The 72,089-nt window shown below is 38.0% G+C and overlaps 3 protein-coding genes and 1 long non-coding RNA gene across 4 annotated transcripts; 3 read left to right on the top strand and 1 right to left on the bottom strand.

Moving 5' to 3' along the window:
- The first annotated feature begins 12,929 nt into the window (after positions 1 to 12,929).
- Positions 12,930 to 16,095, top strand: LOC309496221 (piggyBac transposable element-derived protein 2-like). Its single transcript, XM_082166177.1, has 3 exons — positions 12,930 to 13,163; positions 13,388 to 15,269; positions 15,384 to 16,095. Exons 1-2 carry the CDS (start codon positions 13,138 to 13,140, stop codon positions 14,820 to 14,822), a joined length of 1,461 nt encoding a protein of 486 aa, XP_082022303.1. The 5' UTR covers positions 12,930 to 13,137; the 3' UTR covers positions 14,823 to 15,269; positions 15,384 to 16,095.
- Positions 16,096 to 20,802: 4,707 nt separating this feature from the next.
- LOC309497267 (uncharacterized protein) lies at positions 20,803 to 22,140 on the top strand (the record flags this gene model as incomplete). Its single annotated transcript, XM_082167495.1, has 5 exons — positions 20,803 to 21,171; positions 21,344 to 21,394; positions 21,490 to 21,621; positions 21,810 to 21,997; positions 22,129 to 22,140. Exons 1-5 carry the CDS (start codon positions 20,820 to 20,822, stop codon positions 22,138 to 22,140), a joined length of 735 nt encoding a protein of 244 aa, XP_082023621.1. The 5' UTR covers positions 20,803 to 20,819.
- Positions 22,141 to 42,786: 20,646 nt separating this feature from the next.
- Positions 42,787 to 52,040, bottom strand: LOC309496062 (uncharacterized protein). The gene is made up of 2 exons (XM_082166014.1): positions 51,938 to 52,040; positions 42,787 to 44,516 (listed from the first exon to the last, which is right to left on the bottom strand). Exon 2 carries the CDS (start codon positions 44,512 to 44,514, stop codon positions 42,949 to 42,951), a length of 1,566 nt encoding a protein of 521 aa, XP_082022140.1. The 5' UTR covers positions 44,515 to 44,516; positions 51,938 to 52,040; the 3' UTR covers positions 42,787 to 42,948.
- A 15,117-nt stretch (positions 52,041 to 67,157) lies between these two features.
- LOC309496169 lies at positions 67,158 to 68,717 on the top strand. The gene is made up of 3 exons (XR_014205027.1): positions 67,158 to 67,549; positions 68,043 to 68,117; positions 68,365 to 68,717. It is a non-coding gene; the product is annotated as an uncharacterized lncRNA (long non-coding RNA).
- The last annotated feature ends 3,372 nt before the right edge of the window (positions 68,718 to 72,089 follow it).

Here is a 72,089-nt window from a genome sequence, read left to right as displayed (position 1 = left end):
AACTACTGAAAACACACTGACTCACGACCGCTCTTACTGAATACCAACCTACTCTGCACTGAGCTGCGGCAGAGCACAGCACACGTCTCCCTCGTGTGACGTAAAATGACGCGATGTTGAAAAAAAGTTTGTACGAGCAGGCAAAGAAACGCTCACTTTATCTACTAAATTGGTGTCCTTATGTCGTTTTAAAACATTTCATACACGGTTATATATTCATTTAGATATTTTTTTTACATGCAAGATGCATCTTTAAATTAGTGGCGCTGGGCGTGGATAGAAGGAATAGGCAGAGACGGGCAGCATTTTAATGATGTTTTATAAACAAAGTTCGGGAGGAGCACGTTCAAATAAGCAATCCAATCTACTCGTCATCAAACAATTATGTCTACCCTAATCAGCATGACAAGAAGTATATATATATCCACACTGTCAACTCACCTAATATTCCTTGACAGTTTTTCAGCATCCCTCCACCACCCCGACTCCTCACTCTTGGCTTAATCTTTACAGCCAGGAATACGGGGGGAGTACTCTGGGTTCGGGCCGAATACCGAGCCCGGAGCCCTCTCCTCGGACAGCACGCCAAATACGCATTTATTCTATCTAACTTATTTGTAAGTGTGAACTAGTGAAGTAGCTGGTGTAAGAAATTAAGAGAACCAGGTGCTGGCTGCTTTGACAAAACTGTCAGTAGGCTATGCCAGTTATTTAAATATCAGGAATGTATTAAAGCGTCACAGGATTTCTCATCAAGGGGAAATGCTGTCTAGCAATATCAGTATAAAGTTGCGTTTGTGTCAAAACATTTTACTTGCATTATATTTTGTAATCACATACGTTAACGCACGCATCCATGCGAACCAGATCCGACATCATCCTGACGAACACACGCATACATTTGCTCCTCTTGATGGTTCGTGAATCTGGTTTGCGGGTGTGCGTTAACGCTTGCGATTACAGAAAAAATATAATGACAAACACACATTCGTGGATCTGGTTTGCTTGCGTGTGTGTGAGTGTGTGTGTGTGTGTGTGTGTGTGTGTGTGTGTGTGTGTGTGTGTGTGTGTGTGTGAGAAACACGGAGCTCTTGACTGTTAAATGCTTTGCCAAAAGAACTATGCAAAAGACAAATGCACTTGACTGCCAAATTTATCTTTTACTTTACAGATAACTAAACTGTCATTGTCTGGTGGCAAGAACTTAAAGGAAACAGTTTGGAGAGTCTGCACAAAAATATTTGATCAGAATCTTTCAACCCAGTTGAACTGGTGCGGTACGGGTCAGAAGACAGGCCTTAAATCACGGCCTGTTCATCAGGTACTCCTGATAAGAGAGCTAAATGTTATTTATGAGAACTATATGTAAGTGTTATTTATGTCAATGAGATGTTGGAAAGGCTGCCAATTAATTTACACGTTGTGCACCTAAAGAATGGGAACCTTAAAAGTTGAACACTTGCAAGATTTGGAAGAGTAGTGTCACTCTCTTGAGTTCACCAGAGAAAAACATGTCGAGTTTAATTTGTATGATGTAAAAATGATATTTATAAGAGAGCTTAATGTAATTTACATGTTATTTATGAGAACTTAATGCTATTTACATGTTATTTATGTTTAAAGAGAATGAAATGTTATTTGAGACGTTGAAAGTATACTTAACAAAAGAACTTGAAATGTTATATGTTTACATATAACACAAAAATATACATATTTATAAGAGAACAACTTATTTGAATATAATTCATTAAAACAAACTTGAAATGTTATCCTATGACTACTGTGTTTCTGACTTCAATTACTGATAGTAGTTTAGAAGTTTATTTGATTATGCAACATGTTAGGGTGTTTTAGGTGTTTGGGTTGTTAGGGTATACTGGGCAGTTGCTAAAAGTTTTCCAGGGTACTCAGGGGCCAGTTGAATAAACAGCCGATCAAGAATGACCCACTGACTGTTAGTCAACCAGTCTTACTTTTCGGTGTCTTATTAGGCCAATCCAATAGTTTTGTGTAACTATTTTAAAAGTTATGAATGGTCTTAAAGGGAAAAAAAATGTATATCTAACTTTGTAAGACTAGTCTTAGCGGTTTATACAACTGTCCCACAGTTTTGATGCTAGGGAATGGCTTGGCTGCTGATAATAATCCAATGATAGATATAATATTTACAATTACCTTTAAGGGGTATGCGTTTGTATTATATTACCTTGCCATTAATAATGCCATTAATAATAACGAAACACATTTTATGCATGGTGAATCACAGATTCATAGTCGGCAATCACAGATGAATACATTTTAATCTGTACAGACTTTGCAATGTATGCAATATTTCACTGATAGTCCACAATGTTTCTTCTTTTTCTCCCTCTTGCTTAAACATCACCTTTGAAAGCGCTCCGCGGACGGCGCCGTCTTTTAGAACAACTATTCGCTGTATCGCTGCCATAGTTTGAGCAAACTCCCCACCACAATCATTCCCTTTAAATAGACTATTAAACCTATTAAACTATTAAATGGTTTGCCAGCTGATGTACCTTTGATTGTTGTTAGATTTTTTATTATATTATCCAGTGTAATGACAATTTTATTCTTAGCTTTAGTCCTAACTGCTTTTTCTCAATGTTTTTCACTCTGTTACAGGTTGCCAGGAAGAATCCTTCTCTACATTGTTGCCGTTCCTTTTTGATCCCTTTTCTCCTGGAGTTCTTTCTGGTGTCATTAAAATGTCTTAACTTGAATTGTGTCTGTTCATTATACTAGAGACAGTTACACACAAAATTAAGAAGATATTTTTCAATGTCAGTATAGCCTACTTTTTTCATATTGGATAGTCAAGTAGCTCCAGGGCTGTATATATGTACATAGACATTGAGGGGGACAAGTCCTATAATTATACGTCAATAATAACAATAGTATGTCAATAGTTAGAAATGGCCAAACTGGAAATTCAATATTTGAAATTCTTGCTCCGCTCTGTTTTTAGGATGGCAAAAAGGTTTAAAAGTTACATTTTAGGCTGGTCTACCTTACAGCGACCATCCAAATAGATAGCCAATCAAATCATAGAGGGCGGGGTTTACTGTTCACAGAAGCAGAGCATGTATTCCATCAGTTTAACGTTGAAAGAGTGCGAGGTAAGATGGAAGTGTAAAACTACTCCACTTTTTTTCTTGAATATGGCCATTTTGAGGGATGAAAGTTGCATGTGTTCAGTATCAAAGCTATTTTATCAATTTCAGTCTCAGGGCAATGTTGACTACAGTTTATGTGCTGCTGAGTGAGTGTTGCAGCGCGATCTCCGCTGTGTGTGTGTGTGTGTGTGTGTGTGTGTGTGTGCGTGCGTGCGTGCGTGTGTTCGTGCGTGCGTCAATGAAAGCAGCGCATGGTGTCTAATGTAAGGAGTAGCCCGAAAGGTCCGACCTATATAAATAAAGGTCCTATAAAACCCATGCAGAGCTGCCAAAAGATTTACAGCTTTGCATCGTTCAAACATCGACCGGAGATCATTTGTGATCAAAGGCCGACGTCGAGGCGACATATTGCCGATGGAACTTTGTACATCGGGCCAACGTCGGCCCGACGTACGTGTGCTATCTGGGTTGTAAATGCAAAAAAAGGTTTAATAACATGTGTCAGTGTGGACTGACGCAACAGGTAGCACGCAACACGCAGCATGTCAGCCAGACGCTGCTCAAACCTTTTTAATATTAACCCGAAAGATTCTTAAATAAATGAATCAAAGCTATACAAACTAAACGAAAAGAAAATGCCGCCAAAAATGAAAGTCGAAGAAATGGAGGAGATTAAGAAATCATTGAGCTTTATGTCGGAGGAATTGAGCAAAGTCTCAAAACAACAAACAAAACTCATGGAGCTAATGGACGAAGTGAAACTCCTCAAAACAATAATCAAAGAAAAGGATGAACGGATCATGAACCTGGAAAGGAAAGTTGATGACCTGGAACAATACACCCGCATGGATGATATAATAATAACTGGATTGGAGACGCGCCATCAAACGTATGCCAGAGCGGCGTCGAGCATTGACAAAGGTGAGGATGCACCGGCTCACGAACTACAAACACTTGAACAACAAGTTATACAGTTTTTCAACAATCACAACATGCCGATTAAAAGCAATGACATCGCTGCTTGTCATACTTTTCCTAAAAGGGAAAATGGGAAGGCGAATATCATAGTTCGCTTCATTAATCGTAAAAGCAAAGTGGGATTGCTCAAGGAAGCTAAAAAATTGTCTGGAACCGGAGTGTACATAAATGAACATTTGACTAAAAAGAATGCTGATATAGCACGACAAGCGCGTATTCTCCGACGACAAAACAAAATATATGCAACCTGGACTAGAAATTGTAAAGTTATGATTCGCCAAATTGGCCCTTCAGAATCCGCAAAAGTCATATGGATAAAAGAACTGCAGGACTTGGATCCATACAGGAATTAAAAATCCAAAACGGTGCATCACACGAAACTGATCGGTGATCAGTTGATGAACGTGACAACAAAGACTACTAAACATGACCGAACTGTTAATAAACTCCACTCGTACTACAGAGGAAAGAGACGACGCTGAACACGATCAATTCGAATCATCCGACAGCGCTGCGATGAATGATATATGCAGCATGAACATGAAATGCTTTGAGTTTACTGATCACAAAAATTATGATATGGAGAATGAAATAGATCCAGAGAACCACTTCTATACAAACAATTGCCACTGTGAGTATTATACGAACGAACAATTCAAATCCAGTGTAAGAATGAATAATGCTTTATCAATAATTCACTTCAACAGTCGAAGCCTGTATACTAATTTTGAAGAAATTAAAGACTACTTAAGACAATTTCCTAATTTTCACATCATTGCCTTATCAGAGACTTGGCTAAATGTGAACAGAGAATGTGATACCAAACTCGAAGGGTATGAATTATTTAATGTGAATAGAACTAATAAAAAAGGAGGTGGTGTAGCTTTATATGTATGTAGTGGGTTTAACTGTAAATTAGTAAAGAATATGACAATCGAAATAGATAATATGATGGAATGTGTTACAGTTGAAATAATGGTTAAAAAATCGCATACAATCCTGGTAAGCTGTATATATATATAGGGCTCCAGGGTCATGTATTGATGCATTTAACAGCAGAATTGTGGAAATGTTTGACATGTCAAAGGTAACCTTTGTTTGTGGAGACTTTAACATTGACCTATTGAATGTATACAAATTACAAAAGCACAGAGATTTTATGGATACTATGTTTAGTTTAGGTCTTTTTCCCACTATCACAAAACCATCAAGAATCACAGCAAATAGTTCTACTTTAATCGACAATATCTTTACAAATGCAGTTGACAGCAGAATAGAAAGTGGCCTCCTTATAAACGATATAAGTGATCATCTTCCTGTCTTTAGTACACTGCAACTTTTTTTTCAGAATCAAAACACAAAGAAACAAGGAGTATATAGTTTAAAACGACTCAAAACTGCAGTATCTGTTAGAGCCTTTAAACAAGAATTAAGTATACAGACTTGGAATGAAGTCTACTCAATTAATGATCCAAATGAATCTTATAATAAATTCTTGTCTATTTTTACTCACTTATTCAACAAACATTGTCCTATGAGCATGCAAAAACAGTCAAAGTATGAAGCCAAACCCTGGATCACCAAAGGACTTCAAAATGCATGTAACAAGAAAAATCTCCTATATAAACTCTTTTTAGAAAAGAGAACAAAGGAAGCCGAACTTAAATATAAACTATATAAAAACAAGCTAGTAAATATATTAAGAAAAACTAAAAAGGCTTATTATAATAATCTACTAGAGCAACACAGAAGTAACATTAAAGAGACTTGGAAGGTATTAAATAGTGCAATCAAAGGAAACACTAAGAAAAGCGAATATCCAAAGTACTTCACAAACCAATTGAAAACTATAACTAATCCAATCAATATTGCTAATGAATTCAATAATTATTTTGTAAATGTAGGTGCCAATTTAGCAAATAATATTGTGCAACCAGAATCAAAAGTAGGTGTGGATGTTGACATAATTAAATCAAATACAAACTCAATATTTCTAAAGTCAGTAGATGAAAATGAAATAATAAATATAATAAATACATTTAAAAATAAAAAATCAACAGATTTTAATGATATAGATATGGCACTAGTTAAGGATGTTATGACATTTGTTGTTAAACCATTAACTTATGTTTTCAACTTATCTTTCCAAAGTGGTGTTTTTCCGGACAACATGAAAATAGCTAAAGTCATCCCCATCTACAAAAATGGTGACAGTCATTTATTCTCAAATTATAGACCAATTTCCCTCCTTCCACAATTTTCAAAAATACTAGAAAAACTATTTGAAACAAGATTAGACAGTTTCATTGAAAAATATAAACTATTAAACGATCATCAATATGGCTTCCAAGCAAATCGATCCACGGAAATGGCTGTAATAGAGCTGGTTGAAAAACTTACCTCAGCAATAGAGAATAAAAATTACTCAGTTGGAATTTTTATAGACTTAAAAAAAGCATTTGATACCATTGATCATAAAATATTATTAAAAAAACTTGAAATATATGGTATCAGAGGCGTTGCACAAAGATGGATTAGTGACTATCTCAGTAATAGATTTCAGTTTGTGCAGTTCAACAATGACAGGTCACAGCTTCAGAGGGTTACTTGTGGGGTTCCACAAGGATCAGTCCTTGGACCAAAGTTATTTTTATTATATATCAATGACATTTGTAATGTGTCTACTCAATTAAATTGTGTTTTATTTGCTGATGATACAACTTTATTTTGTTCCAATCAGAATTTGGGACAGCTTCTGGACACAGTGGAAGCAGAAATGAAAACATTAAAAAAATGGTTTGATGTTAATAAACTGTCACTAAATATAGATAAAACTAAATTTATTTTATTTGGTAATAAACAAATAAATAAAAAAGTCCAGATAAGAATCGATAAATTGGAACTAGAATTGGTAAATTAAATAAAATTTTTAGGTATCATCATTGACCGCAAGATCAGCTGGAAATCTCACATATCCTATATAAAGTCAAAAATTTCTAAAACACTGGCTATCCTGTCTAAAACAAAACACATTCTTGATACAAAGGCCCTAAACATATTGTACCAGTCTCTAATAGTGCCATACATGACTTACTGTGTAGAGATCTGGGGAAATACATACAAAACAATAATAAAACCAATAGTTATTCTGCAAAAACGTGCAATACGAATTATAAATAAAACAGATTATTATCACCCAACAAACAAGTTATTTATGAATTCCAACCTATTAAAATGTAATGACTTGGTGGAATTTAAAATAGCCAAAATAATGTATAAAATAATAAATAATACATTTCCAGACTGTGTCCAGAACTTGTTTCAGAGGAAATCTACTCCTTATGAGCTCAGAGGAACACTTATGTTCAGCAAACCTCAAATCAGAACCAATGTCAAACAGAGATGTCTGTCTGTTCAGGGGGTTAAACTATGGAATAGTCTTGATGATGAATTGAAAATATGTAAATCCATTAGTAGTTTCAAGAAATTATTTAAAGAAAAAAAGATCACATTATACAAAACTGAATGAATTTAGCTTCTTTTTCTTTTAGTCATTGTATGCATGATGACTTTGGGATTTGGTGTTGTGTGTAAAATAAATGTTATGCAAAAAGGATCGGCGCAATAAGCATAAGCTTCAGCCGACACCTTTTCGGTCGATCAACTCTCTTTTAAATATTGTTTACATTGTAACCTAATGTTTGTTTTCTATGTTTGCTTGTAAATGGTTTTTCTTTATTTTTTTTCTTTTGAAGTTGACCGAAATAAACTTTAACTAACTAACTAACTAACTAACTAAACATTTCAATTTACTTTAAATAACAACCTGTTAATTTACATTTACATTTATGCATTTGGCAGACGCTTTTATCCAAAGCGACTTACATTGCATTTTCAAGGTACACATTTACATTCTTATCAGTTCTTGCTTTCCCTGGGAATCAAAGCCATGATCTTGACATTGCAAGCCCCAACGCTCTACTGTTTGAGTTACAGGAAAGTGCTGTAGTTAATCATTATGTTATGTTCAATAGCAAACTTTAACACAAACATTATCTCATATTTCTAGCTATGTGAATATATATTAACTATTGATCCATTAATCACTATAACATTTTTGTAAATGATTTATAAAGTGCTACCAAATGTAGGATTTAACCTGAATGCTTAGATAACAAAGGTTACCATCACTTTAGCTTTCAACATGATCAGTGATAAAAGGAAAGAATCTCAAAGCAGGGAAAGTTATTTATTAAGCATACAGACAGTAGAATAAAAAAAAATAATACTGTATAGAGAAACTTAGCTGTAACGCCAGAATGAACTTGCAAAGATGGAGTTGCCTCACTTTTTAGAATCAGCCTTTGTGTACAGCCAGTCTTGTATATTCTCCCAGATTCTGGAAACTGTCCTCCAAAAAATGCGCAGCACACAGTCGAATATTTAGGTTTAGGGTTGCTGAACATTTTATAGTCAAATTTAAGTCTTTTTAAGACCTTTGTAAGACTTAAAAAAAATTATATTAAAACTGTACATTAGGGTTGTGCAATATTGACAAAAAAAATTATATCGCAATGTTTCCAAAGTTTTGTTGATTATAATGTGTTTTTGTGCTGCTAACATGGCTGGTTTAGGCCAGTTGTTGACAGCTGACTCACAAAGATATTCATATTATTCATATTCTATGTGGTGGCAGTTCACATCAGTGACAGAAATTAACATTTTTATTATGGGGCAATATTTGCCACCTTAAATTGATTTCCAGGGGAATTTTTACCTATATAAGGCAATTTTTTTAAAACATATTCTATGTATGCATAATCTTTTATGTCAAATTTTATCATTCAAATTAAATTCTATTAGAATAATAACCATATAGGGCTGTTACCCATCCAAAGTTTTAGTAAAGGGTATTTTAAATATGAAACTAACACCGCCAGTAGGTGGCAGCAAGTCACCATCTTAATAAAGTGAGTTGAGGGAGTCATTCATTCAACCAATTTGTTCAAATGGCTAATTCATTCAGGAAAGAAGCAAGTGATGGGCCATTGCATCATTAGTTAAATTGATTAGTGCAAACGCAGATTCAGTCAGTAAAAAAAAAAAATCATTGCTTTCTGTTGCACAAGTTTGCTACGGTTTCATTTAAAAAAATTCGTCGGCAAAATAAAGGAAAAACAAAGAATATTGTGTCTAAAATGTAACTGAACTGGGAAAATGGCACTCTTGCTCGTATTTCTTTGCTTTGAACCATCATTTACTACAATTTGTAGTTGTTTATACTAAATTCAGCTAACATCTCAGATTGACATCGCTAGCTTCCATTACTACTAGCACAACACGCTAATTCGCTACTGCTAGCCTGTTAACGCGCCACCCGTGCGCTCAGCTGTTTTATTTATTTATTTTTCTCTCGCGCCTTTGAGTTAAAAGCTCAGGTAAGTAATAATCAGTCAACAAACACGGTGAGTAATGTCTTGTCCTGTTATTGTCACCTGCACTTCATGTCACATGTTTAGCATAGACTTCTCTGTTGGCAATGTAGGATTTATATGTGATAAATGTAAGGAGACAGTTAGGCTGACAGAGAAGATTTCAGAATTAGAGACACGCATCCAAACTTTAATTGAGGATAGTAAGAGTGCTAGAGCTTTAGATACTATTTTGGATGCGCATAGCATAGTGAACTCTTTACATGATTCGGTTCCAGCTGAAGTAGAGCCTGTGCAGCCGGGCAAATGGGTGACAGTGAGGGATCGCTCTAGTCGCGGATCAAAAAACCACTCTTCCGTTCCGATTACCACAACAAATCGATTTGCCCCGCTCAGTGAAACACCCACTGAGAATTCTGTTGATTGTGCCCTAGTAATTGGTGATTCAATCACACGGAATGTGAAAATAGAGACACCAGCCACCATAGTCACATTTTTGCCGGGAGCCAGAGCGCCTGACATCAAAGCAAATTTAAAAGTGCTGGCTAATGCTAATCGTAAATTCTCTAAGATCATTATTCATGTCGGCACTAATGATGTTCGACTCCGCCAGTCGGAGATCACCAAAATTAATATTAAAGAGGTGTGTGAACTTGCAAGTACGATGTCAGGCACTGTAATCTGCTCTGGCCCCCTTCCTGTTCGCAGGAGTGATGAGATAGTTAGTAGATTGTGTTCACTGAATCGCTGGCTGTCTGAGTGGTGTCCGTGTAATAATATAGAATTCATAGACAATTGGAAAAGTTTTTGGGGCAAACCTGACCTGTTGAAAAGAGATGGTATTCATCCCTCCTGGGATGGTGCTGCTCTTCTATCTAGTAATATGGCTCATAGTCTTAGAGCTCAAACATGACAAATTGGGCACCAGGTCAGGAAGCAGACAGACTGGCTAAACCAACCGTCTGCTAGCGGCCTCGCGTCACCCAGGTCAGATAAATCCCATCACATAGAGCCTCTTTCACCTAGCTATCATCATATAGAGACTGTGTCTGTTCCCCGATTTTGGAAATCCCAAAAATGTTTAAACCTATCTAAGGTTAAAAATGTAATTGATGTTCAACAAATAAAAAACAGCTATAATACAGATGAGCAAATGCTAAAGCTTGGGTTGCTGAATATTCGATCGCTTACTTCAAAAGCACTCATTGTTAATGATATGATTTCAGATAATAACCTAGATGTGCTGTGTTTGACAGAAACCTGGCTGAAACCAAGCGATTACATTACTTTAAATGAGTCCACCCCGCAAGATTACTGTTATAAACATGAACCTCGTCTTAAACGCAAAGGGGGAGGTGTTGCTGTAATTTATAGTAATATTTTCAAAACCACTAAGAAATCAAGTTTCGAATATAATTCTTTTGAAGTGTTAGTGCTTAATGTAAAAATATATAGTATAAATGATAAATCACGTTTGAGATTTGTGCTGGCTACTGTATACAGGCCACCAGGGCACCATAAAGATTTTATCAAAGAATTTGTGGACTTTCTATCAGAGTTAGTATTGACTGCAGATAAAGTACTAATTGTTGGTGATTTTAATATACACATCGATAATGAAAAAGATGCATTGGGATTGGCATTTAAAGACATTGTAAACTATTGGAGTTAGACAACACGTGTCAGGACCTACTCATTGTCGTAATCACACTCTAGATCTAATATTATCACATGGAATAGATGTTGATGCCGTTGAAATTCTGCAGCAGAGCGATGACATCTCAGATCATTATCTAGTCTCGTGTAAACTTCATTTAGCCAAGGCTGCAAAGCCGACTCCGTGTCTCAAATATGTTAGACCTATCACTTCTGCCACTAAAGATTGCTTTATCAATAATCTTCCTGATCAGTTTCATCATCTCAGCATCCCAGATAGCTTAGAAGAACTCGATATTGCAACAGAAACTTTTAACTCTCTCTTTTCCAGCACTTTAGACACAGTTGCTCCGTTGCGCTTAAAGAAGATTGAAGAAACTTGTCCAATACCGTGGTACAACGAGCACACTCGGGCCCTTAAGAGAGCAGCCAGAAAAATGGAGCGCAACTGGAAGAAAACAAAATTAGAGGTATTTCGCATTTCATGGAAAGAGAGCTCGATTGCTTACAGAGAGGCTTTAAAAGCTGCTAGATCTGCTTATTTTTCAAACCTATTAGAAGAAAATAAACATAATCCTAGGTATTTATTTGAAACAGTGGCTAAACTAACGAAAAAGAAAGCTTCAAACACAGAAGGTTCCAAGCAGCACAGCAGTAATGACTTTATGAACTTCTTCACTTATAAGATTGATAATATCAGGGATAAAATTATAACAATGCAACCGTCTACTACAGTATCGCATCAGGCAGTGCATTGTAGTCTCCCTGAGGAAAAATTTGATTCATTCATTGCTATAGGAGAGGAAGAATTTACTAAACTCGTTAAATCATCTAAATCTACAACATGTATGTTAGACCCTATACCGACTAAGCTAATGAAAGAGATGCTTCCAGAGGTCATAGATCCTCTTCTTAATATCATTAATTCATCTTTGTCTCTAGGATACGTACCAAAAAACTTTAAGCTGGCTATGATTAAACCGCTTGTTAAAAAAATGCAACTTGATCCTTCAGAATTAGTCAATTACAGGCCGATCTCGAATCTACCTTTTCTGTCAAAGATACTAGAAAAGGCAGTATCTTCACAACTATGTTCCTTTCTAGAAAAAAATGATATCTGCGAGGATTTTCAGTCCGGATTTAGACCATACCATAGTACTGAGACTGCTCTCGTTAGAGTAACAAATGATTTGCTCTTATCATCCGATCGTGGTTGTGTCTCTCTATTAGTGTTACTCGATCTTAGTGCTGCGTTTGACACCATTGACCACAACATTCTTTTAAATAGACTAGAAAACTATGTTGGCATTAGTGGAATTGCACTAGCATGGTTTAAATCATACTTATCTGACCGTTATCAGTTTGTAGCAGTAAATGAAGAGATGTCTTATCAATCACAAGTTCAGTATGGCGTACCACAAGGCTCAGTACTAGGACCGCTGCTGTTCACTCTGTACATGCTACCATTAGGAGATATCATTAGGAAACATGGAATTAGCTTCCACTGTTATGCCGACGATACTCAGCTCTATATTTCTTCAAAACCTAACGAAACTTACCAATTCACTAAATTAACAGAATGCATAGCTGATATAAAAAATTGGATGACTCGTAATTTCCTACTTCTAAATTCTGAAAAAACAGAGATTCTAATTATTGGACAAAAAACTTCCTCACTTAATAACCTAGAATACTGTCTAACACTTGATGGCTGCTCTGTTAACCCATTTAATCCCACTGGTCACAATTGTGACCAAAATTTTTCCTTGCATTTTTTAGTGTGAAATTGAAAAGTAACTCATATTATGAAGCATATGTTCATATATAATGAAAATGTAAGATGTCTATATGAGTTTATGGCAGGTCTAACATGATTGGTTAGTTTGGTCATGTGACCACACACATTTATTTCCTGGTACTGCCGTCTTAACGGAAGGATGATGTCAAAGCTCAGAAAGGACAGGTAAGAATACTAAGTTCCTTTTTGAGGAGCTCATAATTTTTTTGCACATATCATCATGAAAGGGTTATCTATACATACACATTGAAATTAAATGAAAACATGCTTTATTCTGTTGTCAAACTGCAAATAAATGAAGACGGTCACAATAGTGACCGGTGGTATAACACAGGGAGTCTATGTTACCCATATGTAATTCTGTGTTATTTTTATGAACTCTCTTTCAGAATGACTTTAAGTCAAGTTTTGGATTTACTTGACACTGATGATCCAGAGCCTGCAATTTGTAATATAGCAGTGGTCCCTAAGATAGAGAAGGATGCAATAGAAAGCGACTGTGATAGCGATGCATCTGACATGGATTTTACTGGTGACTCAGCTCACATACCGTCAAGAATTTTGAATTCTACTGCAGAACTGTTTGGATATGATCATTTTGAGGAAATTGAACCTGAATGCGAGGACCAACCAAAACTCACAATTCAAACAAGAAGTCTCTCAAAAAAACTTGAAGCTGCTTCATCATCTTTGTTGCCATCTTCAGATGCTACTACTGCCACCATGCCGCCCTTGGCAGAAAACATCCCTGAAACTGCTTGCGGTCACCAAACGAAAGTCAAAATCCAAACAAGAAATCGTACAAAACAACTTGAAGCTGCTTCATCATCTGTATTGCCTTCTTCAGATGCTACTACTACCACCATTCCAGTGCCCTTGGCAGAAAGCACCCCTGCTCAGCTGATTAAAAGGAAAAACAAGAGTAGGTGTTTCAGAAAGTCTAAAAAAACAGCAAAAAGCAATTTGCCTGACTACATTGTGTATGAACCAACTGCAGCACAATGTCTAAAAGCAACAAATCCAAATCCATTGGATGTGTTTTTAGCAATGTACCCCTCATCTCTGAGAGATCTTACCATAGAAATGTCAAATCTCTACTCTGTTCAAAACAAAAACAAACCTCTTAATTTAAGCATGGATGAACTACTCGTATTCTATGGTGTGCTCCTCACCTCTGGATATTGTACTGTTCCACGACGGCATTTGCTCTGGTCACTAGATGGGGATGTCCACAACAGCAGCATCTCCAATGCTATGAGACGAAACCGATTTGATGAAATTATGGCGTCCATCCATGTTGTGGACAACACAACGTGCAACAATGACCCCTTCTTTAAGGTGAGGCCAATCTTCCAGGAGTTAAATAGCTCATACAAAATTCTGCCATTCAGTAAATGGCTGTCAGTTGATGAAAGTATGATTCCCTACTATGGGCGCCACGGGTACAAGCAGTTCATAAAGGGAAAACCAATCCGCTACGGCTATAAGGTTTGGAGCCTGGCGTCCTCAGGGGGTTACCTCTACCACATGGAGCCTTATGCTGGAGTGCATACCCTTCTTCCAGAGACTGGGTTAGGTCATGGGCCCAGTGTAGTGCTGGGTTTGGCTGAACAAGCTGGTGTTCCAGGAGGATGCAACTTCACGCATGACAACCTTTTCACCACATTATCCTTGATTGATGAGATGACAAAGCGAGGATATGGGTGCACTGGAACCATGCGGCAAAACCAGTTGTGTGATGTGCCATTTAAACCAATGAATGAATTCCAAAAGCTACTAGGGGCTCCACAGAAGTTTTGTCTGAAGGAGAAAAGCTACTGGTGAGGTGGAGGGATAACAGTGTGGTCACTGTTGCAAGCAATGTGGAAAATGTCTACACTGAGTTACCAGCTAGGAGATGGAACAAGGAAAGAAAGGCATATGAGTACCTCCACCAACCTCAAATAATCCACTCTTACAACCAGCAAATGGGAGGAGTAGATCTACATGATCTTCAGGTGTCCCGTTACCACTGCACAATAAGATCAAAAAAGTGGTGGTGGCCAATTTATGCCTGGACTCTCCACAGTGCTGTGGTCAACAGTTGGCTGTTCCACAGAGATGTCATGGATGGTGACTATGATCTCCTTGGATTTCAGCGAGTAGTTGCCCAAAGTCTCCTGAAAAAATTTGGTTCTGCACCAAAAGGACAAGGGAGGCCATCCTCAATGTCAGCTGCTGTGACTGATATTCCCAGGTTTGATGGTGTTGCTCACTGGCCGATAAACACAGGTAGGCAGATTTATATGAAGATTTGTTTTTATCATAACATTTAACACCAGCAGATGTGTTCCAAAAGCTATACAAAAGAGAAATCATTGTGTAATTGTTCATTTTGTTTTAAAGGGAACAGGTTTCTCAGATGTCGTGTCTGTGATGGTCGCACATCATTTGGTTGTGAAAAGTGTGCCAGGCCAATGCATATTGAGTGCTTCAAAACGTTTCATAACGTCTGAGGGAGTTACCTAATCAATGAGTTCCACACCAGGACACCGTTTTTTTCCCCGCTGCTATGTCCTTAGGAAGGTGTCTATTCAAGTTACATGAGTTCCAAACCAGCACACAGTTGTAACTGTTGATTGTTAATTTTTGTTGACGATTTGTTGTTATTAATGAATTGTTACATGTTCCTTGGCATTGTTACGTTTCCTAGGCTCATATTTAATAATTTGTTTATTTATTTTAATTTGTTTATTTATTTGTTTTAATTTATTATTTTATTTCTGAAAGTTTTCTTCATTTTGTAATTTTAAGTATTTTGTGTCATTTATAATGATTACATTCTAAGCAATTTCCTATAATGTGTTATTTTATCAGAATTTATTAAAATATTTGTTATTTTTGAAACTGAGCCAGACAATGTTTACCTATTTGTTAATCGAATAAAACTTCAACAATTTAATCCAGTCTTTATTTTTATAATTTCTGGAGATTTATGTATTTATACACAACGACTTAGACTCCCTGTGTTCTACCACTGGTCACAGATAAAACTCATTTTTTCATGGACTTTTCAAATATTTTTTTACATTATTAACATTGATTGTTTAATATACTTACAAATACAACACAAACTCATATATTTCATCTCTGGGAAAAATTTGGGATTAAATGGGTTAAGTCTTCGTCGTCGGTTAGGAACCTGGGTGTGCTCTTTGATACCAATCTTTCATTTGAAAGTCACGTGTCTAGTATCTGTAAAACCGCATTTTTCCATCTTAAAAATATATCTAAATTACGTCATATGCTCTCATTGACAAATGCGGAACAATTAGTCCATGCGTTCATGACCTCAAGGCTAGATTATTGTAATGCTCTACTGGGTTGTTGCCCTGCACGCTTAATAAACAAACTACAGCTAGTTCAAAACGCAGCAGCTCGAGTTCTTACCAGAACCAGGAAGTATGACCATATTAGCCCGGTTCTGTCAAAACTGCACTGGCTCCCTATTAAACATCGCATCAATTTTAAAATATTGCTGATTACTTACAAAGCACTAAATGGTTTAGCTCCGCAGTACTTGAGCGAGCTCTTAACGCATTATACTCCTTCACGTCTATTGCGATCTCAAAATTCCGGCCAGTTGATAATACCTAGAATATCTAAATCGACTGCTGGCGGTAGATCCTTTTCCTATTTAGCACCAAAACTTTGGAACAGCCTTCCTACCATTGTCCGGGAAGCAGACACACTCTGTCAGTTCAAATCTAGATTAAAGACACATCTCTTTGACCTAGCGTTCACATAATACATTATAGACTTCTATAATCCTAATATAATTAGGCTGCATAGATTAGGTCAGCTGGAACCGGGAACACTTCCCATAAATCCTGATGTACTTGTTACATCATGAGAAGAATGGCATCTACGCTAATTTTAGTGTCTTTGTTTATCCCAAGGTTTTCCCGCAGCCTGCCGGATCCAGGCCGTTTCCAGATCTGATGAAGGACCTTCGCCTGGACCCGATGTCAACGCAGTGCTGAAGTGCCAACTAGTCTCTCCCTATGGAGGATCCCTTTTCCACTCTACAGATAACGCGTCGTCGGGAAAACTCAATTTGCGTATCTACCCCGAATTTATAAAATAAAATAAAATTCTGAATCAAAACTATAAGGAAACACCAGTAATTTGTTCAGGCTTGGTTTGCAGGGAATTCCAAACCTGCACACATATATTCAAACGCACATAACTATAGAACCCGTTCTTAATGCGCATCTGAACGCCATCAGCGTTTCTCACAGGTTCGCGTTTAAAGTCTGTGTAGAGAGAATGGTGTCGTCTTGGCGGCCCTAATTTAAAAACAAATGATCGTTGCGACGGAAGCGAATCAATCAAAACTAACTTTAGCTGGAAAATAACTTTATTAAAGAACCGCTATAAAGCCAAAACAATCTTACGTTAAATTATACATTTATCTCTGTAAAGCTGCTTTGAGACAATCTACATTGTTAAAAGCGCTATATAAATGAAAATGACTTGACTTGACTTGACTTGCTCATGTGATATTGTAATATAATACATAAGACAAAAACTAATTTGGGGACATACCTATAACTGCACACATCACATACTGTAGTGAAAGTAAAGCACGTGTGACAAATGCTAAGTCAGCTCGCAGTGACTCGCACATCGTTAAAACAATGATTACAATATCATCATATATCATACATATCGGCAACGCACACCCCCACGTACATAAGAATGAACTTACAATTGAACTGACATTAGCCATTTTCTTCTCCTTCTTTCCTCCTGTTTTGCGTGCAGGACAGACGCATTATGCTGCCGTAAATGACGCAAATTGACATGTGAACAAGCAAATCCATGAAGATAGAATAATAAAAAATAATATGTATGCTAATTAGATCACTTTAATTTGGTAAAGCATTCAAATATTTAAGTCAAAGTGTCATCCAAAATTTAAATTCCTATTATAAGTAAAAAACTTAGTAAAGTAAAAAAGCTTAACCACTGTTTTCTAATTGTGTCCTCTTTTGGAAGGCCAAACAAAGTAGTTTGGCTTTCGCAATGAAAAAACAGCGTCTCCACAACATGGCGGCAACAATAATATTGCGAAAATAAAAGTTACGCCTTCTTTCTTTGCCCCCACACACCGACAAAGATTTGTGGTGCCGTGTTTGAATGAAGCGTTTTTAGGAAAGCGTGGCTGAGCCTTAACCTTTACAAAAAGAATATCTCTTTGGGTTTGAGACTTTGAGCTTTGTAACTCTGCAGATCTTATACATGCACAAACAGCTACATAACACACTAAAGAAAAAGGAAAACGCGAGGCGGATTCAGTCTCCTCACACCCCTCAGAAACCTGACGATCAGGTCGTGCTTACTGAGGGATTTTCCATCAACTTCATTATGATGTGTGGCAATAGAGGCAACATACACTTTGAGGGTGGATCAAACATCTTCAAGGGTCTTCTCAGTCAGAAGAACACCACTCAATGAACAGATTCCACTTCAGAGCGTAAGCATGCCTCATAGAGGGTGCTCTTGCAGAAGTGATGGTGTCTATGACTGCTTGTGGTATATAATCTAGAACCTCCATATCCCGTCCAGGGTCCAGACACGGAGTTTCCCGAGGTCTGGACGCAGGTGCCATACGGTGCCCCGTCTCTGAGAAAGGAGGTCCTCTCTCAGAGGAATAGGCCAGGGAGGTGCTGTCGATAGGAGTATCAGTTCGGGGAACCAGGTCCGGTTGGGCCAATAAGGAGCAACTAGCAAGACCTGCTCCTCATCCTTAGTGACTGGGAAGGGTAGGACTTTGTACTGATACGCTTGAGTCTCAAACGCAAGCGCAGGAATGGCTTGTGAATGTGTTGCGGGAGGATGGAGACATGAAGGTACGCATCCGTCAGGTCGATCACTGCAAACCAATCTTGGGGACGGATGCATTTGAAAATGTGTTTTTGCGTTAGCAACTTGAATGGGAGCTTGTATAGGGCCCGATTCAAGACTCGCCGGTCCAAGATTGGCCCTAATCCACCGCCTTTCTTGGATGCAATGAAATACAGGCTGTAGAAGCCGGCTGGATGGACCGGTTCTATCACACCCTTCGCAAGTAGGACTGCGATCTCTGCACACATGACAGGGGCCCGTTCGCTCAACACCGAAGTGCAGTGAACACCCTTGAACTTGGGAGGGCACCAGACAAACTGAATCATATAGCCAGGTCTGATGGTACGGAGGAGCCAGCTGGATGGGCTGGGAAGCACTAGCCAGGCTCCCATTACCCAAGCCAGGTAAACCAGAGGCACCACAGACGTACCCCCGGTGGTGCAGTGAGGTGGAAGACAGGGACCCGACTTGGAAGGCATAATTGCCTGAAGTCGGGTCTGAGTGTGAGGTGCAACACTCACCTGTTTCCATGGGTCGGCAGGGGGTGCGTGAGAGAGCGTACTCGGGTCTTTGAACTGCACCAGGCTGCCGGCTGCCGATACAAGAGGGGGCTGACGGGGCACAACACCAGCCTGGCCCTCTTGGGACTCAGAGATAGAGAAGCTGCTTTAACTGAGAATTTGGGTACCACTGGCAGAACCTGCCAGGCATGTGAGACAGTGAACATGGCCGTAGGACGGCACATGGCATGCTGAGCAATACGAACAACGTGCCGACGTGGTAATGCTCTCATGAGAGAACATGAACCACCCATGAGTGCAGTCTCAGCGTGTTTGTGACGCAATAGAGTGAGGGGCCCACAGGGATTGGTTACCAGGCGGGGAATCCCTCACTGTAATCCTCAGGTCACCCTGGCTATTCAGTGAAGAAGCCCTTTTCTGGTTGCACCAGAAGAGGAACTAGATCAGGGTATAGGTGTGGTATATCCACCTCATTTGAGGCACTTGAGCCTCGACCGTGCATCAAGAGCGCCGAACGAAGCGTGCTGGGTTGCCGTGACAACCCGTGAGGTCAGCCGGCAGCTCAACGGCACACTGAGCGGCTCAAGGCTTTACGAGAAAGATGAGATGAACAACGTGCCGATGTGGTCATGCTCTAATAAGAGAACATTAACCACCCACGATGCAGTTTCAGCACGCTTAAGCCCAGGCATATGAAACAGTGATTGTGGCCTTCAAATGAGGATAGGAAACGACTGCATCCAGAAACACACGGTTTGAATGACATCTTAAAAAAGACGCAGTGTCAAACCGTGTATGCTCTTTCAGGAAAACTGCTCTCTCTGGTGCCGAGTGTACAGGTTTATGGCCACGGCTACACAAGCAGGACGATAGTGCAAGCCTGATGTGAGCACTCACATTCTCATTGAAGGCGCAACCTCTGCATTGGCTTGTCTTGCCGAGCATACATTGATAGAAGACGACGAAGAAGAACTAAGTATACGAAGAAGAAGATGCAACGAGGTAAGAAGAGCTGCTGGTCTCTTTGGTGTCTGAACACAAACAACTGTATTGACAAATGCCACAGCGACTAGAAAAATCTTGTTAAGAATGTAAGAATTGATTTTCCTGCTAAGACAAAAGACCCAACAATAAAGCAATAAAATGCACCCTGGACAGAAGATCGCAAAGAAAGAGCACAGGACATTGTCTTGCCCAAACTTATCTCCTTGATTATATATGCATGACTGCTGATCTATATAAATATCTACTGAACCCGGAACATCCCTTTGATTACGAATAACCATTAACTACTTGTTTTTCTGGAGAAATGTAAATCATTTACAAAAGACAGTAAATCAGGACACTATAAAAGGAACATGAGAGGCTGTGAGGATGAAGAGCAAGAGCTGGAAACAAACATCAGTGAAGAATGAAGGGTTTAGTATGTTTACTGCTGCTGTTGGAAACCTTTGTGTGTGTCGTCCAGCATCAGGTAGATGGAGGACTCAATGAGAATGAGATCAGTCAACAGCTCAGATCTGAGGACGGAAGACAGAATCCACCTCAAACAGACACTTTGAGAGATGAAGCTTCAACTGACAGCCAACAAAACTACCATCTGTTCTTCACTGACATCCATGCAGCTCTGAGAGAACTGACCGCCACCGTTACAGAGCAGAAAGGAAACATCAGAGAACTGACCGCCACAGTTACAGAGCAGAAAGCAAACATCAGAGCTTTAGAGACGCAACTGAGGGATGAGATGAACAAGAAGAATGATGGTACCTCACCAAAACATTCACTCTTTTATCAGTGATCCTCAAAGTAAAACCAATGGAATACATTGCATAGTGTAATTGTTAGTGTAAAGTTGAGTGTATAATGTGTAAATTGTGTAATCTATTACAATAATCAGTGTGAATGTCATTTAACAGAATCTTTATTCCTTCACAGAAATATCAAATCTTACTCTGGGTCAAGTGGAGTTGAGAAAGGAAAATAGAGGTGAAACTGTGCTTGAATGATGTTAAATTCAGTGTATACATTCTCAGTGTAATACAGTAATATATCACAATATTGCTTATGTTTTTCAATATCAGACAGAGAAATAGCTTTTTCAGCTGCACTGATGCAATCTGGCGAAGGACATATTGGTCCTTTTACCACTGACTTCACACTAACCTACAAGAAAGTCTTCACAAACATAGGGAACGCCTACAACCCAATTACAGGTAATGATCAATGAAATGAGTCATAAAACTCAGTTTATAGTAAAACCCTTTTATTCCATTCAGACCTCTCGGCAGTTGTGTAATGTGTATTAGAGAATTAAATCTGCCATTCTTCAAAACTATTACACAGTGTGCTTGGTAATAAAGCAATCATACAGGATACATCTGATTCTTGTTATTTGATTTAGGTATTTTCACAGCCCCACTGAAAGGAGCGTACATGTTCAGAATCTCTGTATTTGGTCATGGAGGAACTCCAGCATTCATTGTTAAGAATGGAAATCATGTGGTTGTAGCATATGATGTTCAGGCAAAGGATCGGTTAAACTCCTCTAATGGAGTTGTGTTGATCCTGGAGGTTGGAGATGTTGTCTATGTGAGACTTCGGTCTAACACGAGGATACATGATAACGGGAGTAACCACAACACTTTCAGTGGTTACATGCTGTTTCCCTTAATATAACAGGAGCTTTGCAGAATGTGATTCCAATTATTCTGATCCTTCAGCGTATGATTTAAGATGAAAATCATGAAGATTTTTTTTACAAATGAACCTGTATTAATGAGGACAAATGTGTGTGTTTGATAATTTGCAATAGATTACTGTATAAAAGTCAGTATAATACACTATACTCATAAGTTCTGAGCTGTCTATACATTGAGCACTGAGAGAGATATGAGCCATGAATTTCACATGTGACTCAAAAGTATTTGTTAAAGTAGTAAATCTAGATTGTTAAGTAATATCTTTCTTTTAAGTGTAGTTTGTTATTGATCATTGATCTGTATCGCTTCATCCTACATAAATAAATAAGAGAATAAAGAGACATTGTGGCATTTTCTTTTCCTCATATTTTTTATGAATATTTACCCAACAATGCTTGCTTTGAAGCACTCATGAGATCATGTTTATCAGTCCCACCTGGATCTTTTTATGTGTGTGTTATTTGTTTGCTCTTAAAATGACTGATTTTGTGCTGGCAATTTCTAGAAGGATGGGCCTAATTTCCTTAGAATGGGCAAAATCACCTTATTCCTACACCCAAATTATGGGTGTAACTTCTGTTAAGCTGTAAACAATCAGTGAAAGACTCACTCTATGAACGCAATACGTAAAAAAAGTGTCAGAATGAGATGACATTAATCTATTCACCCTTCAACCATCGAACATTAAAAGGAAATTTAAAAGTGTAAAAGCATCAGCAAGGTACTTTTGAACAGACCAAACAACCCCAAAAGCGCGAGTCTTTCCACAGCAATAACGGGCGGGTTAAATATCACTGTAGTGATCTGTATTTTGTAGCTTATGTTGCCTAAAAAATTAAATAAAAAGTAATACAATGAGAACAAAGAAAATGACAATAGGATAACTAAATTTATACAACAGTTCATTCTGGTTCTCGAATCTGATTGGTTGAGAGCCTTTATCAGCTGTGCGATATTCTACCAGTTTCACTGTCTGTATCACTCTGCTTGCGGCGACTGTCATGGCGGTCGAGCGAATCAACCATATTTAAAAAAAATACTACTGTTGTTGTGACATGAAATTAAGTTTAACTTTTTTTTAGGAGAGAATGTAGTTATTTAGACCTCAAATATGTGACAATCTGTCTAGACGTTTTCGCAGATGTGAGCTCCAGGACGTCAGCGAGCGTTCAGCGCTCATGTACCCGCAGAGAACAGCTTCATCTCGGCCAGTCCTTCGGGAATTTATCGCTGGCTCTTATGTAGATAGTGGTTAAACATGAGATATAATTAATTTGTGGTTACTTGGTTACTCTATTACTTGTTCCAGAGCAAATCGATTTTGTTTAAGGGGAAAATACGTTTCATAACTTTATATTTAGGCTATATTTAACTTAAATCCTGTACTAGAGCGCTGCTTTTGTACATTTGACTGAATTGTTTGCTTGTGCTTATTATTTTTGTTATTAATTTAAATGTTGTTCAATAAATATTATTTTATATAAATAATGCGGCATATTTGGTATTGAGAAAGGATTGTGATATGGACTTCAGTGAAAGTTACATTATTACGCCATTAGATGGCAGCAAAGAAATAAAAAAAGTTTGGATATAATATTATGGACATCGACCAGAAGAATGAATGCTATATCAGATGCAGGTTATACACTTGTTTAGTCAATCTCTCTCTCGCGCGCGCTCTCTCTCTCTCTCTCTCACTCAGAAGAAGAAGAAATTCAATTCAATTCATTTATATAGCCCAATATCACAAATCACAATTTGCCTCAAAGGGCTTTACAGTCTGTACAGGAAATGGTTATGCAAAAAGGCTACATAGTATAGTGAAGCCCTTAACTTTAATTTCATATTATTAATGTGCTTGTAAACATTACAAATGCACATATGATGCAAAAATATTATACATACCTCACACTTAAAGAAACACTTCGACTTTTTGGGACTTTAGCTTATTCACCGTATCCCTCAGAGTTAGATAAGTCCATGCATACCTTTTTCATCTCCGTGCGTACTGTAAGTCTGTCTGACGCACCCACCGCTAGCCTAGCTTAGCACAAAGACTGGATTTAAATGGCTACAGCTAGCATACTAATCCCAATAAGTGACAAAATAACGCAACATTTTCCTATTTGCATGTTGTGATTTGTATAGTCACAGTGTGTACAAATAACAAGGTCATATGAGACACAGCCATTTTTTAAACGTTTAAATACTAGGAACTATTTTCTCAGAAGGCGAAGCACTGCTGCTTCTGCGGAGTGATAGCGCAGCACCCGAGAAGCGCCGTTCCGTCAACAAAACCAACGTGACTAACTAGCTAGTAGCGAACGTGATTCGTGATCATTTATTTGTTATCAAACCAAAATCCAGAACCATAGCGTCTTGAGCCAGAATATACAGATGACGAGTTACAAACTTTGGAAGTTGGTAGACAAGATGCCGAACAGTCTGAGGTCGAGGGGAGAATCAGAACGGGAGTAGCCTACTATTTCACAAACAGGGTCACTGTTTCTCAAAAATGAAAACTGCCCATCCCCCCATTCAATTCATTAGCAAGTTGAAGGCTACAGTCCTGAAAGTTACATTTAGCGCCGCTTATTTGTTACTGGGGCGATAGAGCGCGTTTGTGACAACACAATACTAACATTACAGGGGATACATGGAGCCCGGGAACAACTGTAATAGTAGTGAGCACCCTATTCATGTAAAAGTGTCACTAAGGTTACATTACATCTAGCTAATGGCACTGTAACAGTAGGCTAGTCATCTAAAAACATAACGGAACACTTACCGCAGCCGCAGGTGATCCACTTTGTCCTGTCTTTACTATCGATGGGATGGCCGTATCCTTCAGCACACGTTTCATGGTCCATGTGGCAAATTCCATTTTTTCAAAATAGTCGTCCTCAGTGAAATGTTCTGAGCAAACGCGATAGTCCTTGATGATGTCTACAGGTGTGTTTGGATCTATATCCAGAGTAAGTAGCCATTGATTCATCAGGTCAGAGTTTTTGGTTGGAATTCTATGAAACATCATGGTATTACCTGGTCTCCCCTGTTTATTGTCGCAGCTCTTTAAAATACAGCGAACACCCATGATTGTAAACTTTGCATTTACTATCTAGTAATTGCTGACTCTATTACTCCAACTCTGAGCGAACTCTCTGCTCCTCACCACGGCGCTTCTCGGGTGCTGCGCTAATCACTCCGCCCAAGTAGCAGTGCTTCGCCTTCTGAGAAAATAGTTCCCAGTATTTAAACGTTTTAAAAATGGCTGTGTCTCATATGACCTTGTTATTTGTACACACTGTGACTATACAAATCACAACATGTAAATAGGAAAATGTTGGCGTTATTTTGTCACTTATTGGGATTAGTATGCTAGCTGTAGCCATTTACATCCAGTCTTTGTGCTAAGCTAGGCTAGCGGTGGGTGCGTCAGACGCACAGAGATGAAAAAGGTATGTATGGACTTATCTAACTCTGGGGGATACAGTGAATAAGCTAAAGTCCCAAAAAGTTGGAACCAGCTTCCAGAGGAGATCAGACGTGCTCCTACTGTAGTCACTTTCAAATCCAGACTCAAAACACATCTGTTTAACTATGCATTTAATGAATGAGCACTGTGCCGCTGTTCGTCCGACTGTTTGTACTGTACTGTATTTTATTTTTTATTTTTCTAAACTGTTTTAATTATTCTTATTTCTTTTTATTATTTTAATTTCTTCTATGTAAAGCACTTTGAATTGCCATTGTGTATGAAATGTGCTATATAAATAAACTTGCCTTGCCTTGCCTTGCCTTCCAGCTGACCTAATCTATGCAACCTAACATTGAATTATAGAAGTCTATAATGTATTATGTGAATGCTAGGTCAAAGAGATGTGTCTTTAATCTAGCTTTGAACTGACAGAGTGTGTCTGCTTCCCGGACAATGTTAGGAAAATTGTTCCAAGGTTTTGGTGCTAGAGGGGAAAAGGATCTACCGCCAGCAGTCGATTTTGATATTCTAGGTATTATCAACTGGCCGGAATTTTGAGATCGCAATAGACTTGAAGGACTATAATGCGTTAAGAGCTCGCTCAAGTACTGCGGAGCTAAACCATTTAGTGCTTTGTAAGTAATCAGCAATATTTAAAAATGTATGCGATGCTTAATAGGGAGCCAGTGCAGTTTTGACAGAACTGGGCTAATATGGTCATACTTCCTGGTTCTGGTAAGAACTCGAGCTGCTGCATTTTGAACCAGCTGTAGTTTGTTTATTAAGCGTGCAGGGCAACTACCCAGTAGAGCATTACAATAATCTAGCCTTGATGTCATGAACGCATGAACTAATTGTTCCGCATTTGTCAATGAGAGCATATGACGTAATTTAGATATATTTTTAAGATGGAAAAATGCGGTTTTACAGATACTAGACACGTGACTTTCAAATGAAAGATTGGTATCAAAGAGCACACCCAGGTTCCTAACCGATGACGAAGACTTGACAGAGCAGCCATCAAGTGTTAGACAGTATTCTAGGTTAATACGTGAGGAAGTTTTTTGTCCAATAATTCGAATATCAGAATTTAGAAGTAGGAAATTACGAGTCATCCAATTTTTTAAATCAGCTATGCATTCTGTTAATTTAGTGAATTGGTAAGTTTCGTTAGGTTTTGAAGAAATATAGAGCTGAGTATCATCAGCATAACAGTGGAAGCTAATTCCATGTTTCCTAATGATATCTCCTAATGGTAGCATGTACAGAGTGAACAGCAGCGGTCCTAGTACTGAGCCTTGTGGTAGTTCCCACATGTGCCTCTTCCCTGTGTCTAAAACACACATAACAAACACAACAAATCAAATAAAAGCAATGGTGTCACACAATATATGGCATTAATTCTCTCAATTTGATTTTGGAATAGTTGGTAGACTGAAGTTCGGACATAAATGGTTATTATGTTAAGTTATGATTAAAACTTAATCTCATAGCGTGAAACTTTGCACGTTACATTTATATTCTGAGTCCGCTTCCCTGTTCCTATATCTAGTATAGCCTACATCCCCAATAAGGTGCGAGTTTGGTCTTTTATATCACTGTATTAGTCTATTAAGCGTTAAGTGTTCTGCAGCATAGCGCCGCAAATTAAAGTTAAGAAAACTAAATAACTAAATAAAGTGAAAAAATGCATGTGCCGGTCAAAGTGAAAGTGAAAACTAAATAAACGAGAGAAATATATGTCTATCTCAGATTTAATGTTTGATCTGTACATCAGCATCAGGGAAAAACATTATAATCTCTATTCAAGTTCTTCCCTCGTTCATGGTAGAGAAAGCTGCTTACATGTGCAAAAATAACTTAAATGTAAACACAGCTTTTGTGTCTTTATCAGCTTTTCATAGCTATACTGGTCCTGATAATCATCACAAATACTTACCGCTTGCTTTATTTCTGTAAATCTGTTTTTATGAATGAGTCTCTCACCCATTGCTCTATAGTTGTCACAGTGTGGTGCAGGCAGAAGAAGACGAAGGAGAATCAAAAGTTCCAATGCAAACTTTTACTCACAATATAAATAACACAGGTACATAGAAGACGGGCAGAAGGTACACGTACACACACACACACACACACACACACACACACACACACACACACACACACACACACACACACACACACACACACTTAATACAACGTAGATCGGACAAGGACTGACTGAACAGAATGGAACTAAATACATACACAGACGAACACTGATTAATGGAACAAAGGTGATACAAATGACAATAATGACTAAACAGGTGAAAACAGAACAAAGGAAGACATGTGACTAAAGAAAACAAGACTCAGACAGAACACAACTGTGACAATAGTTTTCTTCGTCAACAGCCGCTTGCACCTCTTGTAAAAACACAATGCATTAAAATGCAAGCAATGTTAATGCAATGCATATTTTTTTCAAGTAGTGCAAATCAACAAGCTTTTTTGTTTCAACGTTTGTCATTATTTTACTTCCATTGAACACAATCACAAAAAAAAAAAAAAAGTTAATGAAAATAAAAATGAAATAAATAAATAAATATTCTAGCAATAATATAAAAATATAACTAATAAAAATGAATAACGAGTAAAGGCTTCAAAGAATGTGTTAGAAGGTAAGTGTTGATGATTATGTCAGGTTTAGCCTAAATATAGGCCAAGGCATTGTACTCTATTTATTTCATTGCCGGCAGTTTCCGGCGACACGAGCGACTATTGACCGGATGGGGCGTGTCCAGCGATGCGACAATGTTGAGATCTGTTTCATTTTATGCAAATGACGAGCGACTTTCAGGAGCGACAACCAATAGGAGTGAAGTCAGTGGAGCGCGTGTGGTCCTTCTCTGCCCAGTCCCTGCAGTGCATTGGTGGAAAGATGGAGGAAAGATTGATCCTTGTGGTTAGCAATTTGCCGATTTTGCATGACACGTCTCTGCCCACGTTCAGGGACATTTATAAAAAGAATGATGTGTGGAAAAGTGTTTCTGAGATCGCTGGGATTCCAGTTTAAATCATTAAACTGCACTGATCAAAATGATTTTGTGGTGATGTAAATACTCCAGAAAAAAACAATGTAATTTACATGCAAGAATTAAAAAAACGAAGTAAATTCTATATTAGTACTCAATTCAAGCGTGTGGAAATGAAAACGTAAATATAAAATTAAGTAAAATGAGTCAACTTTTCTGATACTGGTGTTCCCATCATGCACTGGGCCTTGAATAATTAATTAGGTTGATTTTTCCAGCTGTACAGTTTTATCATGGCTTTTGTTGTTAGGATTAGTAACTTGCCATTTTGTGACATTTGGAGTTAATTTTCTACTCAAAATGACACATTCAAACACAAAAACGATCCATCAAATGTTACCGTCATTGTGTATTGTCTACCAAGTATTGAGGTCTCTGCATTCACATAATGCATGTCTTTTGCAATGTAGATATCTATTGTATTATTTACTTAGTTGTTTCTAAGATAAGAATATTCTTTAAAAGGGTGGTTTAATTCAATGTTATATTGTTTGAGTGAAATGTAATGCAAAGGAAACATTTAACTAAATAGATATTACTCAGCCTTTTACTAGACAAGTTAAAATTACATTTTCTTTGTTACTTTCACTTAACTTAGTTAAGTAGAGTTTACTTAATTCCATATGTGAAATTTACTTTTAAAATATGCGTGCAAAACTTGCCAAAGAAAAATTAAGTAATTTACTGTTTTTACTGTTGTTGTTTTTTCAGTGTGTAAATTAACTATTAAATAATTAGTTTTGACAATGTGTTACATGAGTGACAGCAAATGTGGTGGGGAAGCCCATTACCTTCCCTAATAATTATATTTGGGTCATGAGTTGTCACCATAGTGATATAAAGTGCGATAGACCTGTGCTTGAGGTCAACGTCACTAACGCGTCGTGAATGCTTCCGGCATCAGGTGTGGACATTGGAGAGAATAAGCTCTGATTGCTTGACTGCCATTCCCTCTCATATGGTTCGAATCAGCTGCTCTGTTTCTTGTGTGGGTCTCGCACTGCTGCTGTGGCTGCCATTGTTGTGTGAATGCTCCTGATTATGCACGCATCATTTCATCATCAGAGCTCTACCTAAAACATTGGGAGTGTTGACTGCTAGTCCGGGCGCGTTTCACGTCCTGCCCACGGATAGCACTGCTGCTTTGTTTTATGTTGATTTTGCTTTACATTTTCTGTTTCTTTTGGTTTTTTTTAAGTTGTTTTTATCTACATTTGGCGCGAAGTGATGCTCTCTGCTCTTCTTTGCCTTTATATCTTCTAAATATATATATTTTTTCACTTTATTTTGTTGATTTCCATTTCACAAAGATCGCTCTGTCTTTTGGGTTGTTTTGCAGTTCATAATTTTTTGTGGCTTGTTTGATTTATTTGCTATTTCCTATTAAGAGTGGTGACACTCTGCTTTTGTTCTGCACAATCCTTGTATGTTTTTGTTGGCTACTTGATTTATTCTACTATATTTTTTTTAAACGCAATTTTGCTTTTTCTTTAGTATTTTCTTTAGCTTGTAGTGTGAACGCACCTTTACCATTGATCTAAACAATATCATTTTATTTTACATAAATACAATAATAGAAATGTGTTATTATGCTGATACACTGTTACAGTATATTACCATGCCACTTTACAAGCTTGTTTTATAGGCTGAACTGACCCAGAAACAGTAATATTGAATACGCTGAGAACATCTAGTGGATATAGACAGCACTGCAGTCTCTGCCTCTGTATTCACTCACTTGTCCAGACCCAGCTACTAAACAATTGCTAAACAATATTCCAACACACTTTCTAATTGTCTCTGGACTTTAATGAGAACAAAATGTGATGTAGAATGAGAACGCTAATGATTAGTGACTGTTATTAGTTGCTTTTCGTTTTAAGGCAACTATCTTCAAATGCTTGTTCCCGCACCGAGGGTGCATTTTCGGCACAACACAGTGGATCCGTCTGTCAGTGGATCCATCTCTCAGTGGATATATTAGGGATCTGCTGATTGACGCCTGCTTTCAAACGTTTTCCTGTAGATGGCAGTGAAATTAAATTAAATACTTTTCAGATTTGAAGAACTTTCTCTCAGAGAATCAAGGAACAAAACCATAACCTGAGATGGAAGCAAACCTTTTAAGGTTTTAAACAGTGATCATTTACATATTTAATAAATAAGGATATCTGCTTGCACTCTATATTAACACTTTCTATTCAAATGAAGTAATTTCAATGTAAATCATATGGCTTCAGAAACATCATAATAAAAGGTTAAACAGTCATATTAACAATTCAACTTTTTCAATAGATCCATATTCTTATAACTGATAAATGATTAATAATAATTAATACAGGGGAACTTTTGGGTAATAATTTTCCTCTACACATGTAAAGTGAAATGTTCATATCTGTCCAGTGGTGGTGGTCATTCACAGTGCCAGTGAGATATCTTTACATTGTGGGATCAACCTGAAATTTAGAAAAGAGTACTGAAACATTTTCTGAACTTAATGTTACATAAATAAACCTGAACAAACCAACCTTCGGTTTTTATTACTTTTTTCCATTACAAATGTCATTAGGAAGGAGTAGATTTGGAAATCTTGTTCTTTTGACTGTGCATTGAAACTCCTCAGAAGAAGACACATGTACGCATTAATAACCTTAAAGGTGCATTGCGCAAGTCTCTGAGTTTTTGCAGAACTATGCCCCCTTCTGGCGACACGCGAAACTGCAACCAGAGTTGTGCACGCGGTTACATGGAGTTTGCGTTGGGGTTTGGGATGAACTAGAAGCCGGTCTCTTTGAATCCATCTTCTACTTTTGCAAAAGTCGCTCGAGTTGTCTTCGCTGATGCGGATAATGGCGGCGAATACACAAACCTGCCAGACATAACCAGGTGAGCGTGAACGCGCATGACATCACGCCCAGTCGATTCCGACCCGAATCTCTCTTATTTATTTTACTGTACAGGATTATAGAGGCAATCGCAGTGATCATAGAAGGGCTCATTCAGCCCATCAGGCAATTGTTTAAGCATGTATGGGTTAGAAAAACGGGTATTTTTAACATGAAAAGTTGCTTAATGCACCTTTAAACAGGGAAGCATCCGCTCAGAATGCCATGGCCAAATAACATTTTCTAGACCATTATTCTGGGAATGATACGGTGAGTGCAAAATCCTTTTGATGCCAAGAATTTGACACATTTGGTTTGATAATAATCCAAAAACACATTATTTTTTTAAATTGTATACAATTTATGTATATTTTTTAAATTACATTTACCACTATATGATGTTGTACAGCTTTAATTTGCCTGATTAACAAACTACTCCCTTGGTCAGTGAGTATGTATTTTGGTGCCTTAAACTGATGAGAAAAAAACCCTTCATAATACAGTTTGTGTAGTTTTTACTGCAGACTTAGATCTAAGTGGATAATGTAAAGTAAACATTTGGTCAAGTAATGTTCTGATAGCCACTGTCTGTAAGAGCCGTCTCCCAATCAGATCATGCCCCAAACGTTCAAAGGGTTGTATGACCTTGCAAGAAATGCATAAAAAAAAGATAATTAGATAAAATTGTTAAGTAAGTTATGAATATATTCTCTTGCGTAAAATGTACAATAAAAAAAAAAACAAGGTGTGGGTATTGGGGCAGAAAGAAAGAAAGAAAGCAAGCAAGAAAGAAAGATGACCTGTATAGGTGTAAATTTGACCTCCTCTTTAATTGATGCTTTGGCATCCTGACATGCCACACATTCAGCCTCCTGAGTAAAAATAAGTTAACAGGTTTGGTAAAAACTGTCAACAGTGTGATTATCCATTTGTCAGTAAAATCTTTTGGATATGGCATCTTTTTTTTCCACAATGTACACCACTACTGAAAAACATTTATTTGCATCCTCGGCACCACAGACAGCCTTCACTTTCAGTTCACATGAGGTATTATATCTTCTGTAGTATAGCTGACTAGCCTGGATGCCAGCCAAACTTAGCCCCGCCCACACATTTTTTAGGTCGGGAAGTTCGGTCTGGACTCGATCCGTTGAGGAGCTATTATAGAGACAGAGCGCAATGTGTCATAATCTGAAGACCACGCCCACCAAGGGGAAAACAAAAGACAGAATAATGCCTAAAAGCTGCTATGTGACAAGGTGTACAGCAAACAAGCTAAGAAACCCAGAAATAAGTTTTCATAAGCTGTCGACCCCAAAAAACGAGGGTTTGAGGACATAAAAGTGGATACAGGCTGGAACGAATGGGCAAATTGTGGGATCCTGACACTCAGTATGCACTGAAAATACACTACGTGTGCAGTAAGTTAAACATTTGGTCACTGGTGAGTCAAATATCCAAATTTCAGTTTTATATATTATATTTCTGTAAGATAAACTATCCCGTGTTGCCGATTACGGTCTCCTCCAGCGGGCGTACGTTAGTTCTCAGAGTAATGAGACACGTGACGCTCTGTCTCAACAGCCTGTATCCACTTTTATGTCCTAAACACTCGTTTTTTGTTGTCGAGAGCTAATAAAAACGTATTTCTGTTTTTTTTAGCTTGTTTGCTGTACACCTTGTCACACAGCAGCTTTTAGGCATTTTTCTGTCTTTTGTTAGAAGCAAGAAATGACAAGGAGGCAGCCTCTCGCAATGCAAAGTCAATGGAGACGGTTGGATTGTTTTCCCCCCCGGTGTGGGCGTGGCCTAAATGCCAGAACAAAAATTGTTCAGACCAATCAAATTGTTAGGGCGGGCTTTATACGATGATTGGGGTGGTGGTGGCGCAATGGATAAGACACATGCCTTTGGTGTGAGAGACCCAGGTTCGAATCCACTGTGAGACACCAATGTGTCCCTGAGCAAGACACTTAACCCCTAGTTGCTCCAGAGGCGTGCGACCTCTGACATATATAGCAATTGTAAGTCGCTTAAAGCGTCAGCTAAAATGAATAAATGATTGACAGATGAGCAACAGTAATGTAATCATCCGCGTCATCAAAGAGCGCTTGGGTTGAATTCGTTTACAACAAAGATGACTGCCGCTGGAGAATTGAGATTTCACACTTACAAATAAGTCAGATAGAATAAATGCATATTTGACGTGCTGTCCGAGGAGAGGGCTCCGGCCCGGGCTCGGTATTCGGCCCGAACCCAAAGTACTCCCCCCGCATTCCAGGCTGTGGAAGGACAAGCCGAGACTGATTGGGGGGATGCTGAAAACTGTCAAGGAATGTTAGGTGAGTTGACAGAGTGAATAAATATATGCTTCCTCTCATGCTGATAGGGTAGACTTGGTAATTGTTTGTTGACAAGTTGATTGGATTGATTATTTGAACGTGCTCCTCCCGAACTTTGTTTATGAAACATGAATGAAAAACATACGTCACTTACTTCATTGCTCTGATTGGTTGTAGGTCTATCCAATTGAGTGCAGAGGCATTTTACTTCCTGGTTCGGTTGAAACACGCCCCATAATCACAGCCCAATGGAGCAGCATCAGACTCACATTCTGACTAGAATCTGAGTATGACCACGTCAGGCTAATAGCTGACATCTGCCAGATACAGTGACCTTAAAGCATCAAGCATGAATATAACATGACTTCGTCCTGTACAAATAGAGAAAGTGGCTTTTTTCCAGTTTTCAGAACTACCTCAATCTGCCTGAATTCATTGAGAATTGAAGAGAAGAAACTGAACTAACCCCTAAATCATAAATTTATTATAGATAGTAACAATCGCATAATTTTGTTTACCTGACAATACACTTTTTATATGCCAGCATATACATGTTAAACTCCTTTTTATTCCAAGGTTGTGAATTCATATTTTTTCATTCTCATGAGAAGATACAACAAGACCCATCAGGAGCAGCCCTGTTTGCAGATTCATTTCAAATGTCTGAAATCTGGAAAAATGAAAAGACTAAATTGAAGGTAAGTTGTGTATGCTTGCATGTAGTTGTAATAAAGCCAACAACTAATAATACTATAATATTGTGAGTGCAGTAGATTATGTTTAGTTTATGTTTCAGATTGATCCTATCCACTTTATTTTTCATGCAAGAGCGGGTGCCGCCATTTTTTAATTATGGGCCCGGTTTCACAGACAGGGCTTAGACTAAGCCATAGATTAGACCATAGATCAATTAGGACATTTAAGTAATTTTTATAAACATGCTTAGAAAAAAACATTACCGATGTGCATCTTAAAACTAAAAAGGCACTGATATATTTTTAAGATCAGTCAGTGCAAGTTTATTTCAGTGGAAACAGCTCAGACTTACATTATGGTCTAGGACTAGTCTTAAGCCCTGTCTGTGAAACCAGGGGATAATGTGTTAGATTTCCGGTAAGCCACTTCCGTAGTTTTATTGTGAATCTGTAGTTTTGTGATGACTGTGTAGTTTTGACTGGCAGGCTAACTTTTAATATGGACTACAGAAAGACTGGTGTACATTGCTCAGTTAGTGGGAGCCATAGCTGGTTCAAGACCAAATGTCTATATATTTGCTCTTTCCACTTCGCACGGAAGATCAACCCTTTAGTATTTGACCTCTTCTTTATTATAAAAATGCTACTGCCACTGTCATTTCTTAAACAAGAATATGCACATCAAAACACGCAAACTCAAAGTAAGTGTTTAAACCTTTATTTTGAAATCGTGATGAATGAACAGTTTGCATATTTGGAAACACATTGATGTATTCTCCTGTGTTGGCGTAGGTTTATAGATGATTAACGTTACAAATCTGGTGAAATGGCACATGTTGCATTCCCAGATGAACGTCATAAACCACCCAGACTCACATCATATACAGAGATGGCATTTGTTTAGAGATGCGCATCGAAGACCCGTCTTCTCTGAGCGACAACACACCGTGGGTATGATAATTATTTACCATCACGGTATTTAATAGTGTTTTGTGCGTAGTCCTTACTTAGCGGCTGTAGCAAATTAGCTCTATGAAATATTAATAATCAATAATAACTGGTTATAATTGATTATGAATATTTGGATCGGAATTGGATTTTGCATAATAATAATTGGAATATTTGGATTTTGCATAATAATAATTGATTATGAATATTTGGATCAGTTAATATAATTAACTTACTGTCGTAAATTAATATTACAATCAATTAACCTGTTTGTCCCGTGAACACTCAGGATTAATTGTTTATTAACTCTAAGAAATGTACATTTCCGGGGCATGGGAAATGTCTTTCTTAATTTACAGTACTACTAAGAGCAGTAACCAAGATCTAAATGATTAGTGACTCCAGTTATGAGCTTGAGACACGGACAACTTTACGTGTGACATGAACAAGATTTTATTAACTAGACTAAACACTTAAACTACTCTAACATACACACACATACATGCATACAGTTTACCAAGGGAAAGAGAGCTGAAGCAGAATACAGGAAAGCAAGAAGTTATAGCCTTGTTTGACATTCAGCAGATCAACAGCCTTGAGCAAACCATCAGTTTAGTTCTAACACTCCCTTCCTTAAAAGGGGTAAGGATACTTAAAGTATCAAATAATGAGACTAAGTTTGATACTTGCATGTCTCGCCCATTTGAATTAAACTGTCCTGATGCAATCTGTTGAGGCTCCAGTTGATCTTTGCTGATGTGGTCTTGATGAGAGAGAGAACCAGTGGTAGTCAGAGTATCTTTGGTGAATGGAAAGACAAGGCCGCAGCCTGGCACAAGCTTGGTGGGTCCTTAGAAACTTCTAGTTCAGCATCTTCTTCACGTCAGCATTCCAGTACAGGAGTAAGAGAGCTAGAGCTAAAAGCTGATCTTGGTTTTTTAAAGTGTGAAGAAGTAACACCTTCTGGAGGTGCAAGAGCCAATGAGAGGATTTTCCTTTGGAGGGAAATTCTTTTACGACCATTGTCTCTGAACATGTAATCTGATTGGATGTTTAACACAAGAATCTTTAAGATGCTTATAATACTAATGCGTCAAAACGTTAGCAAAATGTAATGTAGATTTACAAATTGGAGACGAAGATTGGAATTTTTAGAGACCAAACACGCCACACATATGATTTCGGTTAACCATAATATGCAAAGTCTGAAACATTACCCCAATAGAGTTTACAAGAATACAAAAGCCACACCACATAAAAGAAAATCATGAGATGAGAAAATTAGATACATGTTTACACATTTCTCAAGTGGTTATATATAGAGTATATAGGATTACAGGGTTTATTTCTCCTCCTCTGCCAGAATTTAAGTGAGATTCACAGCTTTCTGGACATTCCTTTGGATCGTAAAACTCTTATCAGTCTCAGTGTGTGTCCTGTAACACGACACCGCGTCCTGCCAGTGTGTTAGCTTCATTTGGGATGTTAGTTTTTGGGGGAAGTTTCACAGGCCTTAGTTGGGAGAGTGAGATTGCTGGATTATTCATTAAATAAATGAATGATTTGTGTGTGTCTGATTGGTCCAGACGCTACACGGCTAGTGAAATGGAAGCCCAACACATTAGAAAGAACTACGTCATTCTATTTACTGTCGCATTGCAAATTAAGATGAATAATATGGAAGCAGATTAGTCTCAAATATAATTCACGCAAAAAACATGATTCACAAATGTGTAGACAATTTCACATGCATGAAACCTAATTCACGTGCGTGAAAAAAATATATATATTCACAAAAAGCAATTCACATGCGCAAAATAAAATTATATACTCAGAAAATACATTTAACAAATGCAAAACACAATTCGTAGATATACAACTGTGCACAAAAACCTTTGAATGTTTAAAATGTAGGAGTGTATCCTTGCATTTGAATGTGCAAATCGTCATTCACGTACGAATCACCATAGGGTGCTTTCACATCTGTAGTTCGGTTCATTTGGTCCGGACCAAGGGAGAAAAATTATACTTTGTAGCATTTTTCAGGCGTTTTGGTTTCTTTTCACACCACACTGATCGCTCTGGTCCGGATCAGTTTATGAAACGAACCAAAATGCAGTCATGTGACAACATCCACATCACTCGTTGGCCAGATGGGTCTTGAACGTATTTTCATAACTGCACTTCTATTGTCAGAATTAACGTGCGGGAAAATTCTAACAGAACTCCCGGAATTAAACAAAGAGGAGGAAAATCCGGCAGACAACACGCCACTTTTTACTATGGAGAGACGACTGCGTGGGCTGATTGTTGTATCCCTAGTCATAGTTTATTATATAGTTTGTCCAAAGCGAGGATGCGGCTTAAAAAAATGTTTTATTGCACGCAGCGAGTCACTTAAGGAGGAGGCGACGCGTGCATAACACGCCACTGTTTACTATGGAGAGACGACTGCGTGGGCTGATTGTATCCTTGGTCATAGGTTATTATAGTTTACACCACTTTAAACAAACAATAATATTTGAGAATGAAGCGAGGATGCGGCTGTTAATAATTTCTATCAGGCACCGCACCTCCTCACAAGTTTGTCCGCGAGTGCAAACTGTCAACAAACATTTCTCCTCATCCCATAATCACAGCGCTGCTGACTACGGCAACTGGTTTAGTCCAAAAATGCGCATTTCTTTGGCAGTTGGTTCTGTTCGAGGTCGGATCACGTTCTCACCACAAACGAACCGCTCCAGAGTTCGTTTCAAAGCGTACCGAGACCACCTCTTCGAGCAGGTCTTGGTACGCTTGTTTGGTCCGCTTTTGGTGCGCACCCGAGTGCGATTGCCGCATTCACACCAGCCCAAACGAACCGCACCAACGGGGAAAACGAACTCTAGTGCGATTCAACCGAACTAAATGAGGCAGGTGTGAAAGCACCCTTAGGTATGTGTGTGTGTGTGTGTTTTTGAGACTTTGCTGGCAGCATAACACTGGTAACACAGAGCAGTCGTACTCTTTAGCCAATCAGATTTAAGCTTATCAATCGACCAATCAGTATCACGTGAGGGCGGGCCTACCTACATGTTACGTCATCAGCTTTCGACCAGTTCATGGCTGAGCAGAGGTAAGTGCAGTTAATCGTTCATTTCTGTGTTAACTTAAGTTAAAGAAGTTTGAGATCAGTTGAAGCAATAGTTTATGAACTATTAACTGATGTAAGCAAGTGTTGTTGTAATCAGATGTCCCATATCGTGTCAAAAATGAAGAAGAATGATGCTTGTTTTGTTGTATTTTAGCTGAAGGTACAGACAGCTCTCACAGCTACAATCACGCTAATGATTGCAAAACAATCATCTGTGGTCAATACCCATCGAGATTGTTCTTTAAATAGTGAATAGACCTATTTTAATGAGCACCCAGTGTTTTTTTTTTTTTGCCATTTGTGTATGATGTTAAATTATTATTAACACTTGTTTCCCTGCATTTTATCAGGATTACTCACCTTTGGTGTGACATCTGGATAGCAGTCACGAACATCTTAATTCATGTTGTTTCTTTATTCTCTTTTATACTTTTTTTTTTTGTATTTATGTCTTAATTGGTAACACTTTATTAAAACGTTTCATTATTTAACATGAACTAATAATGAACTGCACGTGAACAGCCTTTATTATTTTTTGTTAATGTTAACATTTACTAATACTTCATTAAAATCTTGTTAACATTAGTAAATGCACTGTAAACTAACAAACGTTAACAAAGATTAACAAACACAGCAACAAATGTATTGCTCATGGTTATTTAATACATGAACTAATGTTAACTTAGTTATTGTACCTTATTGTAGAGTGTTAGCAATATATTCAACATGCATTTCCTTATGTTTTGTGCTGTATTGTCATCTCAAGGTTTTTAAATAAGGTTTTTTATTGTCATCTTAAGGTCTCAGGACAATATTGTGAAGCATTAATTTTACTTTGCCTAGTAAAATAGGCAAATCAGATTTTATGCTGATAAGACAAAGCTACTTATCATAGAGAGGCAATTAAGATTATGCGTAATATGCGACTAAGATTACTCAGTAAACTCTATTCAAATACCATCACTTAATTTCCCACGTCCTCTGTCTGCAACTCTTGTACTATAGGGTTTTAGTACTTTATCTTATATGTCCTAACAGAGAGGTCTACTGATGACCGGACTGAACACAATTCATTTGTTAACTTTTCACTTGATGTATTGCACTTATATTTATATACTCTAAAAGCAAAGTACACTCTGACTGGATCTCACAACTCCTGAAGAGACGTATATTTCTCTGTACTGAATATTGTGCTTCACAGTTTAGACTGTCAGTTCATGATCTTCATATGTAACAGGAACATTAATCATGATCAAGTCATTTTATATATTTTATTCCCAAAGGATTCAGAAACTTTCAAATTAATAAAATGTGTACATCAAAATAAATTGAACTATGTCTGAATCTTTTAATTCTTACAAGAACATTTAATAATGCATGCATAGCAAGGCTTTATTCCTAAAGCGTGTACATATAGTCCGCAGGAGACAAATGAATACAGTAACAATGCATCACTTTCAACCACTTGTTGAAACAACTCAAAATGGATGGCTTGCAACATGACTGTTTTCAAAGAATTACAGTAGAAATGGTAAGATCACAGTACTTGTCTGCAACTTCATACATCATCTGTCTTGGAAATCTGAAACAATAAAACTACATAATATATGCAGATCAAAACATGTCTCCTATATATGCACGTCATTACATACATTATCATAGGTTGAATGTGTGGTGGACAGGACATGAAAATCCATCAATACTAAAAATAAATGTTTATATTCACATGTGGACTAAACAGCAGTTAATAAACTATTGCTTCAACTGATCTCTAACTTCTGAACACAGAAATGAACGGTTAACTGCACTTACCTCTGCTCAGCCATGAACTGGTCAAAAGCTGATGACGTAACATGTAGGTAGGCCCGCCCTCACGTGATACTGATTGGTCGATTGATAAGCTTAAATCTGATTGGCTAAAGAGTACGACTGCTCTGTGTTACGAGGGTTATGCTGCCAGCAAAGTCTCAAAAACACACACACACACACATATCTAAGGCGATTCGTACGTGAATGACGATTTGCACATTCAAATGCAAGGATACACTCGTACATTTTAAACATTCAAAGGTTTTTGTGCACAGTTGTATATCTACGAATTGTGTTTTGCATTTGTGAAATGTATTTTATGGGTATATATAATTATATTTTGTGCATGTGAATAGCTTTTTGTGAATATATATTTTTTTCACGCACGTGGAATTTTTTTGTGTGTACGTGAATTAGGTTTCATGCATGTGAAATTGACGCATTTGTGAATCATGTTTTTTGCGTGAATTATATTTGAGACTAATCTGCCTCCATAGAATAAGGTTTAACCTTATTTTGGGTATTGTGAATGAACATTATCACTGAATGCTCATGCTGATACTTGAAAAAGATGAACTGATATTGTGACGAACTGGAAGTTGTCACCAAAAATGGTTGTGATGTCCACAGGAGGGCGATGTTGTCATAGTGAGTTGCGAGTATAAAAGCAAAGAAACAAAATGGAAAGAGGGTAGTTAGAGAGAGGAAGTACTATTGTCACACCACCCTGAACACTTATTTCATCTGATCTCGGAAATTAGAGATTAGATTACTGTCAAATAAATGAGGCCTACGATTAATCAGATGCAAATAGAAATATAAAACCAGTCCTAATTGAAAGAGAACAAGTTGACAAAAAGATTGAATCCAATATTGAGTGAAAAAATAGTCTAATGAGAGATTTTATAAGCTATTTTTTATAGTCCGGTCATTTTTGACCGAGAACATCACAGGTGTTACAGGGTTTTGAACACCACACAAGGGTTAAAAGTATATGAATGTCGTTCCTGCAAGAAAAACAAATGTTAGTTGATTAATTAAAAAATCCATCACACTGGACAGTTGGTACATGGACCATGGAGGATAGCTGGTCCATCTTTTCATTGGCCATGGCTGACAGCTGGATATATGGATCCCCGCAGCATCGGTCACAGTAGACAGTAGTTGATCATGTCTTTGGATTGTCCTGGCGGACTCCGTCTTTCCGCACCTATATTTGTGGTGTGTCTAAGGAGGTGTTTTTTCAAGCAGTTTTTTCAATGTTAGATTTTTTTCGTTAAATACATAACTTTATATTGAATATTATTAGTGTATTTTAAAAACACGTAAACATGCAAATAAAAAAAAAGACATGCCAATGACAATAAAACAGATTTTTATTATTAATTTTACCAACTTACAAAATCAGGACAGAAGCTTGAAGCAGGAAAAGCATGTCGTTTAAACTCTATCAATTCTGATCAAATTGACAGGCAGGAGGTGATCATGAGATTTTAACATTTTTAAAACATAAACAAATAATAATAAAATAAAAATAATAATGGAATGTGTCTGAAATGCATTTTCTTTGTTTCCCCACAAGGGGTCTAATGAGAAATTAAGAAAGAAAAAATAGATGCATCAACACAGGTCATAACTGAATTTTAAATAATTTCAAATAAAACATCACTGTAATGTTACATTCTCACACACTTTAACCACAGATTTCTGCACATTATGTTCAGGAATTGGTCATTTATGTTTGAATCACTTTTCTTTACAACACAAAAAAAATTTTCAGCTAAAATAGCATACAGAACGCAATAAAGTTTTAATCCCTCCTGCCTGTGGACAGAGGCTCTCTTTACTTAGCGGTTTGCGTTACAGCTCAACTCCTGATGATGCATTCTCTTATTGTGAAGTTTATACATCATCACAGAAATGTGAACATGAAGCTAGGTATCAAAAAATCTCATGAAATGAAATGAACCTGAACTCTGACACTCAGTTATGTTTGCTTGAAGGGAATAATGTTCAGATTAAGGTTCTTTAACATCAAATTTAGATGGAAAAGGTGTTTAAAGTTAGTTTTAGTTTCACTCCTGTTGAGAAACAAGGGTATTTTGTGTAAGTATTATCATGAAACTGGACTGAAAAATAAATCAGGGCATATTGGACCTCCTTCTGTGCTGTTTATTTTGTGCTTATTAATAATATCTTGTGAACAACATTATCTTCAACAATCTTGTATTCTAACAAATGTGCACAAGCACTGAACCTCAGTGTGCATGTTAATATCGTGTTCACAAAACATTATTATAGATATGGATATTAAATCTTTTAGGACTTTTGGTGCTTTACCAATGTATTTAGTCTGAATATCTAGATATGACACGAACTTTAGCAATTTATCAACATTTTTAAGTGTCATTTAAAACAAGCTCATGTCATTTCATGAAAATTGTTGAAGCTAGAAAGCATCATTGGCCAGAACCAACCTAATTACTGCTACTCTCCACCATTTCTATCTCTCCCTTTAAGTGCTTCTTGTAATCCTCTAAGGTCTCCTCACAGTGCTCACCATAGTATGGCATTTTGCACTCACACATTGCCCGGAACATGCCTTTCACTTCAGCACACTCGCCTCTCTCTGCCCCACCACAGTCCAGTGTGGAGCAGGGATCTTTTGCCTCTATTTCTTCATCACTTTTAATCATAACAACAAACTTGCCATTCCCCAGACCTCCATGTTTCTTACACTTCCCTATATAAACAGCAGGAGTCTGATCTTCGGGAGCAGCACTGACTTCATAGCCTTCATCTGTTTCTTCATTTGTATTGAAGCTGTCATGAGCTTTTCTTAAATAGGCATGCACTGCTGTGTAATTCTGAATCTGTGGATCACTTCCCACATGTTCAGTACATTTTCTGAGTTTCTTTTCTACCTCATGACACTTGACTGAGTCTTTAATGCACCTGCCAATGGTTTGTATGACTGAAGCTGTCTTGGTGTGATTCCCTTTCACCTGTCTGGCGAAGGCCACACTAATGCCCCCTTTTGTCACCTCAGTAAATCCTTTAAAGACGTGACTCTTCAGGGACTCAATGGGTGTATTAGAATATTTGGTTTTAAATGCAACAACCATCCAGTCGTACCTGTCATACTCCTTCACCAGAAATGAACAAACTTCTTTGGCTAGATCTGAACTTGTTTTGGTTTTGTCGATGAGTGTTAACACATCCTTTTCAATGTACTCCGTACTGTTATCGATGCACTTCTTGTGGACTTTGAACATAGCTGATGCTGCGTCATATGCATTTTGAGCTTCCTCATCAACCTTTGCTTGAGACTCTGTTTTCTTGTATGTATAATAGAATTGATTCATTGTATTCCCCTTGTAGATAAGTTCATAAATGAGCACAGTATATTGTCTGATGACCTTTTCATGACAATTAACATGTTTAGCCAGTAGATCTCCTAGGGGATTTATGAAGGTAACTCCTTTAGCAGTCAACAATGTCCATAATTTGTTAGTGTCTTCCAGATGTTTTTTGTAGTTCTTCATGAATTCCTCCATTTGCCTCGCCTTTCCATTGTCATCTTTTGCCTCCTTAACACTGCGCAGTGTAGTATTCAACATTTTCCAAGCTATGTTAATATTCATCTCTGGCTCGTGGTAAGCACTACTTGTCCAGGCCTCCCACTTCTGCTCTACGTGATACTGGTCAAGTTTAATATTAAGATTGTCAAATTCATAAATGAGGTCTTGTAATGAGGTCTCACCATTTACTTTTTTGTTTAATTCAGATGCTGCCATCCCTGCTAAAGAGAACACTGGACTTATAAAAGAAACTGGTATCAGTGACATAAAAGGGCTGACTGCTAGTATGGTCTTTTCAATATATTTCAAGGCCACCTTGCCTATATAATTGACTTTTTCTGATGTCTTTGAAGATTTTTCCTGCAGTTGTTTCTGGTCATCAGATGAGACGATCTTGGTGGAGATGGAGACGAGGAAGAAGGACGACATCAACATCAGGAGCAGAAGCCCAGCGGACGCCATGGCTGACAACACACAACATGAAATTGAGTTGAGCTGAAGTAATAAATACTCAAAGCAGTACACACTCAAAATACTGGTTCAGAAACACACACATTTTCAACCCTGCACTCCTTTAATATTACAACAACGTTGCATTTGGTTTGTTTTGGGTGTTTAGCTAATCAGGCCAATAAGAGACAATGAATTACTCTTCCTTTTTATGATGTCTACAAACATATCAAACTGATCTGAGATTAGGTATATATTAGGGCTGGGAATCGATTAAAAAATGAACTAATTAATTGCACTATTTGCTGTAATTAATTGCAATTAATTGCATTTCCCCCAAGCTTGTAATCATCAATATTTAAACTTAGAATAACCTAATTAAATTAAACAACACAGGGGGGAAAAAAGGAACAGAAAATAGCCCTATATTAAAATAATTTTAAACATAAATATATCAATATATTATTCTTTTTCAACAATCAATCAACAATCAATTTAACAGTTTATTTTTTTTTTATTTTTTTTTTTACTAATTATCAAAATAAAATATAGTCCTACAAAGCTATTATTACCAGAGCATGTGATCAGAGCAGGTCATTTTACCATTGTTGCCCAGCATGACTACACCAGCTCGGTAGGGCTATTGCAAACAGAAGTCTACTACAGAGAAATTTCACGTTATTTGAGCGGACTTTGCTTTTCCAGTGCGTGATCGGTACATGATTGGAGTGTTTGGGCCGTTAATGACAGAGCAGAACACGCAGCGCAAACACGGAGCGGAACATTGAGCAGAAGCGCAGCAGCACCGAAAAAAAGACACCGGTTCATACTGGGTCTAGAACCACTGAGATTTTGAAACAGTTGTGATTTAACAAAGCCTCAATTACTGACTGGCAGTCTGAACACAAAAGATTTGCTAAGCTTTACCAAGCAGTGTTTTGAAAGTGCTCATAACTACTTTTATCTTGTGTAGTTACTTGCTGCACTGCTGAATGGGGTAATTAGGTTGACAGATAAGTTTGATCACAGTGTGCAGTTTGTGTATTACTGCTGCATGTTTAAATAAAGAGGAGGGGAAGAGGCGCGGAAGCTAGGAAGAATCACAATTATGGCAGAGAAAGAGCAGTCAAAATTCCCAGTACCTGCATATACAGTCAGCCAAGGCAAAAAAAGGAAGACAGTATTCGAAAAGGCTATGACCAAAAAGTCTTTGGATAAAGCAAGAAGTCAGACGAGAGTCAATATAGTGTAGTCCTCATCAGAGCCAACAGTGCTTTCATCGTGGAAGCTCTTACATGCAAAACAGCGTATATGTTATGAATCTTACACGAAATTCACCTTCATCACAGTGTAACTGATGGTAATGGGAAAACGTGTATCAATGCAACCTGTTTTTAGCTTTGCCTTATGTTACTAGCTCGTTACCGAATCAAACTCAATATATTTTCTACTTTACCAGTATCGATATGCTAGCTTGATAGTGAGTACTAACAGCCATGTTAGTTGTTTATATTCATAATGATAAAGTTAGGTATTTTATTACATGTGATTCTGACATGTCACTACATGCACTGCGCTCCTCTCCGCTCGGCGCTGGCAAACCAAACGCCGCAGCTGAGCGGTCGGCATTGCGCATTCATGTGTTTTGGGGGCGTGGCTTTGGAAGGAGCCCAGAAGGGAGGGGGTGGAGTGAATGAAATAAGTAGCTGTGTTTATTGCAGCCCTGAGAGGACTACAGACACTCGATTTTTATACTCTCTTTTTCAGAGTACTTACATTTTAATTATGTATTGGTATATAAAGACAGTTTAAACAAATTTGGGGAATTTTTTTTTTAGAAAAAACCTGCCTACCCTGCCTTTAAATCAGAATTAGTAATTGTCAAAAAGAAAAAAATAGTTTAAAGAGCTTAAATCTGAAAATAAAATTGAAATAAGCCTTGTTGCAATCAAATGCAGTGCAACTAAAGCCACAGACCTGATTGTTTGATTTCAAATAGGAAGATAACTAATACGTCATGTGATTTTATTTTGAGAAAACTTTAAAATGCAAACTGATGTTTATTGTCATCTTCTAAGTATCTATTCAGTCTTTTGTCTCTATTGTTTTATGGTGTAAACTGCCTCATTCAGTCTCAGTCTCCCCTGCACACATTCACACCTCTCCTTCCTGGTTATGGCTCTAATTATTGTTATTTTGTCTTTATTATATTTACTGATGACTTTCTATTCACAGCGTTTTAATCCCTCGTCTCACTTCCCCTTCTTTTACTTTGTATCCAAAACCCTTCTTGAAAATAAACATTCCAATGATCTTTACTTTTCAAAATCATTCATAAAACATAATTGTTTCTGGTAACAGGTTCATAAGGGCTATTCAGATATTAAAGTGACAACGGACTCATAAACCCGATTCTGTGATGTCTGTCATTGATGTAAATCAAAGAACAAAAGGCAAAGGGGAAATTACTCACTGCTGCCTGTTAGAACCACCTGGACATATTAAAGCACTGTTTGCAAGGTTACATGGGTCAAAAACAATGAAAACAATAACTTTTTGTGCATTTTGACAGGTCAAATAAAAATCTGAACCTGTCTGACTGAGCCAGTATATTAAAAATTGAGCCCTGATATATTGAAGGGCAGGTAAATGTGAAGTTTATGTTTAGATTGTTTTAAGTTCACTTAAATTAAAAGTTATATATATATATTTTTAAAGCATATTAAATGTTAAAAAATGATAGCTTTCAATGATACTGTAATGTTAAATGGATATAATTAATGGCTAAAATGGAGGGGAAAAAAACAATACATTTTATAAAGATATCATAGCAGTATTGGTGTTGGTGATACCGGCCTTCTTTCATAAAAAAAAAATAAAAAAACATTAGACAAATAATTAAAATACAAGCAACTGTCTTTATGTTGTTTTTATATTAATAAGGTTATTATGTTAATTATATAATATATGATTACAATTTTTTTATTAAATGTGAAATGATTAAAATATAAAAATATATAAAAAAAATTTATTTGAGGTTTTATTAATCGTGATTAATTACAGAAAAAATTGTGATTAATTGGTTAATTTATTTTAATTGATTGAGAGCGCTAAAATATAGGGGTGTAACGGTACACAAACATGATGGTTCGGTACGTACCTCGGTATTGAAGTCATGGTTCGGTACGGTTTTTTTTTTTAAAGAAATGTTTATATGCGTTTAAATAAATTCTAAATATGGGGATTCCTTAATTACAAATTACTACAATATTAAAGGTTACAATTAAAAACAGAGCCCAAATTATTAAATCGAGTTGCTATTTATTTATTTTTAGATATAATAATCTACACTTAAAAAAAACAAAAAAAACATGACCTGTAAATTGCCCATAAAGCAGGTTTTGCATTAACTTCTTAATCTAATTATAAAGTAAATTTTCTACTCCAATTGATTTTTGAAATATAATCATTTACACAGTGGCTGTCATAACTTGTTTTCATGACAAGTTTATTTAAACATATTAAATAATCAAGACATTATTAACATGTGCAAAAGGTCATGTTCAAGCTAGATTTATTTGACTATAATAATAATAATGCTTGAGATGGCTTTGAAATGCAGACATCAAGGTCAAGGTAAGAAATTGTGTAACACAAAAGATGCATTAGGGGCCGTTCATATAACGCGTCTTTTGTTGCTGCTCTCTCCAGGTCGAGTGGTCCACTTTCGGTCCACATTGTAGGCACTTTCGGTGGTGGTCAGGGGTCATCATAGGCACTTTGTCCGTTCTACTGCTAAACAGCAAACTGCTATCCACTGTGTATTCTGGATCACCACCGGTGTTCCCCAGGGGTCTGTCTTGGGCCCGCTTCTTTTCATTATTTATATGCTCCCTCTTGGTTATATTTTGAGAAAATATGGTATTCATTTTCACTGTTATGCGGATGACACCCAACTTTACCTGTCTGCCAAACCCACTGGTTCTTTTCCTCCACCATCTTTGTCCAGCTGTTTAGCTGAAATTAAAGATTGGTTTTCAGCTAACTTCTTGAAGGTAAATGGCAACAAAACTGAGGCTTTGCTTGTTGGCACTAGATCTGTTGTGTCTAAATCTATTTGTTTTTCTTTGTACATTGACAATACAGCAATCTGTCCTTCCTCACAGGTTAAAAGTTCGGGTGTCATCATGGATAGCACACTATCCTTTGAAGCTCAAATTAATAATATCACGCGGATTGCATGCTTCCACTTGCGTAATATTAACCGTCTCCGTCCCTTTCTTTCAAATAATAATACTGCCGTTCTTATTCACGCACTAGTCACTTCACATATAGACTACTGTAATGCTCTTCTCACAGGTGTTCCCTCCAAATTGCTACATAAGCTTCAGTTGGGTCAGAATTCTGCAGCTCGTGTTCTCTCTACAACACCTTCTACTGAGCACATTTCTCCAGTTCTTCATCAGTTGCACTGGCTTCCAGTAAAGTAGAGTTGAGAGATCTTGCTACTTAATTATACGGCACTTCATAATCTTGCACCCCAATACCTTACACAACTTCTCCATGTTTACACTCCTTCACATGCTCTCAGATCTTCATCTTCAATTTCTCTTGTGGTACCTCGGATTCAACTAACTACCATGGGTGCCAGATCTTTTAGTTATGCTCGCCTATGGAACTCTCTTCCCCTTGATGTTCGCAATAGCGATTGCTTGTTGACTTTTAAAACGCGTCTTAAGATATATCTTTTTATACAGGCTTTTTTATAACATGTTTTATTGAGCCTCTACTGCACTTTATCTGTATATGCGGCTTGTTTGTTGTGTGTTTTGTCTTATGCAATGACCTGCTATTATTGCTTCTGAGGTGACCTTGGGTGTTATGAAAGGCGCCATTAAATAAAATGCAGTATTAGGGCCCAAGCCCTGAAAGGGCTTGCATGCTTGCATGCTCAAACACGCTTGCATGAATTAATATGAATCTTGGTACACATATAGATCTCATCGGGCCGAGCAACTTCCGCGTTATTAGCTGATAATCACGAATATTATTAGCTCCGCCCAACAGGAAGTCGGCTATTATGGGTTGTTTGGAAAACGCTTGCTGTGGAATGTGAAATACTCTTCCTAGAGAATTCATCTGATCCCCACCAAACTTGGTGTGCATGAAGTCAAGACATTGAGTATGCTAAATTGCGGATGGATTTTTGATATCTCGAACGGTTTGGCCGTGGCGAGGAAACAAATTTATGGCGAGAAAAGAGAAACACAAAGTGTTATAACTTCTGCATACGTTAACTGATCTTGATGAAACTTCAGCAGTGTGTTCGTGGTAAGAGGCCGATCAGATGGATGTAACTATTGTGAGTCAAAGTTATAGCGCCACCAACTGGCAGCAGGAAGTGTGTCACTTTCAAAATGCTTTTGACAAAAGTGGGGGGGTTAGTTTTATGTACAGTTACAAAAATCAGTATGTATATTGGTCTCATCGAGCCAGACAACTTTCTAATTTACAGTCATTAGCTCCGAGCAACAGGAAGTCAGATATTTTGGTTTGAATGTGTATTTATTTGCAAAATCAGCCTCTGAATTTTTACCCACTCCTCTTAAGTGGTTTATTTTATTCCCACCAAACTTTTTCAACATGATGAAAATACATTAAAGATGCTAAATTGTGAACGGATAATAAATATCTCAAACGGTTTTGCTATGGTGAGGGATTAAAGCAATGTCAAAAAAGGAAACACTTAAAGCCTCATATCTTCTAAAAATGTAATTATACAACATTTATTTCTATATAAAATTATAGACATATCAGAACTAAACCCATTTTATTCTTCTTTTTTTCAATTTAATATTTTTTTAAGTTTAAAAACAGTATTAGTTAAAAAAAATCAAGTCATATATAGGGCTATACTGCCCTCTTGTGTTCAAAATCAGGTAGGCCTATTGTATCTATATAAAAATATACTAGGTATGTGATAGTGAGAATATTTTACCACCGGGTTCAAGGCATGAATAAAAAAAATCCACGGGAATTTTTTAAAAATGTGTCAGTTTGGTGATCAAAGATGAGTTTTTTTAGAGATAAAATGATTGATTACAGTAATAATAAAAAAATACAGTAATTGTAATAATGGATTTACTTAAGAATGTGTCAAGTGGATCCACACATCTGTTTTATGTAGTTCTTACAAGTTGTATGAACTACAGAAACTGAAGTAAATTGGACAAAAACTGAGAAATTTGTGAATGTATTGTATGATGGTTAGAATTTGAATCCTGACAGAATAAAAGTTACTAACAGCTGTAGTTACTAGTAGTTTACGGCTTTTAACTGTAATCTAATCTAATTTCGTTTGAGTCTAATAATTAAGACTATTTCTAAATATAAAATTAAAATAAAAACACTGCTCAACAAATACTGTACATACTTGAACTTCGGTTAGGTCACATACAAGATCCAGAAAAATAAGATAAAGATCATCTTTTCTTCTTAAGTACTTATTGTGCATCCTTACCATTCAGCCTAGTAATTGTGTATTTTGAACTACATTTTAAAAATGTATTTATATTGCTGTTGAATACAATATTTGGTGCTAATAGTCAAAACTGATAGCCTGGCTAACGTCAGACCAAGTCTCATTGAGACTTGGTCTGGGAACTACGTGCGCATTTTCTCGTATTTGAGGCGTGGTTTACGAATGCCCAGAGCCGTTTATTGGGCGCTATGAATGTCTATCAAATGCGCCTGTATGTAGCTCATTGCCAATCGCTTCAATTATACCAGATGACGTATGTAGAGTGAGAGAAATTCGACGAGGAAAAAGACGATGGGTCAAAGATTTATTTGTACACGATGGCGTTTAGCGAATATTACCGTTTGTGCAAGATAAACATGAGGGTAGAAGGTAACGTCGAGTCTGATATAAACAAACTGCTTCGGTGTCGTCATCATCTTGCTGCTCCCTCCCCGTTCTGTGATTGGTTCCCTTTTTCAGGGGAAAAATTGTCCCATGGTGTCCAGACTGCCATAGCAGCGTGAATAGAATCGCTGCGAGCAAGGCAGTATGGGGAAACCCAGGCTACAAAACTGATGTAACAGACCTTGCTAGCTGCCAGTTATCTGCAAAATTAAAGTCTTTACCGCAGCATTTTTAGGTGTTGTGGTAGAGACAAATTCAATGTTTATCATGTTTTATAGTTTTGTAATGCACTTTGTAACATGTTTTGAAAAGTGAAAATGTTTATCATGGAAATAACATTATTTGACTTTTTCATTATTTAACATTGAAAGTAGTTTTAGAGTTTTACAGTGGAAAAGACACCATATCTCTGAGGTTAAAAATTATTTGTGTCCCTTTCGTCAAAGTCTCTGCAGAATAAATTATTGTAAAATGTAAACTAGTAAAACCTCAAGAAATTCAAAGACAGACCTGGAGCTGGAGAGCTGGAGACGCAAGAGAAGGTCTGCTTGATATCAGGTTGGTCAGCAAGCTGGTCAGTCAACAGGCTGGTAGCTGTTTGTTGGATGTGATGTCGGTTTGTAGGTTGACGAGTCTCAGAAGAAGCCTCTGATCTCTGAGCTCAAATGCACAGACCCAGTACTTTTATAGGAAACTCATTGGCCACACCTTCGCAACACCTGGATGATTCTTCATTTTTTGGTAGGCAGAGCTGCAAAGAAAAGAAGCTTCACCTTTTACACGGTCATAAAAAACATGCAAAACTTGTACCTTTAAGGGTACAATGGCTTTTCAGTGGGGTGGTACTAATATAAAGTGAAGGTGACATGACGTGTCACCAAATATGGTGTCCCATACTTGGAATTTGTGCTCAGCATTTCACCCATACAAGTGGGTGAAACACACCAGGAGAAGTGGGCAGCAATTTTTGCTTTAGCGTCCGGGGAGAATTGGGGGTTAGGTGCCTTGCTTAAAGGCCTTATCCATATTATAAGCTATAAGGACAGGCCTTATATATATTTTTTTTAGCTTTTACTATGAATGTGTTAGGCTTATGGTTATGAATAAGCTGGTGTGTTCCAAACCAATGACAAAATTCGCATTTAGGCCCCGTCCACACTACTGCGTTTTCGTTTAAAAACGGAGACCTTTTGCTACGTTTGCACCTCCCGTCCACACTAAAACGGCAAAAACGGAGACCCAAAACGGAGAAGTTTAGAAACGATGACGCAGAAGCTCACGCTCGGCTCTATGATTGGGTGTCATCAGTCATGGAGTATACACAGGTAATATTCTGTTCCAGCGGGTGGAGTATACTGTCTGGTACTGTTTCTTACAGTAAGAAACTGCCGCATCTCAGGCGCGGCTCGCACGGAAAACACATGTATGCCAGAAATAGAACCGACGCCTATTTTTCATGCGACACGCAAGCGTGTTGGAAGCGTTTCCAGGCAAAATAGAATAGGAAAAGATGTTTATATGTCATTTTGACACAAATGATTGATTTGATTTTGATTTTAATGACCACACAGCCAAGCTGGTGGAATTTGTTTTCAGTACAGCTCTTTGGTACAGGTTCCAGCATTACATTAAACAAACAATAAACATATAAAATAAAATAACATACATAAAAAATACAGACAAACACATAGATACATAATAATACATAAGGGGTCATGCTTAATCCACAGTCCTCAGCCTTCAGAGTTCAAAATGTTTATAGCAATTGGGATGAAACTGTTTTTGAAGCGAGTTGTTCTGGAGGCGATTGTCCTGTAACGCCTCCCAGAGGGCAGTAGCTGGAAGGCGTAGTGTGCAGGGTGGGTGATATCAGAAATTATCTTGTGGGCTCTGCGTAGTGTCCGTTTGTGGTAGAGTGATTCAAGGGATGGTAGGGGTGAACCAGTGACTTTGGATGCTCTGTTTATGATGCGCTGTAATTTCTTCCGGGAAAGTGTGTCAAGACTGCCAAACCAAACTGTGATGGATGTGGTGAGGATGCTTTCAACGATGGCCATGTAGAAGCGGAGCAGGAGATGAAACCTTACTCTGAATTTCTTGAGCTGTCGGAGATGGAAAAGTCTTTGCTGGGCTTTTTTGTAGATATGATCTGTGTTGATTTTCCATTTGAAGTTGTTGCTGATATGGGTCCCAAGGAATTTGTATGTATCAGTAATAGAGATGGGTTCACCTTCAATGAGCACAGGAGTTTTGGGGGATGGCTGACGTCTTAGGTCGACGATGAGTTCTTTTGTTTTTGATGTATTGAGTAGGAGATCATGGTCTGTACACCAGGTCACTGCTTGGTTGATCTGTGCACGGTATTCGGTTTCTTGATTGTTGGTGATGAATCCTATGATGGTTGTATCGTCCGCATATTTGTATAGGCTGACAGAACTATGGTGTGATGTGAGCTGGTTTGTGTAGAGAGAGAATAGCCAGGGTGAGAGAACACAACCTTGGGGTGCGCCTGTACTGAGGAACAGAGGAGAGGATGTATAATTGTTAATCTTTACCTTCTGTTGCCTGTTCCAGAGAAAACTGAATCCAGTGACAGATGCATGGGTCGATATTCATGTCCAGTAATATATTAAACAGTTTGACCGGGTTTATTGTATTGAATGCAGAACTGAAATCCATAAACAGGATGCGGGCATATGTATTTGCGGACTCAAGGTGGTTCAGTATGTGATGAATTGCTAAGTTGACGGTGTCCTCAACTGACCTGTTGGCTCTGCAGGGTTCCTGCAGGTTTCAGTTAGTCAAATTTAAGACTTTTTTAAGACATTTTAAGACCATAAAGATTGAAATTTAAGACCTACACGACGCATTGCCAAAAAATATTCAAATCAAAGAATTCATTTTATTTCAATGAATTCAGTAATTGAAAAAGCATTAACTTAATTTACAGATAAAGCAATCACATTAGTAACCTTCCAGACCCAACAACGCGTGTCAGAGAAAAGAACAGAATCAGATATAATTTTTTTATAGAAAATTGTACTTTGCATATTATAGGCCTACTGTAAAAACACATAATTATTAGTTGATTTTAGTTGATCATAACTAGAGATGAAATGGCATGAACATTTCATTTAATTATTATAGTGCCAAAAATTATCACTGTTATCACAGAATCCTGTTCAAAAAGTACTAATACTACACAATGAAATCAATTCACCAAGTTTTATGTAGAAAAACAGCAAATAACAAATAAAATTAGCATCAATACGCACTAACATAAACATTAAAATAATACGATTAAAAATGATAGCCAGATTTTATGTGTCTTGCAACATGTTATATACTAACATGTACAAGTTCAAATAAAGTTGACAAAAAAAAGGTTTTTATAAAAAGATAAACCTCACATATTTCAGACTTTAATTTATCTTGTTTGACTCATTCTTTTTATAAAAAATGATTTAGTGACATTTACAATACACTTTAGCTTATCTTTTATTATTAATAGTAAAATTCGGTCCGATTTTCCCGTGGCGTCTGTCGTTGCTATGCAACTCCACAATGACAAAAAAGTTTTAGTGGCTAATGGATTTCCACCGGCGAAAAGCGCTTGCTGTAGCTCTGTTACAAGATTTATTTACGGAGAAGAGAAAAACACCCGTAGTGTTTGGGTGCACCCGCATCCTTCATGTCTTTTTTCCTGTTGCTGCGCCTGGAAAAAAGCGAGTGCGTCGCTTCAGTTATAAGCGCGCTTACCGCTCGCCTACATTTGAATGAACTTGAGCGCGAAAAAGACGCGATATGTGAACTGCCTCTTGGCGAGCAACTTCGATACTTTTTTGCTACTTTGTAATAACTTTCTGCGGCCAGCGTTTCTGGAAATGAACGAGGGTAAAAAAAATTTAAGACCTGACTAAATGAAATTTAAGACCGCGGATGAAAATCTGGCTGTTTTTAAGACGTTTTAAGGCCTTAAATTTAAAGTTCAGAATTTAAGACATTTTAAGACTTTTTAAGGACCCGCGGGAACCCTGCTCTGTATGCAAATTGGAATGGGTCCATGAGGGGGGTGGTGACGGTTTTTAGGTGATTGAGTATGATGCGCTCAAATGATTTCATGACTGCTGATGTCAAGGCAATAGGCCTGTAATCATTGAGGCAGGAGATGGTCTTCTTGGTCTTGGGAACCGGGATGATAATGGATTCTTTGAAGCACTTGGGTACTAAGTTTTGACAGAGGGAGGTATTGAAAATATCGGCGAAGACCTCAGCCAGTTCTGCAGCGCAGTGGTGGAGAACGGTGGGGCTGATGTTGTCAGGGCCGGGGGCTTTATTCCTCTTAAGTCCCCTGAAGGTGCTCCCCACCTCCTCCTCGTAAATGGTAAAGGGGGGGGGAGGGAAGGGGATCAGGGGGAGATGGTGGTTTAGCCGATACCTGCTCAAACCTCCCATAAAAGAAGTTGAGTGTTTCAGAAAGCTGATTATCGCCGTCAGGTATGGGGGTGGGTTTCTGTTTGTAATTTGTCATGTTTTTAAGTTTTTTCCAGATAAAACGTGTATCATTAGTGGTGATTTGTTCTTCTAGTTTAGTAGCATAGTTGGATTTGGCTCTTCTTATTGCAGATCTCAGTTTGTATTTGGAAGCCATATATTGTTCTTTGTTTCCTGATAGATGAGCTGCATTTTTCTCCTTTCTTAACTGTTTAATGTCTTTGTTAAACCACGGTTTGTTGTTATTGTAGTATTTGAATTTTTTGATTGGTATGCACAGGTCCACACAGTAATTGACATATGACGTAATTGTGTCGGTGACGTCATGGAGATCGCCTGCAGCATGGAAAACTTCCCAGTCTGTGCACGCGAAACAACCACAAAGTTTTTCGATGGCCTCAGGGGACCAGCACCGGACAAATTTTGATGGTGACTTGGAGGATTTAACTTTTTGTCTGTATTGTGGAATTAGCAGCAGCATTGCATGGTCGGACCTGCCCAGCGGAGCCCTCGGGAAAGCACGGTAAGCCTCTTTGATGGCAATATAGCAGTGGTCCAGCGTGTTGGCCCCTCTGCTGGGGCAGGCTACCTGCTGATGGTAGCCAGGGAGTTCAGACGACAGATTAGTCTGGTTAAAGTCCCCGAGGACAATGACTGCTGCGTCCGAGTGTATATTTTCCACTGAGGAGACGTAGTTGGCTAACTCGGCTATGGTGGTGATAGCGTTAGCCTCAGGTGGAATGTACACACAGATCATGATTACTGACGTGAACTCCCGTGGAAGAAATGATGGTCTGCATTTGACAGTGAGGTATTCCAGGTGAGGTGAGCATACATGGGTGAGTTCTGTAGAATTTGTACACCAGCGTTCATTGATCATTATGCAAATACCACCACCTTTAGACTTGTGTGATAGTTTGGGTGATCTATCGGCACGGTGTAATGTGAAACCTGAAAGTGTTACCGCTCGGTCAGGTACTGATTGATCCAGCCAGGTCTCTGTCAGGCAGATGGCAGAGCAGTCACTGTAGTCTTTGTTGTTTTGTAACATAAGTTGGAGTTCATCCATTTTGTGCCGGAGGGATCTAACGTTTGACAGCAAAAGGGCTGGGAGCGGTGGCCGGTGAGGGCGTCTCCTGAACCTAGCAAAGGTTCCTGAGCGACGGCCTTTTTTGGTCGGCAGCCATGGTGTTGAGTGGCTTGATATGTTTAATTCCTGTAATTTCTCCAGCAAGGATGTAGATGGACCCAGATCACTGTGAGAAGTGTATCTGAGGTTTAGGAGCTCCGATCGAGTGTACTGGATTAAGCATGACACTTCACAAACAAGTAACGCAGATATTAAAATGACAAACAGGAACACTGCTTGTACTGAGGCAAGCCTCACGGCGGCCATCTTGGTATTAAATACATATTAATAAATTATATTTTGATGTTTGAAAGCATTTTTTTACAGTCTATGTTTGAAAGTCTCTAGGTTTACACCGGCACGCGCATGCCCAGTGTTGGTGAATGGTCACGTGATCCTCGTTTTCAGTCGTTTTAATGTGGACGGAGATCAATTCTAATACGCAGCTAAAACGCTGGTGTGGACGGAGATCGTATTCGGTTTTAATTATCCGTTTCTAAACGAAAACGCAGTAGTGTGGACGGGGCCTTAGGGGATATAAGCATTCAAAACTTACAGATAAAATGGATCATGGATTTTTATGACATCACCACGGACTTCAGCTTCTCATCACATCTTCTGTCCAATCAAATGCTCTCTAGAGTTTAAAGCTATGCTATGCTATAAATACCACCTGGCCAAAGTGAGCATCGTTGACACGTAGCGGAGCAATATGGGTTTTTGCCAGGGTCAACATTGTCCCGACCACATTTTGACACAATACAGTGTCTCTTGTGGCTTGCGCACAGTCTTCACTCAGGTGCGCGCTTCAATCTATCGCTTTTGCAGAGACTCTATTCGTTCCTTTGAAATCTCAGAACAAAATTTGCTCACAAATGTGTCCCTGCTTGATACACAACCACTGATAAACATATTCGGTTTTGATGAGAAAAAACTATACGAGTGCGGATTAGAACCCAGAACCTCTGACACGCTTGACAAAAGTTCAACCACTAGCCCATGAAAGCATACAAGCTACAAATGCAGATCTATGGATTTATTCAGGTGAAAATTCACGGCACTAAATATTAGTACAGTAGATCTCATTACATGGCAAATTAAACCCAATGTACTATTGAAATTGATTTCTGGACATCGTAATGTTATTTTTTTCCGAAAATTGTTATTGTACACATATTGTACAGATATCTTAGCACTCTATAGCAACCTCCCCCCCCCCACACACCCCTAACCCCACACACCTGTCCCATCCACTTTTTAAAACAAAATTATGCTACTGTTTGGAGATGTGTGTTCAGTTGCTTGAGTTTTATTCCGTTTTTTATTCCCAACTGTATATTGGTTAGGAATGAAATGGCTAGAATTTATTCACACCTCTACTTTTAAATCCAACATATCATCAGCGCTCGGATTTGCTTCCATTGTGCTGTCAAGTACGAATTGCAGTCTGTGAGGTAAACTAAACGCTATTGGCTATTTGAAAAGGCAGAGGAGCCATTCAATATGTCCCACCTTATCTTCCTGTTTCAGTGGAAATTATGTCAACACATCAAACTAAGCTGTGCATTTCACCAAGGCACTTCAGTGGACCTTTAAGTTGTGGGTAATGAAGACGAGAGAGCGCTGTTCATTCACTCCCCCCACCTACATGTCCTGCCGGTACTGAGACTCGAACCCGGTTTGCAAGTCCGACTCTCTCACCATTAGGCCACAGCTGCCCCATATAGGTACATTTCCATACTGTACCTTTGCAGCTTGTACCCTTTAAGAGGCAAATATGTTCCCTTGGTGACTAACTTGGATCTCAGTCCAGTCCCAAATGGCATTTCAATGTTTATTATCGGTGAAAAACACTAAGATGCAAGAATAAAAAAATTATAACACTGTTTGCTTTTCATGTGGAAAAATTTGTTCTAGAATTTATATTTAGCTGAATTTCTTACAGATAAGATCAGAATTTAATATGCCATTATTATTAAAATAATTACTGTAAATAATAATATAATATGTTATAATAATTATATGCTGGTTCAGCACTATTGAAGAGAACAACGAATAAAAAAACACCCAATCATGATGAATGAAAAATTTAGCATACAAAACTTGACAAACAATGGTAACAATCAGGGTTTGAAGTTAACATCTGCGGGTAAAAATCATCTGTGGTCGGTAACGCTGTCAAATCACTAGCCAATTTGGCGTGTTACTTAATATGTTTACTCACTTTGCTTGGGAATTTTGTGTAAGCCAAATCTGCACAATTACTCAACTCGTGGGTCATGATATATTAAATAAAGTGTGTTGCGCAGAATCTGCACGTATTCGGCTTACTTGAACACACACGTTACTACGCAACAAATAACTTATGAGTGTTCTCATTGGCTGCGTGTTCATGTCATGTTTTGTGTGAGCACATGGCTTGTCATGTGTTTCCTTGTGCCATGTGCTCTCCTGTCCATTGTCTAACCCCGCCCACCTTGTTACCTGATTATTGGTTAATTTGCCCCATCTGTCCTCCCTCGTTACCTGCCTTGTTTGCTCCCTATTTATTCTCCCTGTGTTTGCAGTCCTGTGCTGGTTCGTTGTCGTTTAGATGTCCCCTTAGTTTATTCATTTATACAGCAGCTCTGGAGAAAACTGATGTCATCGTCCAGCTAAGTTCAGTATATGTGGTGTCATATAATGGTGTCGATGCAGGCAGATCAATAATATTGTTGAATATTAAATATCCCGTAGTGATGGCCAAATGAAGCGTTTCGAAGCATTATTGTTTTCTGATACAATTGTGTCGAAAATGGTTCATTACTCGAAGCTTCATTCAGATAGAAATTGCAGCACCATCTCCTGGTGAAGTAAATGTAATGCAACAAAGCTGACAAACATAAAATGCAAGTAGGCTTATGTTAACGCCCCGTTTATTACGTGTTTACTAGGGCTGCCCCCAAATAGTCGACTAAACGTTAGTCGATATGAAGAGGGCTTGGTCGAATACATTTTCATTAGTCGGTTGGTCGCAAAAAAAAATCACGTGAAAAAATTACGCAATCAGGGCACTCTAATTGCACTGCGCAGTCAGTGTATGACATGACATCAAAGCAACGAGAGATCAACGAGATCTGATGAAGGATGAACTAAAAATGTACTTGGCAGATTAAACAAAGGTTGATTCGGGACCGGTGGCAAAAAAATTAACATCGATATCCAAAGCTCGCTAAAGCAGCTTCCATTAGAGCGCATCTTTTCAAAGGCCGGCTTCATTGTGAACAAGTCGAGAAGCTCCCTTCTTCAACAATGTGGACAAGCTGGTGTTCCTCTCACATAATATGAAAAAAATAAAATCGAATTGAAAGCTTAGGTAAGAATGCTTAATTTCCTTTTTGTAGTGTTTCTGTTTGCTATCCGTTAGGCTATATTAAAAAAAAAACGGGTAGGCCTATTTTTATAACGGGTAGGCTATACAAATAAATAAATACATATTATTTTTATTTATTCGTTTTTATATAATGCAGAAGTTGTTTTTTATTCTGTAAGAAAAATTTGTCTGATGTTTGCAATTTGTTGTTTTAGGTCAAGACTCATCCGTCGTCTTAATGGCAGTTTGCGGCTGTGCTCTGATATTTTTGATTTGTATTAGTGTTCTTTAAATTATTCGTTCCACATTTTGTCTTAAATATAGTTGTTCTAAACAATTTAATCAAATACTTAGGCTGTTGATTTGTTTGCCGCCTTCTTTTTTATTCTAAGTTTTGGCGTTGTGCAAATTTTCCACTGTATTTATATACCAAACAGCGTTTTTGCTACAGTATTTATTTGTTTGTTTTTTTGCCTTGTTTTGTACTAGGTCTAAGTTACTAATAAGTTTATTTAATTTATTTTAAAGAACGAATTTAATTTTATTCAAAACTGTTTTTTTGTTTGTTTGTTTGACATGTAACTGTTACAGTTTGTATTTTTGATAATAAATTATTAAAATGCACAAGCAGTCGGATTGCTGTTTTTATGTTAGGCTATAATTAGCCTATAACGTTCCGGCCACTGATTTTTGTGTCCGTAAGCGCTGTATACTTTAAACGCTTTACTATTCTGTTTTAAGCGCTTCATTTTCATTTTGAACGCGCTAATATCATGCTTTAGCATTTTCTGTCATATGGAAGTGTTAAACTTCAACTTGGACTATACCTTTCCTTGTATATACGCAAGTTTTTATATTAATATCATAAATGAACGATTATTCGACTAATCGCTAAAATGCAGGAGTGTTAGTCGACTAGGAATATCTTTAGTCGGGGGCAGCCCTAGTGTTTACCAAGGCGATCAAAGCTGAAACAGTGTTAGTGCTGTGAAACTCATTTATGTAGGTGAATTTTACAGATACTGATGAATTTCATGTGTTCACCTTGATAATAAAACATTAAAGCATGATGTGTGTGTGTAATTATTTCTTTAGACAAGGACAGAAGATCAGACCAGCTTAAAAAAAGTTGAAAACCATCACAGAAATTCTAATGGTTTCTATTAAAATACCAATAGGAACCATTGGCTTTTACCATTTAAACCACTACATAATTCTTTTTTGTAGTGTGTTTGGGACATATTCCATTAGGATTTAATGCCCCCACCAATAGAACCCAACACATATCAGTAGACCCACAGAGACCACTATAATTCCCATTACAACCAATAAAATTCCCATGAAAACCATTAAATCCAATAGAATTTCTGTAATGGTTTCTATAGTTTTTTTTAGCAGCGCAGTATCATGTGTGAAAGCTTTATCTTGTTTAGCTGTGGGAAGCAGAACTCTATAACTTATTAACTGGTGAGACTGATATTTTTGTATGTTGAAAAGGATGTGCTTGTGTAACTGGTTGTACTTGTATAATGTAGCAGAGGGTTTTTGAAGTTTCTGTCTTTGATGCATGTTTTTATGTTCATATGTTCTCTGATTAATAATAATAATAAAAAAAAAATTTTTTGCCAGAGGGTGTGCTTTGGGTACATGCAGAAGGCTTAAACAAAGTGTTCATTAAATGGTATGGTTTTTATTCAGAAATATTATTTTCTCCACAGTCTTTGGTGAAAGGCGATTTCTTTTTTTTTTTAAACAATTTCACCAGCTTTAGAGAATATCCTCTCGCATGGAACAGATGATGCAGGAGTACACAAAAACAGTTTAGAAAGCTGGTATAAATGAGGATATTGCTTTGCTTTTATAAGAAATACAGCTGCCAGGTTTCAAACCTGTCAACACTGGATTGGGCTGTCAAAGCAGTCAGGTGGTTCACTACAGGAGTGAACCAGTGTGTTTGCTTCAGAAGTCATTTTCACGTGACTAGTGACGTAATGATACAAGCTCCGAAGCAGTGGTTCATTGCAAGGACCGCTCGAGTTTGAAGCAAGCTTCGGAGCGTCGGTGTCAGTCGTAACATCACTAAATGTCCCCATCTAATCAAGCCAGGTGCGACAGTGGCAAGGAACCAAAACTCCATCAGGTAACAGAATAGAGAAAAAAACCTTGGGAGAAACCAGGCTCAGTCTGGGGGCCAGTTCTCCTCTGGCCAGCGAATGTATGATCATGATTCAGGCACCATTATGATACAGAGTATCGGATCACCGCATCCATAGATAAGACCCGTTGTATTTTTGTATCTTGCATATGCCACCTGACTAGAGCCTGATGATAAGGTGCAAATGGAGGTGAGAGTGTTTGAGAAGTGATAACTGAATGTTCAGAGAACTGGCTATGCAAATCCCAGTAAAAGTAACAGCTTCTGAGACGAAGTATACGGCCATAAAAGGCAACCTCACATAAATGACGATGCTATCTTACACCTTCTGTTACAGGGTGTGTAGATATATGGGCCTGCTGTACAAATAAAGAAACCAGAAAGATGTCTCGTTTGGTGACCTTAATGATGGCAGATGCAGTTCCTATCACAATATCCAGCATGCATTGAAGCATGTTACCATTGATAAATATTGTATGATTACTTGAATAAACATATGATTGAATGAACGTATTAAAGTATGATACAGCATCACTATATTTATTTTTTTATTATATAGCACACTCTCTTCTTAACATATGAAATCCTATTCTAAAACTTCATGTAATGTCTTGGTGCATTTCCCTTTGGTGCATTTTGAAATATTATGCCTTGGCCAGTTTCCCATTTAGGTGATCAGCTGGAGGGTTCTGTTATTTGGGAATTCATGTCCCTGCAAACTTAGATAGGCTATTACATCTTAACGTCACCTCTGTGGTAAAAAGAAATCAAGGAAGATGTGGACAGGTTGGTGGATGGATCTAGCTATATCATCTGGGTCGAAAAGGGTCAGTTAAAATGAACATCCTTCCCAGACTGCTGTACCTGCTACAAATGACTCCGCTTTACATCAGCAGGAATATGATTAATGAAAAAATTCCAAAAATGTATGGCATAAAAATAAAAAAAATGTATAGGTTCTGTACTGGAAACAGAAATTATTAGTTCGCCTCTCGAGTCTTCGGCTTCGGGTCAGAGTCCTTCATTCTTTTGTCACGTGACGTGACAGTCATATTGGATAGAGAAAATATTTCATAATTCCCTAAGTTTCTTACAAACAAGCGCATAGTCCGTTTTTTAACCCTTACAGTTATGTGATGCATTTCTGGTCTCAAATTGTAGCTTTTTAAAATGTATTTCTTACAAGTGTGTTGCGCCGTTCCTGTCGGATACAATATAGAAGGCACATCATAATTTTTTTAATTTTAGGCTCTGCAAATCTTCAAAGACATGTTTAGCACTTAGTTGCTCGTTCCAGTGTTAGCGTCACGTCTGTTATTTACCTACTACTACTTCTCTTGCTTGAATTAGTGGGCGGGGCTACTGAACTTTAGGGTTTGTGATGTCACCAACCCGAGAAGAAGCTCGTTGTAGTCCCTACCAGCCGTTTGTTGAAGTCTTTAAAAATCGATTTCTGTAAAAGAAAATATCTCCCTCTGCAGCTTTTGTTGTATTTATATTCCGCCTAAATGACTAAGATTTCCATTACACATTTCAATAACCATAACCTATCTGAACATTATACTTTTTTATTTTATTTTATTTTTTATCTTTATCTCCTGTTTGTAATAAAATATATATATATTTTTTGTATTAAATAATTGTTTTTGTATTTTTACAATATCAAAACCGTGGTACAGGTGTCTCATGACAGCAGATACAATCATCCATCAACTGGTAGTTAAAGTATCGGGTGAAGGGTAATAGCAAAAAACAAGAGTGAAGAAATAAAGACATTCAACATTCATTCTCAAGAAAGTTCCAAAGAGGGGATCAAATACGCCAGAAATAGCAATTTGATTCATCCATATATTAACAGAAGGGACATGAGGAGTGGACCACAACAGGAGTAGGCTATACATTTTCTCGCTAAGTAGGTACAAAGACGTAAAACACATTCTAGATCATGGTTGAGGTGTAAGTCCGCTTTATAATACAGGAGATAGATACTCGGGGATAGAGCAAAAGATTTACCAGTAATCCTCTGAACAATTTTATGTATTTCTTTCCAGTACACCTTGATCATGTCACAGCTCCAAAACATATGCATCACTGTGCCAATATTAGACTTACACTTGAAACAAAATTGTGAAACATTAGGAAAAATCTTATGGAGACGAACCAGTGTTAAATAAGTCCTGTAAATGAACTTAAAGTTTTGCTCGTGATTCAATATTGAAGCCCCTCTAAAAAAGACACCGGTGCAGATCGATTGCCACGCCTCATCACTGAAATTTGTCTCAAAGTCTTTTTCCCATATCGATTTCAGAGGGTGAAAGGAGGAAGGCCCGACATTAGATAACATATTATAAAAAACAGAAATCTTCCTTTTGAGGGAAATTGAAGAATGCAATTGTTTTTCTAGATCAGAAAGATCAAAACGTATTCTATCATCCTTTAAAAGTGATTCCAGAAAATGTAGAAATCATTAATTGTGTAAATTAAATTGCTGTTTTAATAACTGAAATGATTTCAGATTGCCCTTGTCAAATAACTGGTGTAAGATAATTTAGTAATTTTAGTGATTCTAACAGGTCAATTTAGCTCAAAGGAATTGTTAATTAATTTATAGGGAATTCGAAAGAATCACTTATTACAACCGAGCAAATGACTCGTTCGCGGTTCATTTGAACTGGCTGTAACTATCAGCTCTGCAATATATAAATATCCAAACTATAGTGAAACACCAGGCGTCTACATGGTTACTAGTCTGTCCGGTTTCTCTTCATCTCCCGCTGCATTTTTGTTCTGGTGTTAACAGGGTTCCTGCAGGTTTCAGTTAGTCAAATTTAAGACCTTTTTAAGACATTTTAAGACCATAAAGATTGAAATTTAAGACCTACACGACGCATTGCCAAAAAAATATTCAAATCAAAGAATTCATTTTATTTCAATGAATTCAGTAATTGAAAAAGCATTAATTTAATTTAAAGATAAAGCAATCACATTAGTAACCTTCCAGACCCAACAACGCGTGTCAGAGAAAAGAACAGAATCAGATATAATTTTTTTATAGAAAATTAGTTGATTTTAGTTGATCATAGTTGATCATAACTAGAGATGAAATGGCATGAACATTTCATTTAATTATTATAGTGCCAAAAATTACCACTGTTATCACAGAATCCTGTTCAAAAGTACTAATACTACACAATGAAATCAATTCACCAAGTTTTATGTCGAAAACCAGCAAATAACAAATAAAATTAGCATCAATACACACTAACATAAACATTAAAATAATACGATTAAAAATGATAGCCAGATTTTATAAGTGTCTTGCAACATGTTAAATACTAACATGTACAAGTTAAAAAAAAATTGACAAAAAAGGTTTTTATAAAAAGATAAACCTCACATATTTCAGACTTTAATTTATCTTTTTTGACTCATTCTTTTTATAAAAAATGATTTACTGACATTTACAATACAGTTTAGCTTATCTTTTATTATTAATAGTAAAATTCGGTCCGATTTCCCCGTGGCGTCTGTCGTTGCTATGCAACCATGCACTGCGCTCTCCACAATAACCAAAAAGTTTTAGTGGCTAATGGATTTCCACCGGCGAAAAACACTTGCTGTAGCTCTGTTACAAGATTTATTTACGGAGAAGAGAAAAACACCCGTAGTGTTTGGGTGCACCCGCATCCTTCATGTCTTTTTTCATGTTGCTGTGCCTGGAAAAAAACGAGCGCGTCGCTTCAATTATAAGCGCGCTTACCGCGCGCCTACATTTGAATGAACTTGAGCGCGAAAAAGACGCAATATGTGAACTGCCTCTTGGCGAGCGACCTAGATACTTTTTTGCTACTTTGTAATAACTTTCTGCGGCCAGCGTTTCTGGAAATGAACGAGGGTAAAATCTTTTTTAAGACCTGACTAAATGAAATTTAAGACCGCGGATGAAAATCTGGCTGTTTTTAAGACGTTTTAAGGCCTTAAATTTAAAGTTCAGAATTTAAGACTTTTTAAGACCCCGCGGGAACCCTGGTTAAGATTTTAAACTCAAATGTCCGCCCAGCCTCCTGGATCAGTTCTGACCAATTAGACACTGTCTTTATTAAGAAGGTAACTTAGATCAGCAGTTTAAGACATTAAATTCGTAAGCACATAACACAAGTAACACTTCTCTTTAAAATACAAACAAGACTTTATTGATTATTCTAACACAAACTAATATTTAACACAAACACACACACACACACACACACACATTCATACGAGTTGCAGAAAGAAAGAGAGAGTGAGGAAAGAATGAGTTTTAAGAGTGAGATGATGCAATCCCAAGTTTCTATATGCACTTATAAGACATAACCTGAACGAACCATCAAGCATTAATTTAACCCTTGTATCATTTTAGGCAGGTTATTAAATCTATATCAATGCTCCAGTTCAGCTTAAGAGTCTGGAGGCAGTACTTGCTTGTCTTTGCTTTGGGGATTCCCTTTGTCTGCATAAAAGGGGTTTCCCGAGTTCGTTGGCTGGTCTCCTCGTGCCTGGGTCTGGGGCAGCCAATCACGTGGTGTGCTGGCGGATGGATGGAAAGTCTTTGGCTGCGTCCGAAACCGCATACTTCCCTACTATATAGTATGGAAAAAGCAGTAGGCGAGCGAATAAGTATGTCCGAATCCTTAGTATCCATAAAAGAGTAGGCGAGAATTACCAGAGTGACGTACTAATTATCGCGAGATTCGGGCGTACATATACTTATAGTGCGTCCGAATATTCCTACTTTCCTACTATATAGTAGGGGAAAACAGTACGTGAACGGAGTAGTATGTCCGAAACCTCAGTACTCATAAAAGAGTAGGCGAGAAGTTCCCGGATGGCTTACTGCTTCAACCCAGATTTTGAAGAGCTCGAAGATGAATACTTTTCTATCCCAGGAGGCCACGCGAGAGGATACGTCATTATCAAACATCGCAGAGATCAGCGACGCGGGTGCTTTCAAATGTGAGTTAACACGGGTCCTTGTGTTAAAATTGCATGTGTTGAACTACTGTAGAGTAAACTGTTGAATTGTTGAAGGTGTAAAGACGTTACACAGTGTAGTATAGCTGTGATTTTGCTGTAAAAACACGTTTTATTATGTATAACGTTAGCTAACAGGCGAGCTCTAGTAAGGACACGTAAGTTACGTCTCTAAAGTGGATTTGCATAAACCATATACATCTTAAAGATGCTTATTTTAAATGTCTATTTACTTCTGACAGGAAAATCTTCAGTAAGTATTGCAGAAGAGCACATCACAACATGAAATAGACATGTGAGTGATGAATGTGTGTGCTATTATGTAGAACACATCTATAAAGTAACTAAACATAAGTTATCTATTTTATTTGTCCATTAGTACTGTTGATAAATTGAGGAACTTTTATGTTGGATAAAAAGTTAAAACAAGCTCATAAATCACAGAGGTAATGTGAATCTTGTCTGGATGTTACAGGGTCAGATGAACAGATGTGTTTTTATCCGGTGGAGAGTGGCTCATGAAGCTGAATGCTGCCATCAAAGGCTTTGAGTGAGTATCCCACAGAAATTAATAACAATAACTAATTATTGTAATTTCAAACAGAGCTATTACAGCACTTTTCTGATTCTTGATTTCTGTGCATTAGCTGCACAACTTCTGTGGTGGAGCAGGACCTGCAAGGGAAGATGATGGTGGCGTTTGTGAAAAAAAGTGGTTTTGTCTTCTAAATAATGAAATCATATGACATTGTGTGGTTAAAATGACTGATTTTGTGTTATGTTTGTGCATTTTGTAGAATCTGAAATGTCAGCAGGCTGGTGTGAGTGCTGAGGATGAAGAGCCCAGAGCTGAATCCTGGAGATGGTGCCATGAGTCCCTCCATCACTCCACCTGCCCTTACGAGACCCTCCATCACTCCACCTGCCCTTACGAGACCAGCCCTTACGAGTCCCTCCATCACTCCACCAGCCCTTACGAGACCAGCCCTTACGAGTCCCTCCATCACTCCACCAGCCCTTACGAGACCAGCCCTTACGAGACCCTCCATCACTCCACCTGCCCTTACGAGACCAGCCCTTACGAGTCCCTCCATTCACTCCACCAGCCCTTACGAGACCAGCCCTTACGAGACCCTCCATCACTCCACCTGCCCTTACGAGACCAGCCCTTACGAGACCCTCCATCACTCCACCAGCCCTTACGAGACCCTCCATCACTCCACCAGCCCTTACGAGACCCTCCATCACTCCACCAGCCCTTACGAGACCAGCCCTTACGAGTCCCTCCATCACTCCACCAGCCCTTACGAGACCAGCCCTTACGAGACCCTCCATCACTCCACCTGCCCTTACGAGACCAGCCCTTACGAGTCCCTCCATCACTCCACCAGCCCTTACGAGACCAGCCCTTACGAGACCCTCCATCACTCCACCAGCCCTTACGAGTCCCTCCATCACTCCACCAGCCCTTACGAGTCCCTCCATCACTCCACCAGCCCTTACGAGACCAGCCCTTACGAGACCCTCCATCACTCCACCAGCCCTTACGAGTCCCTCCATCACTCCACCAGCCCTTACGAGACCCTCCATCACTCCACCAGCCCTTACGAGACCCTCCATCACTCCACCTGTCCTTACGAGACCCTCCATCACTCCACCAGCCCTTACGAGTCCCTCCATCACTCCACCAGCCCTTACGAGACCAGCCCTTACGAGACCCTCCATCACTCCACCAGCCCTTACGAGTCCCTCCATCACTCCACCAGCCCTTACGAGACCCTCCATCACTCCACCAGCCCTTACGAGTCCCTCCATCACTCCACCTGCCCTTACGAGACCCTCCATCACTCCACCTGTCCTTACGAGACCCTCCATCACTCCACCAGCCCTCGTGAGACCCTCCATCACTCCACCTGCCCTTACGAGTCCCTCCATCACTCCACCTGCCCTTACGAGACCCTCCATCACTCCACCAGCCCTCGTGAGACCCTCCATCACTCCACCTGCCCTTACGAGACCCTCCATCACTCCACCAGCCCTTACGAGTCCCTCCATCACTCCACCAGCCCTTACGAGACCCTCCATCACTCCACCTGTCCTTACGAGACCCTCCATCACTCCACCAGCCCTTACGAGTCCCTCCATCACTCCACCAGCCCTTACGAGACCCTCCATCACTCCACCAGCCCTTACGAGTCCCTCCATCACTCCACCTGCCCTTACGAGACCAGCCCTTACGAGTCCCTCCATCACTCCACCAGCCCTTACGAGACCCTCCATCACTCCACCTGTCCTTACGAGACCCTCCATCACTCCACCAGCCCTCGTGAGACCCTCCATCACTCCACCTGCCCTTACGAGTCCCTCCATCACTCCACCTGCCCTTACGAGACCCTCCATCACTCCACCAGCCCTCGTGAGACCCTCCATCACTCCACCTGCCCTTACGAGTCCCTCCATCACTCCACCAGCCCTTACGAGTCCCTCCATCACTCCACCTGCCCTTATTGCCTCAGATTGTGAAGCACAACACAACACGCAACAACCTCAGCGCCTTCAGCCTACATACATGATTGTAGTTTGAATAAAGCTTTGTTTCATGTGTTGACTTGTATATGCATTTGTTTATTGTGTGATGGTGACTTTCATTCATTCTTTTACTAATTTATTAATATTTCTCATTGTTGTCAGTAAATACAATATAATTATTTAATTAATGCTTTATTTAATTGTTTGAATGCAAATGTAGATAATGTTCACTATATACTTTTTACTACTATTTTCAGTAAAAAGTAATATAATTAAGTATTGGTCAGCATTTATCGTTGTTATTATTGTATGTTTTGGGGTGGGATATCAATGCAATTCATTCTGGGGTAATATTAATTTTTAATATTAATGATACTTACATTTTTTTGAGTATAAAATCAACAGTTTTCTCCAAAGGCAAATCTTTGCACAGCTGCCCTTTGTGCAGACATTACAAACGCTGAGGAAACCCGTTCTAGGTAGGGCTGTTGAGTTACTGATGTTATGAGGTGTGTGTATATATATATATATATATATATATATATATATCATGGGTTTGCATACATAATATGAGATTTTTTACACAGGAAAAAATTACCTAGTACATAAATAATTCATTATAATACATTTAAAAATGCATTTAAAAAAATCTATATTTATAGGCCTGAGGGATGAAACGAGAGTTAAATTCAACAAGAAAAAGAGGAAAACATAAAGCAGTTAGCCACTTTTGCTTGTGGATAAAAATGTTTGGATATAAAATAAAGAAATTAACAACATTCAAGAGATGACCATTTTGGGATTTCGTAATAAAAATAAATAATATTGTAAGGATAAAACGGTGGGTCACATTAGTAGGGTTAAATATAAGAACTTTAATCAACCCTAAATGTATTCACAAAATAAATGGGCAGCAGTTTCTTCAAAATGAGCAAGTTTAATCAATATCAATATTTACAGATAGATGAATTAAACGTGTCGTTCAAATCTTTTAAGTTGTTGCGCGTGTGATAACGCGTCGTAGGTCACATGATAATGTCAACATGGCAGATGTCCGGTTCGCATTCATACTCAACGAGATTTGGCTATAAAGTACCTACTCTTTTAGCGCTCGTTAAGTAAGTACTCATTGAAAATAAGTACCTACTCATTGAGTACGCGGTTTCGGACGCAGCCCCTGTTGAAGCTGGCTTTGCAGAAGAAACATGGACCGAAATCTTGCCGCAAAACTTAACTTAGAACCGAGACTCACAACGGAAAAGAAAGGAAACTAAGAAAAGAAAGGAAATTGAGATGAGAGTAGTTAGATGACTTGAATGAAGCTGTTGAACCCATTCTTCTGATCTTGATTTGGGTTCTTTTATCTCTGCGCGTCTACATGGTTACTACTGTCTGGTTTCTCCGTCATGGCTTCTCCATGATGGTTTTCGAATCTACTTTTTCATTTTCTCTTCTGCTCAAAGCTTTGTTCGATTCTAAGATTTTAAACTCAAAATGTTTGTCCAACCTCCTAGGAGAGATCTAACCAATTAGACACTGGCTTAATTTAGGAGGTGGCTCTATTGTCTTCTCATCGTAACTCATGCGTTATCTGTGATCTACTTGCTCTCCAGCACTAGCAGAGAGAACAAGAGGCCACAGTTTAGACATTATTACTATTATAAGAATACGAAACATTTTACACAGATTTCAATCAAGCCATCTTTTGAATCAAGAGCATACGATAATACTGACAGGAAGCACGACACACTTTCATTCAAACACCTAATAGTTATACCAATTACATGAATTATATGGTATCTAAGCATATTAAACACACATATAAGTTGCAGACACAATATAGAGTTATGTAGTTGCATGATGTTTGATTATAAGTCCATCAATAATTGTTTTGGGATGATTTTATGTAACTTTGTAGTCAAAGTCTGAGTCTCTTTGAGGACTTATATCCTGCCAGAATTGCTTGTAAAATTTGAGTGGGAACCCGTCTGGC

Source organism: Leuciscus leuciscus, assembly GCF_965113295.1.
Source record: "Leuciscus leuciscus genome assembly, chromosome: 4".
Taxonomy (NCBI): Eukaryota; Metazoa; Chordata; class Actinopteri; order Cypriniformes; family Leuciscidae; genus Leuciscus; species Leuciscus leuciscus.
Note: the sequence above shows the minus strand (reverse complement) of the source record. Positions and strands in the feature narration are given on the sequence as shown.

What these genes read in the sequence shown, in the direction of transcription:
- LOC309496221 (XM_082166177.1), top strand. Translation starts at nt 13,138, where the DNA reads ATGATGTCAAAGCTCAGAAAGGACAG. An exon ending in TCAAAGCTCAGAAAGGACAG is followed by an intron (nt 13,164 to 13,387) that starts GTAAGAATACTA and finishes ACTCTCTTTCAG; the next exon opens with AATGACTTTAAGTCAAGTTT.
- LOC309496062 (XM_082166014.1), bottom strand. Translation starts at nt 44,514, where the DNA reads ATGGCGTCCGCTGGGCTTCTGCTCCTGATGTTGATGTCGTCCTTCTTC.